This window comes from Bos indicus, chromosome 7 (assembly GCF_029378745.1).
Source record: "Bos indicus isolate NIAB-ARS_2022 breed Sahiwal x Tharparkar chromosome 7, NIAB-ARS_B.indTharparkar_mat_pri_1.0, whole genome shotgun sequence".
NCBI classification, from domain to species: domain Eukaryota; kingdom Metazoa; phylum Chordata; class Mammalia; order Artiodactyla; family Bovidae; genus Bos; species Bos indicus.
In genome coordinates this window covers 40,590,886-40,662,974 of record NC_091766.1, presented here as the reverse complement: position 1 = coordinate 40,662,974, position 72,089 = coordinate 40,590,886, and the positions used below count along the sequence as shown (strand labels likewise).

Here is a 72,089-nt window from a genome sequence, read left to right as displayed (position 1 = left end):
CTGAAAATTATTGCCTGGAGCTTAAAGTGCAAGAGCTGGAAAGAGCGGGGGGATAGAGAAGCTGCAACCAGCAGTTGATTGATCTTAGACTGTTTAGGTACTAGAAATCCATACAGCGTTTTTATAAACTATGACAACCATGTGGGTAATTTTATGTATGGAAATGTCAAGCAATTATTCTGAAGACTTCAGCAGAGGCTAGGTGATAGGAATGGGATCTAAAACAGCAAGAAGGAAAAGGTAAGTGTCTGCTGACCTCTACTTTTACCTTCCACTGTCTCTGATCCAATTCATGTCTTTGAAAATAAAAACAAACTTATCTCATGGTACTACTGAACAGGCCATTCTGATAAGAGAATTCCAAATGGGTTTTCTCTTTATCTACAAATGTTTGTTACATGATATACAGAGAACCGCACCTCTCATAGTTGAGTTTGGAAGCTGCTTTTCACTTAGAACAGAAAATGTATGACCTGGTCTCAATACTTTGCTGCAGAAAGTTCTGCCTGCTCTTACCATTTTTGAAACAGAGAAAATGTCTTGGCTGTTTATGTTGCATTGATTCTGCGAGGATGCCAGGACAGGACTGCAATCTGTGTAGTTGCCTAGGAATTCACTAGATAAAACATGAGATTTTGCCCTTGCTCTAAGAGTGATCACTGACTACCTGGTTAACTTTGGGAAATGGTTTTATGTCCCTAGAATTAAGTGTCTTTATATATAAAGTTAGGATATTACCATCAGTTTTTTTCCATGCATCTAAGGTATATTAACATGAGGAATTAAAATGTTTTATAAATATCACTGAAAGTCAGTAATTCAGTCATGAGTACATAATGAATGAGACACAGAGGACTCATACACCAAATGCTGTTCTGAGTTATGTGCATTCTGTGAACCTGTTTAATTCTCTCTACAAGACTAGTGGTTTTTACTATTCTTATCAACAAAGATGAGAAAATTGATGCTGAGAGTGGAGAAGTAACATGTTCAAGGAGACTTTAGTGGCAAAGCTGGAATCTGAGCCCAGATTGTACTCCCAAACTCCTCACACTGTGCTGGCCTCCTGGGTTCTTGCTAAGATGCAAGAAATGGACATACGTGTAATGGCTGTGCAACTACCACTACCTTCTAAGTCATCTCTTTAGTGTCTCATTCATTAACTCTTTCTGTTAAGAGATTTATTTTGGTGAAAACTGCCCTGTTTTGAGTTTTAGCTTCAAGCCTTCCAGGCTGTGCTAATACCTTGGAGAGCTCTCAGATATTTACATTCAAACACTCCAAGACCACGGATGGGAAGCAGTGTCACAATGGCGGTATACCAAAACCTATTTCATATGTACATATCTGCATGTTCTGCTCTGAGGTGAAGAGAGGAAGGAAAATTTAATAAGAACATATAGACAGAGCCAGTGGCAGGTGGCATTCTGACAAATAATAGAGACAGAGAGTAACACTGGGAAAGAAGATGAGGAGTAAAAGAAATACAATTGTGGGGAAACTGGCAGATATTATATATCTTTGCAGCTTTTGGAGCTAGGGATATTCACGTAGTCAGATGAGCAAAACCGAGCATGAATGAAGCCAATGTTGAGAGTTTAATCTTATGGTGATATTTTCTGGTTCAGAAGTACACACCACACATGAATGTAGGGAAAGAGGTAGCAGTACAGATGTTTCTACTGTTCAGTTGAGTGAACCCTAAACCAGTAGATCTAAGCATAGCTTACTGCAGTCAATGTGTATTGGGGTTATCTGATTAGATATTGTGAAATGTTTAAATGTTGCTTACAAGAGTAAAGGGTATTGGGAAAATGTTACAAAACTTACCCATAAAGTTGCTGATACAAAGGCTTTATGTATAACTGCTTCTGAGATGCCTAGTGTGGAGTTCATAGCTGACCATTCCATCACAGGAGACTTGTACCATTCCTGCATTATTCATTTGGTTTGATCTTAGTAGGTCATTTTCCCCTTTTTACTAATTTCCCCTTTTCCCTAAAGTGAAATGAAAGAATGGAGAAAAATTGAACTGTGAAAGGGCTGGGTTACACAAATTTAATTCTTATTATAACCCCAATTTAAGTATTGTCCAGGAGAGGAAGACTTTGCTGCTATATAATTTTAATGCTGAATATCAACTATTAAAGAAATATAACTTAAGCCCTCAAAGCAGGGAAAGAACACTGTATTTTCATGAATACACCAAACCAATGAACTTTTGGAAGCCGCACAATAGTCTCTCTCTTACAAACTCATTGACATCTCTTCTTTAGAAATGTATTACCCAGAGTTGGTAATGGACAGGGAGGCCTGGCATGCTGCAGTTCATGGGGTCGCAAAGAGTCGGACACGACTGAGTGATTAAACTGAATTGAACTACCCAGTTACCTTTTCCCCGCTTAGTGGTGATGTTAGTCCAAAATTATCTGCTGCCAACTCATTAAAGTTCCTTGAACTCATGATTTCATCTCTACATGTTTCTGTTGCCACTTCTGTAAAAAGGAATGAAAATTAAAATATCTCTATGCTTTAAAGAAAGATTAAAATACTTTTTAAGTTTAAATTTTAAAAGATTTTTAAGTCAATAGACTATAACCAAATTTATGCCTCTTAAAAGAAGCTACTATAAATGCTTTAGAAATCTCTCTGAAGTAGTAAACTTATGATTATAATTTGGTAGCAATTAAATGAACTCCCTTACTTTATCCAACTCTTAAAGCATGGGCATTCTTCTTTGGTCAGCATGATAGTTCAAACAGAATTCTATGAAACATATTTAGCAGTTATCCTTCCAGATGTTGTAACATTTAAATTTTGAGGAAATATTAGCTACTTAAAAAGCATGTTATCTTAATAATAATGCATATTTAGAGTAGCACAACCTTTGGAGTATGTAAAGATGTTCTGCCTCACATGGTGTTCAGAGAATAAACACAATTTATTATGAAGTTGTCAGTTTTCCTGAAGTGTGGATGCTTTGCATACTACAGAGAGAGATCATGCATTTGTCCTCTGGGATACTGTGCCCCACCAGGAAATACTTATTAACAAAAGATGGCCAAGGAGAACAATTCATTGTAATCCCTAAAGTCATTTTTGGTCATTTGAAACATTTTTAATAGCCTAGGAAATTTCAATAGTATCTCTGGAGATAATGACTACCATTTATTCTTTAAAGGTTTGATAGAATCAATTACTGAGTATGTGAGCCCGAAGGCTTCTGCTTTGGAAAGTTTTATATAGGCAATGGCAACCCACTCCAACCCACTCCCAGATCTTGCCTGGCAAATCCCATGGACGGAGGAGCCTGGTGGGCTGTAGTCCATGGGGTCGCTAGGAGTCAGACATGACTGAGCGACTTCACTTTCACTTTTCACTTTCATGCACTGGAGAAGGAAATGGCAACCCACTCCAGTGTTCTTGCCTGGAGAATCCCAGGGATGGGGGAACCTGGTAGGCTACTGTCTATGGGGTCGCACAGAGTCGGACACGACTGAAGCGACTCAGCAGCAGCAGCAACTATGGAGAATACTATGAATATTCCTTAAAAAACTAAAAATAAAACTACCATATGACCCAGCATTCCAATCCTGGGCATATATCTAGAAAAAAACATAATTCCAAAAGATACATGCACCCCAATGTTCAGCACTATTTACAATAGTCAGCATATAGAAGCAATCTGAATGTCCACATGGTACATATATCCTATGGAATATTACTCAGCCATTAAAAATGAAATAATGACATTTACGACAACACAATGGATCTGGAGATTAGCATACTAAATGAAATAAATCAAACAGAGAAAAACAAATATCATGTGATGTCATTTACATGCAGAAGCTAAAAAAAAAATGTGATAAAAGCAAACTTATTTACAAAACAGAAACAGACTCACAGACTTCAAAAAGAAACTTATGGTTACCAAAGGAGAAAGGTGGAAAGGCAGGATAAATTAGGAATAACATGTATACCCTAAAATATATAAAATAGATAATCAGCAAGATTAAGGTATAGCACAGGGAACTCTACTCAATATTTTATAATAACCTATTATTCAGGAAAAAAATTATTATTATTAAGGATTATTCAGGACAATAGTCTGAAAAATGGATATATGTATATGTGGAACTGAATCACTTTGCTGTACACCTGAAACTAATACAATCTTGTAAATAAACTATACCCCAATATAAAATAAAAAGTAAATTTTAAAAGTAAATCAATAAATTGCAGATAAGTATTAATATGTACATATTGCCATTCTTCTCATTGTTTCAAGATTGTTTTTGTAGTTCTTTTGTGTTTCTTCTTTTTTCCTTCCCTTCTGTGTGATCGATGACTAACTTACGTTATGTTTGGATTTTTTCTTTGTTGTGTTTTTATCTATTACAAATTTTAGGTTTGTGATTATCACGAGGCTTATATATAGCAATATAGAAAATATGGGTGTATATATACACATATATATGTAACTTTTGTTTCTGATATCTTATTTTAATGCATTTTAAATGACCTTGAATTTTTACTTTCTCCCATTATGTTTACTGTTTTTGACATCCATATTTATATCTTTCTTTTATGTGTCCCTTAGCTAATTTTATTATAGAAGATCTTATTACATTTGTCTTTTAATCTTTCTACTAGTTCTATAAAACATTTATACTACCTTTATTGCATACTTGCTTTTTTCCATTAGACTGTTATCTTTTATAGCTTTTCAATTTCTAAATTGTGGCCTTTTCTTTTCCACTTAGTGATGTCTATTTAACATTTATTGTAGAGCTGGTCTCATGGAGCTAAACCTTTTCAATTTTGCTTGCCTGTGAAATTTTTTATCTCTTTATCACATCTGAATAAAAGCCTTTCCATATGGATTATTCTTGGCTATAGGTTTTTTGCTTTCATCATTTTCAATATAAAGTATTACTCTCTTTTTGCCTACAGAGCTTCTGCTGAAAAGTCAGCTGATAGTATAATGAGAGCTCACTTGTTCATAACCTGTTGGTTTCCACTTGCTTATATTGTTCTATCTTTATCTTTAATTTTTGCCACTTTTTTTTCAGTTCATTTTTATTTGCATATCTGAGCTAGGTTTTAATCCATTAAGTATATGGTGTATATGTAATTTTGGAACAATTTTTTTTTTTAATTTTAATGTTTTTTTATTTTTTATTTTTTTTTACTTTACAATATTGTATACTTACATTACACTTTGTCTTGACCTGGTCCCCTTGAGACTTTCTGTTTTGTATTCTCTGTGCTTCCTATACCTGAATGTCTGTTTCCTTTCCCAGGTTGGGGAAAGTTTTACCTAATACGTCTTCAATATGTTCTCATCCCCTTTCTCTCTTTTTTCTCTTTTTGGGACTCCTTCAATATTTCGCGGACTTCCCTGGTGGCTCAGACAGTAAAGCGTCTGTCTACAGTGCGGGAGACCTGGGTTCGAGCCCTGGGTTGGGAAGATCCCCTGGAGAAGGAAATGGCAATCCACTCTGGTACTATTGCATGGAAAATCCCGTGGACAGAGGAGCCTGGTAGGCTACAGTCTATGGGGTCGCGAAGAGTCGGACACGACTGAGCGACTTCACTTCACTTCACTTCAATATTTCGCAATGGTAAAGAAGCTGCCTGCCAATGCAGGAGATGCAAGAGATATAGGTTTGATCTCTGTGTCAGGAAGATCCTCTAAAGTTGAAAATAGAAAGCTGCTCTAGTATTCTTGCCTGGAAAACTCCATGGACAGAGGAGCCTGATGGACTACAGTCCATCGGGCTGCAAAGAGTCAGATACAACTGAATGACTAAGAACATGCACGCCATGTGTCAAACATATCTAATTTTTAAATAAAATAATTTCTTGTTCTGAGATCCTGTATCTTCTTTGCTATCATTATTCTGACATTTTTTCCTGAGAGGTTGCCTATCACCACTTCACTTAATTGTTTTTCTGGGGCTTTATCTTGTTCTTTCATCTGGTACATATTCCTCTACTGATTCACTTTGTTGAATCTGTGATTATGGTTTTCTTTCTGCAGGTTGCAAGGTTGTAGTTCTTGCTTCTGTTATCTGCCCGCTAATGTATGAGACTATCTAAGAGGATTTTTCAGGCTTTCTGAGAGGAGGGACTAGTGGTGGGTAGAGCTGGGTATTGTCCCTCTGGTGGTCAGTCTTGCACTCAGTAAAACTTTAATCTGCTGATTCATGGGGCTGTGTTCCCAACCTCTTTGTTGTTTGGCCTGAGGTGACCAAGCACTGGAGCCTACAAACTGTTTGATGGTGCTAGTGGCTATTTCTGGAAGGGCTGACTCCAATGAGTACTTCCCAGAACTGATCCTTCCAGTGTCTTCATCGCTGGATTGAGCCACAGCCACCCCGAACTCTGCAGAAGACCTTTCAATATTACCAAGTAGATCTTGCCTAGTCTCTTATGGGTTTACTATTTTTCTGTCTCTGGGTCCTAGTGTGCACAAGACTTTGTGTGTGCCCTCCAAGAATGGAGCTTCTGTTTTCTCCAGTGTTGTGGAAGTCCTGCAATCAGACCCCAGTGGTCTTCAAAGCCAGATTCTCTGGGGACTCTTCCTCCCATTCCCTGACCTCCAGCTGGGAAGTTTGACATGGGGCCCAGAATTCTCCTGTGGAATAACTTCTATGGTATAATTATTTTTCAGTTTGTGGGTCTCTTACCTGCTGGGTATGGGATTTGATTTTATTATGACCACACCCCTTTTATTGATTCATTCTGGCTTCCTCTTTGTCTTTGGATGTGGGGTATCTTTTTTTGATAGGTTTTTTCATGATTGTTCAGCAGTTGTGAATTCCTTTCACATGAATTTCATTTCATCACTGCACAGATTCTCTAGTTGTGATACACAAACTTAGTTGCTGTGCAGTGTGTGGGATCTAAGTTCCTCGACCAGGGATGAAACCCATGTTCCCTGCATTGCAAGGTGGATTCTTAACCACTGGACCACCAGGGAAGTCTCGGGGATTTATTTTTTAATGCTCAAATACCTAAGATACATTGATGAACAGATAATGATTACTAGGCAGAGTTTTCCACAGACACAGACCGATACAAAAAATGCATCTATATCTATAGCTATCTACCTGTCTATCATCTATCTATCTATCCATAGAGAGACAGAGACAGAATTTTCTCACACAAAAGTAATGATTGATAAGCCTGAAATTTCTAAGTGGGCCTGACAGCTGAAAATTCAGGTAAGAATTGAAGCTGCATCTTGAGTCTAAATTCTGTAGGACAGGAGTCTGGAAATTTAGGCCAGACTTCTATGCTGCAATCTTAGAAAGAATTCTTTCTTTCTTGGGTTATATCAGTCTTTCTTAATTAAGGCATTTAGTTGATTGGATGAGGCCCACACAACATTATAAAAGGTTAAGTGAACTGAGTGAAAGTCACTCAGTCATGTCCGACTCTATGTGACCCCATGGACTGTCCGTGGAATTCTCCAGCCCAGCATACTGAAGTGGGTAGCCTTTCCCTTCTCCAGGGTACCTTCCCAACCCAGGGATCGAACCCAGGTCTCCCGCATTACAGGCAGATTCTTTACCAGCTGAGCCATAAGGGAAGCCCATAAAGGGTTATGTACTTTACTAAAAATTTACCCACTTAAATGATAATCACATCTAAAAAAAAAAAATCACAACAACATCTAGATGGTTGTTTAACCAGCCTAGACAAGTTGCAGTCCACCCTTTGCTTATGTGGCATCCATACACATCTTCTTAAACGGTACTAAATCTGCAAATAAAAAAATAACAGGGTGGAATGGGTAAAAGTGCTTAAAACGTACAAAATTCCAGTTAAAAGACAAATAGGTATGGGGATGTAATAATAGCATGGTGACTATAGTTAACAATACTGTACTGTATATTTAGAAGTTGCTAAGAGAATAAATCTTAACAGTTCTTATGAGAAAACAATGTGTACTTATGAGTGATGATGGATGTTAACTATATATACATCTAATACAATGTTATATCTCAATTTAAATAAATAAGAAAGTGTCAAAGACTGACTGGACTAGAAAAACAATAGTTAACTATAAGCTAAGCTATTTAAAAGAGGCATCTAACATACAAGGACATGGAAAAGTTGAGAGGAAAAAGGATGGAAAAAGATAATTGAATCATGCAAATAATAACCAAAACAAAACTGATACGGCTTTATTAACATTAGAAAAAATAAAGCTTAGTAAAGAGGATATATAAGAGGATAACAAGGAGAGGTGCCGATTCTAAGCTTTGTGTGAAGTTAATAACATCTTTCAAAATATATAACTAAATATGGTATAGAAATAAAGGAAACTGACAAATTTACCACCACAGAAGGATATTTTCAATACATTTTTTTCTCGATAATTATCACATTTAAAGGGAAAAAAATGAAGATAGACTATTTAAACCACATGATTAACTGGTTATATCTAATTGGTATATACACAATGGAACCAAAGTTACATTATTTTTTAGCTTACTATGATATAGTTTCAAAACTTTTCCACTTACTGTATCATGAAACAAATTTTGACAAATTTCAGAGAACTAGTATTATACAGACATCCTTCTCCAACAACAATAATTAGAAAGTATTAACAAAAAGAAAAAAGAAAAAAACTGATAGTAGAAATTGAGAATGTGCTTTTAAATAACTTATGGTCCAAAATAAATTGTAATAAAAACAGAAAATATTAAAAACTGAACAGTTGTCAAAATGTGTTTTCAGATATGTAGAATAAAGCTTAAACAGTACTTTAAAATTTATGATCTTAAATGTTTACTTTATAGAAGAAAGGATGAAATATAATTTGTGAATGACACAAATTCAGAAATTTGTTTTTAAAAAAAGAAAAGAGAACATAATTCTACCTTTTCTTATCTTTTTCTAAAATTTTATTTATTTACTTTTGACTGTGCTGGGTCTTTGTTGCTGCATGGGCTTTTCTTTAGCTGTGCTGAGCAGAGCTACTCTCTAGATGTGGTATGCAGGTTTCTCATTGCAGACTTCTCTTGTTGAGGAGCACAGGCTCTAGGGCATGGGCTTTAGGAGTTGTAGCATGTGAGCTCAGGAGTTGTGGCTCCTGGGCTCTAGAGCACAGGATCAATAGTTGTGGCGCACAGGCTTAGTTGCTCCACACAAATTAAGCAACTCCACAGCATGTGGGATCTTCCTAGACTGGGGGTTGAGCCCATGTCTCCTGCATTGGCAGGTGGATTCTTTACCACTGAGGCACCAGGGAAGCCCCTCTGCTTATCTTTTGTATACCCAAATGTATACTAATCTTCTCCCCAAAAAAGAATGCAAAATCCTTAGATGAGATTCACTCTCCTGTTTGATATTCTATAACTTAAATACTATGATATAAAGTTAAAATGTATATGTATATATGTGTGTGTATGTATGTATGTATAAGGAAAGTCAATACATTTTATGTTTCATGATAAGAAAATGAGAGAAAAAATTTAAAGACATTGGCTTAATATAAAAGTACATGTACATGTAATATGTAAAATGTATATATATTATACATTTACAGGTTTATATATATATATATGGGGGGGACTATATATATGATATAATTCATAAACACAAACACATGCATAGCAACATAAAAGAAATACTCATAACAATTACAATCCTCATTTCTGTAATTGGTCACATGGTTGTAGCTGGATAATTATCATCTTTCATTACACATTGCATATTTCCTGTGCCGTCAGCAAGTACCTCAGATAGTTGTGGGTTTTTTACCTTGTGGGGTGATCCAAGCCATTCCTGAAGTGTCAGGGACAGTAGTAGTCCTACCTGAATTAGGTTGTTGTAATTTTCCATTGACCTCAGTCATACGACATGGTAGCATTAAGAGAACCTTAAGGGATACCCTCGATTCCAGACATATTCTTCCTTATCACTGTTGTAGACGACCAGTCCAATTTATTTCCCTTTGGTTGTTCATATCAATTACCCCAACTAGGATAGTAATTTCCTTTTGTCTCTTGATCAGGTGGTATGAGCCCAAAATGGCTAGGTGACAGTCTTAACTTCTGGTTCCTTATTGTTTCTCTTGGTCTATATACTTCTTTTGGAAGTAAGATCTCTAGGCAAGCAGAGCATAAGTTTCTGAGGACTAAAAGCAAAAATTTGGCTAATGTGTCACTAGAAGTAATAGTGGGTGGTGCCCTCCCGTGTTCACCCTTTGATTGCTGGACCTGTGAAACAGCACCACATAGTGGCCACTGATTGAGAGCCTACACAGCCAAGGACAACCTGGCCTCAACTAAGCAACGTATTGCCAAAGAACTGGTGCTATAATTGAGTCTTCAAAATATCATTCCCCTGTATCAAGCCCTCTGCTTAAGGAGAACATGGTAAGATCAATGATTTTCGTAATCATGGGCTCATTTCCATGCTTCTTTCTCTGTGTAGTAAGTTCATTGATCAGAAGCAATGCTCTTATAGAAGAGTAACAGAACAGTGGGTAAGGCATTCCACTGCTGGTACTACTACTGGTGCATTTGGCAGAAGCATTGCATTCAAGGATTGAAAACCTCACCCAGAAAAAGTGCCTATTTCATTAAAAACAAAAATAATGCCCTTCCTTAATGGGAGTGATACAAAACACCTTGATGTTGGGAAAGACTGAAGGCAAAAAGAGAATGGTGTGAAAGAGGATGAGATGGTCAGATAACATCATTGAATCAACTGAACATGAATAGCCACTCAAATAGTGAGAGTTTATAAATAGCAGAAGATAGTGAATAGAAAAGGAGCCTGGCATGCTGTAGTCCATGGGGTCATAAAGAGTCCACCAGGACTTAGCTACTGAATAACAACAGCCAGGTACCTGTCTGATCACCACAGGAATAGTGTTACATCAGGGATTCAGAGTTGGACTCTCCTGCTGACACTTGGCCCGTCAGCAGTGACCATAACAAGGTAGTCCTTGGTGAGTGTAAGTTCATGTTGCTGAGCCCAAACATAAAGCTTATCCCTGCCACTATGATCAGTTTGTTTATAAGCCCACTGAGCAATGATAGGTCTGGGGAAACAGGCTGACAGGTATTTACAGGCTGACAAGTTATCCCATCCATTTGATTATTAATATCTTTCTCTGCTAAGGTCACACTTTGGTGAGCATTCTCATAGGACACAAATATCTTCATATTTTTAACATGTTAAGAGAGATCTAACCACGTATCTTTTTCCCAGACCTCTTTACCAATTTTCCAATCATGTTCCTTCCAAATATCTGACCATTCACTAAGCCTCTGGCCCTAGCAAATGAATCTGTACACAGTTGCACATCTGGCCATTTTTTCTGCCAAGAAAAGTGAATTACCAGGTGCACTTCTTAAAGTTCTGCCCAGGGAGGAGAATTTCCCTTCAGCACTGTTCTTCAGGGATGTTCCAGAAAGGAACAGTAGAGCAAGAGCTTTTCATTTTAGGTGTAATACCTGTGTAAGTACAAAACCGTCTATAAGCCAGATGAGTCTTTCTTCCTGTCAGCTGATTGTGGAAAACTCGTCATGGAGCAATAGGTACAGGTTGGGAGAAAGAAAGTGCAGGAATGGGAACCAGGGGCATTTGGGCCACTTCTTCATGTAACTTATTTGTGCCTTCAGGGCCTGCTTGGCCCCAAGTTATATACACCACTTCCAGTGATACCACTGGAATGGTATGATGGAATGTTATTGTGTGTGCCCAGTTCTATGGCTTGGTCAAATGACACAGTTGATGATGCGCAAGGCAACTTGGTGACCATGATTAAACCTTTAGTCTCAGAGCTATTTCTCAAAAGGATAGTAATGATCTTTGGAGGATGGATCCAAAATTTTAAGGGCTTTCCCAGTGATTTACCTTCCAAAGCTCCAGACAATTTCCTTATGTGCCACTGACACTTCAAGCACCACTGGACCTGCTGAATCATAAGGTCCAAGTGGCAGGGCACTTGGAGAGCAGCCTGGACCTGATGCAGAACTGTCACTTGTCTTGGGCCCCACTAAAAACTAGCAACTTTTCAGGTCACTCCATAAACAGACAAGAGCTGCAAATCCAAATAAAGAGTATGTTATTAGCAAAATCCACAAATACTGTGTCTTCAAAATTCCACAGGCATTGGATCTCTTTTTTGTCTACAGTAGTAGCCAGATGCAACAATTTATTATTTACCTCAGAAATAATATCTCAACATCCCCCATACCACTAGATGCCTGGATATTTCACTAACATAGAAAATCACTGAATTTTAGTAAAACTTATATCCTACTCTTGAGACATAAAGGTCTTACTGATAAGTCTTCAAATCCCAAAGATTAAGCCATCAGAAACTAGGAGAGAGGCATAAAACAGGTTTTCTGGGAAAAGAGAAAACCCCTGGCTTACAATTTGATCTTGAACTTTGCAGCCTCCAGAATTGTGAAAAAATAAAATTTTGTTATTGAAGCTACCTAGACAGTGACACATTGGCAACCCTAGCAAACCAACATGTCTGAGTACTCAAGTAAATGTAAAGCAGCTTTATTTATAATGTCAAAACTGTAAATGCCTCACATACCCATCAGCAAATAATTAGATTAAAAATTATGAGATTCATTCAGTAGTATACTTATAAAAATGTCAACTACTAATACAAGGTGAAACATTCATTATGCTGAATGAAAGACAGCTTATACATTAAAAACAATACTGAATCTCCACAAGAAATGGGGTATGATTTACAACCAGGTCACATCTATGCTTTTAGATTTCTATATTTCTTTTACTATACAGTAATATTCATTAACCTATTGACTGCCCCTTCTCCTATAATTCCAGATTATTAAGTATATTAAAATGAGTCATTATCTTGAATATAGTATTTATTACATGTGAAAAACAACTACAAAAGCATACAGAGAAAAAATAATTTTGTCATTTCATAAAGTTGACTGGTTTCTACAAGGTAAAACAATTTTGTCATTTCCCAAAGTTGACTAATTTCTACAAGAAAAAACAAGTTTGTCATTTCTGAAAGTTGACTGATTTCTACAATAAAAAATTAGTTTTGTCACCTCCTAAAGTTGACTGATTTATACAATATTTCTACATATTTCTGACAAGGTCACTTTTCCAGAATTATAAGATTTCTGTTAAGTTCTCCTTCCACACATTCAAATCACTTCAAAGGAACACAAGAATTTACCAAGAATAGAGAGTCAAAATTTGTGTAAAACCAATAAGTTACACAACTAGAACCCAGCAAATGCTCAATAAATGGTAATTATCTGTATCTTCTGTTATATGAGATCATTCCTAATAAATAAGGTAAGTTATATTTTGACATGACCTATTACATTCTGTTAATTTGTCCATTTTCTCTATCTACCCACTCTCTTCCAGGTAGAGAGTGCTATAGAGGAGGCAGTAAAGGAGCTCCAGTGTAGAGAAGTGTCTCGGTTTACATTTTGTTAGAGATTAATGTGCATAGAAGAATAACAGACATTATTTTAGATTAAGTCTAGTATTAAACTAATAACTAGAAACCAGATTCCTTCCTACAGCATATGTCATTTTAATGAAAAAATATGAAAAACAAAACAGAAAGTTATCTGACATCTATCTATTGATTTATCCTTGCCAGTAATCTAAAAGGTCAGTATATTGTAGCTATATAAAAAGTAATTATTGATGTTTTGTCCATTATGTCCTTTATGTCCTCAATGGGAAGTTGGCAAGTTGTTTAGACTCTCCTTGAGAATGAAAGTAAAAATAAATGGGTTGTTTACCAATTTGCCTGAATTTTGAAACCAGACACTATTCTTCCTTCTTCATTAAAAATAACTAGTATTTAAATTAACTAGTATATTGTGAATAAAACTGTAAATACAAGTATGCTTTCAGTTTTTAGTTAACTTTGAACAAATTTATCTGATTTACTATCAGAAAGAAAGACACTGGGCCACTAAACCTCATTCCTTTTTTAAAATTGCACTCTCAGCTTTTCCTCTTAGAAAGGCCAATATCAAAACCTGTTAATTCTTAAACTGCTACCACAAATTTACATGCAAGAATCTCCAGTATGCGGAAAAGGCAAAATTGAAGTAAATATTCAGTTAGCAAAGGTTCTGGTCCCTAGTCTTATTATGTTAAGAATTTATTGAGTAGATTACACCTCAAAAATGAAATAGATAATTAGGACTGTGAATGCTGGCCTTTGAAATTTGGAATGTAGAATTGGAGTTGGATATTCTAAGTCACATATGTATAGATGTTTATTGTTCTAGGGAGGATCCCCCCTACAATTTCCACATCGTCAAACTTTAGAAACAAAAAGAGGTCAAATACTCTATATCATTATATCAATTTATGTGGCTTTACCCAAACCACATTGACGAGATGTTTCAGTTTCTTAATGTGGTACAGTGAAAGAATATCATTTATAAAGTCTGGCCAGGAATAAAAGTTTCATGTACTGCTGAAAGAGAAAGACTCCCCTGGAGGTCACCATTTGCTCATCTTTATTACTGGAAGATGATGAGGCAGGAGTATTCTAGTGAGGAAGCACAATTTCGTAATCATTCTCAGCTGCACAGGAAGAAGATGTAATACTGCAAGGTCTCCTGAGAAGGGCATATTCTGTTTCTGGCCTTTCTCTTAATGGTCTCACTCTCTTTGCGATGTTCTCATAACCATCATCGTTGGAGTTCAGGGAGGGTCTCCGATAGGGCCTATGATTAATGACAGTGTAACATACTTCTTCACAACCACTGACATTCTCACATCCCTGCAAGTACAAAGAAAAAAGAAATCAAGGATCTAGAATCAATCATCAGACTTGAACTCCTTTTTTCTTGTCTAATGATGATCTTGCACCTCAGGTATTCAAGGCCCTTTCTCCAAGCCCTGATGTCTTAAAGACTTCATTTTAGCAACATATCCTTTGCTTCAAACTGCCACCAATTCTGTTTTCATTTCACTACAAATAATAAAAGAGAATAACAAGACACTGTTATCTCCCTGAACATCTAGAGAAAAGTAGTTGTATACTTTATGTCACACATACTGAGGTATAATATATGCAACAATCAGAATCACAGATCTATAAGTAATTAATCAAATTGCATAACAATTCTTCATAGGAAAAATTTAATTAATGTAATTGAGAATCTAAATACATTTTCAATTGTATGGACCATGAAAGAAAAATTAAAATACTACTAATTAAATCAATAAAATGTTTGTGATATAATATTAAAAGGTGTTTTTTCATCTGTTGATTGATATTTACCATGTTTATAAATATAAAAGCTAAGTCCTGGACATAAAGATTAAAAAGGGAATGTGGAAAGCTAAAAAATAATATATGTTTTATGGTGGTCAGATTGTAGTTGTGAATTTGATTTACTTTTGTTATAGTAGCTTTGAAAATTAAAATATTAGACTTTGATAGACTTGAGAAAACAATACAAACTTACTAATCACCTAAATTTGTTCAAATATTTTTATTTTTTTATTTCTTTCTATTTTTGCATTATAATTTCCAGGAATAATATTTAAACTATGAAAGTCTTTGATAAATCCATTCAGAAATTGCATGTTAAGGAAGATCTACAAGTAGGTTTATATGAAGTTGTCTGTATTTTGCATTTATCACACAAATGTAACAATGATTGTATTACCTGTTTAGAAGTGGATGGAACACCTTTACCTGGAGGGTAAAAATAAAAAGAAAGCAATCTAAGAGTTTTGGGACATCACAAATTGAGGGTAAGGAGATAATGAAAGGGTAGAAAAAAATGATGAAACTTCAAAGAGGTCCACTGTCTAAACATGTCATGATTCCATGTTATTATTGAGGTTCTTAAGGAAGGACACATCTTTTGGGGCAACAACAATACTATCTTTCTGTGTAAATGATACATACCAAAGTTGGTGACTAAATGTAAATTTTGAAGCTGGATAATAAAATTTTGTCCATAAATATGCTATGACAATACAGAATGGCAAGTATAAATAAAAAATAATTATTGCTATAAAATTAAGATATAAATGTTATAAAGTTATCATAGGAAAATCATACAACTCTTAAGATGAATAGTCATTATAGAGATAGGTACTGACATAACAAAAGTAACTATATCAAATTAAATACAGATTCAATTTGATTACAGCTATAAATATTGATTTATACATTTGTTAATCTAAGATTCACTGCTAATATTTTTAATTAATATGTTAGAACTATAGGTTACTATATTTAGACTACTAAATATAGTAAAGTCTCAATTTGTAAAAGGGACATTGAATGATTCTTAAAGCTACAACCTAATAGGCTTGAAAGTGATTGTGAGCAAAATCATAGAATATGTTAAATAGATTCTATATAACAACAGTATGCTAGTAACTTTTAACACCTCATTGTTCTTCACAGAAAAGTCACATTCAATGCACTGATTTCAAATATGAAATATTATATTTATCCATATAATATATCTTTATAAATATCACAGTATGTAACAAATCAATTAACCAAATATGTTTTTAAATTAGTATTGTTTTATAATCAGAAGCTGAGGGAATTATGTAGCTTGAGCACAATTCAGTGGTAGCATTAGTGACAATTTGGAGAACCAAGCACAAGTATGAAAGACATGAAAAACATCATACACCAGTGGGTGAAGTGGTTACAGCTTTTGGTGCTGAAAATGTTAACATATTTAAGAACAAGCATATTTATTCTAAGGTTAAAGATGTGAAACATGCCCATCATTGTGCTAAAGTTCAGCTAAATGCATATCCAGAGTAGACTTCTTACTTGAAGTTAGAACATTGAAAAATATATATATGAGGCTTAGAACCAGAATGGAAATATCTGAGAAAATTTCTGATGACTGCAATTAACCTGAATTCCAAACTCCAAGAAAGATCATTGTGTCACATGAGGTGTTCCCGCTGGTCTTAGAGAGTGGGACTCCTCTTTCCTTTTGAAAACCCTGAAATTTATCTTGCAAAGGAAGACCAGCCAGTATCTCTTACCAAGAATACATTCTTATTCATACTGAAGATAAAAATCAGATCCAAGCATACCCTTGACATAAAGCAGATTATAAAAGAAAGAGAGATAAGACGAGGAGACCACATTCTCCCCCACAAATTCATCAAAAGAACATTTGAACACTGAGCAAATTCCACAAAACAACTTCTGAATACTGGCAGAGGACACCAGACACCCAGAAAGGCAGCTCATTGTCTTCGAAAGGAGGTAGGACAAAATATAAAAGATAAAAAGAGAGACAAAAGAGTTAGGAGGGAGTCGTAAAAGAGGAGAAGTTCCAAACACCAGGAAACCCTCTCACCAGCGGGTCTGTGGGGAATCTTGGAATCTCAGAGGGCAACATAACCAGGTGGAAAAATAAATAAATAAAACGCACAGATTACGCGCCTAATGGCAACTCCCAGCGGAAAAGTAGCCCAGATGCTTGCGTTCACCACCAGCATGTGGGGGCTGAACAGGGAGGCACATGCTGCATTGTTTAGGGTAAAGACCAGACTTGAATGCCCTGAGGGCAATATGAGGGAGCTAATGAGAGATACCAACTCAAACTGAGGGATACCCAGAGAGAGAGAGAGAGAGAGAGAGAGAGAGAGAGAGAGAGAGAAAACTTTCCCGCCTTAGGCACTGCCGGCCTGCTCACAGAACAAAGGACTGACTGAATACCAGAGGAGAGCTAGCCAGCAGTGGACCAGCCCATCCCCCGCTGGAGGCAGAGAAGCAGGCGGGCAACAGCCAGAGCCAGAAAGGGGCAATCTTGGCCCCAGAGATGGCATCCTCTATCAAGCTGCAAGCATGCTCCCAGTTGCTAACCAAGTTTTCCTGGGATCCTGGATGGTTGACATCCATCAGGATTGCAGCCAGAGATCAGCTCCCCAGAAGAGACACAGGGCACACCTGAGATGGCACTCCCACTACACACCCAGGAAACTGAGTGGCTGGGACGGGGGAGGCGATAAGACGCACCACACCTGGGGAGTGTGTGCTCGCCAAGCACCTGGTCATTTGAGCTGTTCAGACCTGGGAAGGGCACAAATCACAGGCCCAACCGAGTCTGCACCTTTGTGGAGTACCCGAGAAACTGAACCTGAGCAGCTTAGACCTGGGAAGTGCACTCAACCCAGGGCCTGCTTTAGACAGTTCCCCTGCAGAGCAACCTGGAGCCTGAGCAGTGTAGACTGTGAAAGCACACACGCTGTGCGCGGGGGCAAACCCAGTGTGGCCAAAACACTGCAAGCACTCCCCACACACACCAGTGATATTCATTTGCAGTGTTACTCTCTCCCCACACCACGACTGAACAAACGAGCCTAAATAAGTGACCACCTTCTTCCCGTTGTGTCAGGGTGGAAATTAGACACTGAAGAGACTTGCAAACAGAAGAAGCCAAAATAAACAGAGGGAACCAAAATAAACAGAGGGAACAACTTTGGAAGTGACAGGTGCAACAGATTAAAACCCTGTAGTTAGCACCGATTACATTGGAAGGGGCCTATAGATCTTGAGAAGTATAAGCTGGAACAAGGAACTATTTGAAACTGAGCTGACCCCACACTGCCCTCAACAGCTCCAGAGAAATTCCAACTTACAATTTTACTATTTAAAAATTTTTTTTATTTTCTTTTTAAGTCCTCTTACTCCTTTAATTTTCATTTTTATAATCTACTATTGCAAAAACAAAAAACCCTATTTTTAAAGCAAACTTCATATATTTTTTAATAATTTTTGTGATTTTGTTTTGCTTCTTTAATATTGTATTTTTGAGAGTCTAACGTCTACTCTAGATTTTTAATCTTTGCTTTTTGGTATTTGTTATCAATTTTGTACCTTTAAGAATCCAATCTTTAGTACCCATTTTTACTTAGGAGTGTGATTACTGGCTTGATTGCCCTCTCCCCTTTTTGACTCTCCTTTTTCTCCCCTAGGTCACCTCTGTCTCCTCCCTCCCCCTTCACTTCTCTACCCAACTCTATGAATCTCTTTGGGTATTCTAGGCTGTGGAGAACACTTAGGGATCTGATTACTGGTTAGATCTGTCTCTCTCCTTTTGACCCCCCTCTTCTTCTCAGGGTCACCTCTATCTCTTTCCTCTCTCTTTTCTTCTCTTTGTAACTCCATGAACCTCTCTGGGTGTTTCAGGCTGTGGAGAGCACATAGGGATTTCATTACTGGCTAGATTGCTCTCTCCCCTTTTGATTCCCCCTCTTCTCCTCGTGGTCACCTTTATCTCCTTCCTCCCTCTTCTCTTCTCCATGTAACTCAGCTAACGTTTCTGGGTGTCCCTCATTGTGGAGAATCTTTTCTCCATTAACCTAGATGTTTTATCATTTGTGCCATATGGATGGAGAAGTCCTAGGGCTACTGTAAGAATAAGAGTGAAAACCAGAGGCAGGAGGCTTAAATCCAAAACCTGAGAACAACAGAGAACCCCTGACTCAAGGGAACATTAATAAATAAAGAGGTCATCCAAAAGCCTCCATATCCACACTGAAACCAAGCTCCACCCAAGAGCCAACAAGTTCCAGAGCAAGACATACCACACAAATTCTCCAGGAACACAGGAATATAGCCCTGAGCTTTAATATACAGGCTGCCCAAAGTCACACCAAACCCACTGACATCTCAAAACTCATTACTGAACACTTCATTGCACTCCAGAGAGTATAAATCCAGCTCCACCCACCAGAACACTGACACAAGCTTCCCTAACCAGGAAACCATAACAAGCCACTCATCCAACCCAACCCACAGGGAGGAACCTCTATATTAAGAGGAACCACAAACTGCCAAAATACAGAAAGGCCACCCCAAACACAGCAATCTAAACAAGATGAAAAGGCAGAAAAATACTCAGCAGATAAAGGAACATGATAAATGCCCACCAAACCAAACAAAAGAGGAGGAGATAGGGAGTCTACCTGAAAAAGAATTCAGAATAATGATACTAAAAATGATCCAAAATCTTAAAAATAAAATGGAGTTACAGATAAATAGCCTGGAGACAAGGATTGAGAAGATGCAAAAAATGTTTAACAAGGACCTAGAAGAAATGAAAAAGAGTCCATCAATAATGAATAATGCAATAAATGAAATCAAAAACACTCTGGAGGGAACCAACAGTAGAATAACAGAGGCAGAAGTTAGGGTAAGTGAGGTTGAAGATAGAATGGTGGAAATAAATGAAGCAGAGAGGAAAAAAGAAAAAAGAATTAAAAGAAATGAGACAACCTCAGAGACCTCTGGGACAATGTCAAACGCCCCAACATTCTAAAAATAGGAGTCCCAGAAGAAGACAAAAAGAAAGGCCATGAGAAAATACTTAAGGGGATAATAGTTGAAAATTCCCCTAAAATGGGGAAGGAAATAGTCACCCCAAACCAAGAAACCCAGAGAGTCCCAAACAGGATAAACCCAAGGTGAAACACCCCAAGACACATATTAATCAAATTTAAAAAGATCAAACACAAAGAACAAATATTAAAAGCAGCAAGGGAAAAACAACAAATAACACACAAGGGGATTCCCATAAGGATACCAGCTGATCTTTCAACAGAAACTCTTCAAGCCAGAAGGAAATGATAGGACATACTTAAAGTGATGAAAAAGAAAAACGTACAACCCAGATTACTATACCCAGCAAGGATCTCATTCAGATCTGAAGGAGAAAGCAAAAGCTTTACAGACAAGCAAAAGCCGAGAGAATTCAGCACCACCAAATCAGCTCTGTTAGGTCCATATCATTTCTGTCCTTTATCGAGCCCATATTTGCATGAAATGTTCCCTTGGTATCTCTAATTTTCTTGAAGACATCTCTAGTCTTTCCCATTCTGTTGTTTTCCTCTATTTCTTTGCATTGGTCACTGAAGAAGGCTTTCGTATCTCTTCTTTCTATTCTTTGGAACTCTGCATTCAGATGCTTATATCTTTCCTTTTCTCTTTGCTTTTCGCTTCTCTTCTTTTCACAGGTATTTGTAAGGCCTCCTCAGACAGCCATTTTGCTTTCTTGCATTTCTTTTTCCATGGGTATCATCTCGATCCCTGTCTCCTGTACAATGTCACAAACCTCCGTCAATAGTTCATCAGGCACTCTATCTATCAGATCTAGTCCCTTAAATCTATTTCTCACTTCCACTGTATAATCATAAGGGATTTGATTTAGGTCATACCTCAATGGTCTAGTGTTTTTCCCTACTTTCTTCAATTCAAGTCTGAATTTGGCAATAAGCAGTTCATGATCTGAGCCACAGTCAGCTCCCAGTCTTGTTTTTGTTGACTGTATAGAGCTTCCCCTTTGGCTGCAAAGAATATAATCAATCTGATTTCGGTGTTGACCATCTGGTGATGTCCATGTGTAGAGTCTTCTCTTGTGTTGTTGGAAGAGGGTGTTTGCTATGACCAAACTATGACCAAATGCTATGCCAAGTGCATTTTCTTGGCAAAACTCTATTAGTCTTTGCCCTGCTTCATTCCATATTCCAAGTCCAAATTTGCCTGTTACCAGGTGTTTCTTGACTTCCTACTTTTGCATTCCAGTCCCCTATAAAGAAAAGGACATCTTTTTTGGGTGTTAGTACTAAAAGGTCTTGTAGGTCTTCTTAGAACCGTTCAACTTCAGCTTCTTCAGCATTACTGGTTGGGGCATAGACTTGGAGGACAGAAATAGTATGAACCTAACAGAAGCAGTAGGTTTTAAGAAGACATGGCAGGGATACACGGAAGAACTGTACAAAAAATATCTTCACAACCCAGATAATCACGATGCTGTGATCACTCACCTAGAGCCAGACATCCTGGAATGTGAAGTCAAGTGGGCCTTAGAAAGCATCACTACGAACAAAGCTAGTGGAGGTGATGGAATTCCAGTTGAGCTATTTCAAATCTGAAAGATGATGCTGTGAAAGTGATGCACTCAATATGCTAGCAAATTTGGAAAACTCAGCAGTGGCCACAGGACTGGAAAAGGTCAGTTTTCATTCCAATCCCAAAGAAAGGCAATGCCAAAGAATGCTCAAACTACCACACAATTGCACTCATCTCACATGCTAGTAAAGTAATGCTCAAAATTCTCCAAGCCAGGCTTCAGCAATACATGAACCATAAACTTCCAGATGTTCAAGCTGGTTTTAGAAAAAGCAGAAGAACCAGAGATCAAATTGCCAATATCCACTGGATCATGGAAAAAGCAAGAGAGTTCAGAAAAACATCTATTTCTGCTTTATTGACTATGCCAAAGCCTTTGACTGTGTGGATCACAATAAACTGTGGAAAATTCTGAAAGAGATGGGAATACCAGACCACCTGATCTGCCTCTTGAGAAACCTATATGCAGGTCAGGAAGCAACAGTTAGAACTGGACATGGAACTACAGACTGGTTCTAAATAGGAAAAGGAGTATGTCAAGGCTGTATATTGTCTTCCTGCTTATTTAACTTCTATGCAGAATACATGATGAGAAATAATGGACAGGAAGAAGCACAAGTTGGAATCAAGATCGCTGGGAGAAATATCAGAAACCTCAGATATGCAGATGACACCACCCTTATGACAGAAAATGAAGAGGAACTAAAGAGCCTCTTGATGAAATTGAAAGAGTAGAGTGAAAAAGTTGGCTTAAAGCTCAACATTCAGAAAATAAAGATCATGGCATCTGGTCCCATCACTTCATGGGAAATAGATGGGGAAACAGTGGAAACAGTGTCAGACTTTATTTTTGGGGGCTCCAAAATCACTGCAGATGGTGACTGCAGCCATGAAATTAAAAGACGCTTACTCCTTGGAAGGAAAGTTATGTCCAACCTAGATACCATATTGAAAAGCAAAGACATTACTTTGCCAACAAAGGTCCGTCTAGTCAAGGCTATGGTTTTTCCAGTGGTCATGTATAGATGTGAGAGTTGGACTGTGAAGAAAGCAGAGCACCAAAGAGTTGATGCTTTTGAACTGTGGTGTTCAAGAAGACTCTTGAGAGTCCCTTGGACTGCAGGGAGATCCAACCAGTCCATTTTGAAGGAGATCAGCCCTGGGATTTCTTTGGAAGGAATGATACTAAAGCTGAAACTCCAGTACTTTGGCCACCTCATGTGAAGAGTTGACTCATTGGAAAAGACTCTGATGCTGGGAGGGATTGGGGGTAGGAGGAGAAGGGGACAATAGAGGATGAGAAGGCTGGATGGCATCACTGACTCAATGGACCTGAGTCTGAGTGAACTCCGGGAATTGGTGGTGGACAGGGAGGCCTGGCGTGCTGCATGGGGTCTCAAAGAGTCAGACACGACTGAGCGACTAAACCTGAACTGAACTGAAACCAGCTGTTCAACAAATGCTAAAGGATCTTCTCTAGACAGGAAACACAGAAAAGGTGTATAAACTCGGACCCAAAACAACAAAGTAAATGGCAATGGGAACATATTTATCAATAATTTAAAAAATGTAAATGGGTTAACTGCCCCAACCAAAAGACAAAGACTGGCTGAATGGATACAAAAACAAGACCCCTATATATTCTGTCTACAAGAGACCCACCTCAAAACAAAGGACACACAGACTGAAAGTGAAAGACTGGAAAAAGATATTTCATGCAAATGGAGACCAAAAGAAAGCAGGAGTAGCAATACTCATATCAGATAAAATAGACTTTGAAATAAAGGCCATAAAAAGAGACAAAGAAGGACACTGCATAATGATCAAAGGATCATTCCAAGAAGAAAATACAACAATTATAAATATATATTCACCCAACATAGGAGCACCACAATATGTAAGGCAAATGCTAACATGTGTGAAAGGGGAAATTAACAATAATACAATAATAGTGGGAGACTTTAATACCACACTCACACCTATGGATAGATCAACTAAACAGAAAATTAGCAAGGTAACACAAACTTTAAATGATACAATGGACCAATTAGACCTAATTGATATCTATAAGACATTTCACCCCAAAACAATGAATTTCACCTTTTTCTCAAGTGCACATGGAACCTTCTCCAGGATAGATCACATCCTGGGCCATAAATCTAGCCTTGGTAAATTCAAAAAAATTGAAATCATTCCAAGCATCTTTTCTGACCACAATGCAGTAAAATTAGATGTCAACTACAAGAAAAAAACTATTAAAAATTCCATCGTATGGAGGCTAAACAACACGCTTCTGAATAACCAACAAATCACAGAATAAATAAAAAAAGAAATCAAAATATGCATAGAAATAAATAAAAATGAAAACATGACAACCCAAAACCTATGGGACACTGTAAAACAGTGCTAAGGGGAAGGTTCATAGCAATACAGGCTTACCTCAAGAAACAAGAAAAAAGTCAAATAAATAACCTAACTCTACACCTAAATCAACTAGAAAAGGAAGAAATGAACAACCCCAGGGTTAGTAAAAGGAAAGAAATCTTTAAAATTAGGGCAGAAATAAATGCAAAAGAAACAAAAGAGACCATAGCAAAAATCAACAAAGCTAAAAGCTGGTTCTTTGAGAAGATAAATAAAATAGACAAACCATTAGCGAGACTCATCAAGAAACAAAGGGACAAGAACCAAATCAACAAAATTAGAAATGAAAATGGAGAGATCACAACAGACAACACAGAAATACAAAGGATCATAAGAGACTACTATCAGCAAGTATATGCCAATAAAATGGACAACTCAGAAGAAATGGACAAATTCCTAGAAAAGTATAACTTTCCAAAACTGAACCAGGAAGAAATAGAAAATCTTAACAGACCCATCACAAGCATGGAAATCAAAACTGTAGTTAGAAATCTTCCAGCAAACAAAAGCCCAGGACCAGATGGCTTCACAGCTGAATTCTACAAAAATTTAGAGAAGAGCTAACACCTATCCTGCTCAAACTCTTCCAGAAAATTGCAGAGGAAGATAAACGTCCAAACTCATTCTATGAGGCCACCATCACCCTAATACCAAAACCAGACAAAGATGCCACAAAAAAAAGAAAACCACAGGCCAATATCACTGATGAACATAGATGCAAAACTCCTTAACAAAATCCTAGCAAACAGAATCCAACAACATATTAAAAAGATCATCCATCATGACCAAGTGGGCTTTATCCCAGGGATGCAAGGATTCTTTAATACCTGCAAATCAATCAATGTAATACACCACATTAGCAAATTGAAAGGTAAAAACCATATGATTATCTCAATAGATGCAGAGAAAGCCTTTGACAAAACTCAATACCCATTTATGATAAAAACCCTCCAGAAAGCAGGCATAGAAGGAACATAGCTCAACATAATAAAAGCTATATATGATAAACCCACAGCAAACAGCATCCTCAATGGTGAAAAATTGAAAATGTTTCCCCTAAAGTCAGGAAGAAGACAAGGGTGCCCACTCTCACCACTACTATTCAACATAGTTTTGGAAGTTTTAGCCACAGCAATCAGAGAAGAAAAAGAAATAAAAGGAATCCAGATTGGAAAAGAAGAAGTAAAACTCTCACTGTTTGCAGATGACATGATCCTCTACATAGAAAACCCTAAAGATTACTAGAAAATTACTAGAGCTAATCAATGAATATAGGAAAGCTGCAGTATATAAAATCAACACACAGAAATCCCTTGCATTCCTATACACTAACAATGAGAAAACAAAAAGAGAAATTAAGGAAACAATTCCATTCACCATTGCAACAACAAAAAAATAAAATACTTAGGAATAAATCTACGTAAAGAAACAAAAGACCGGATTCATTTTGATATTTGGCAAAACTAATACAATTATGTAAAGTTTAAAAAGAAAAGAAAAGAAAAAAAAAACTATAAACACTGATGAAAGAAATCAAAGATGACACAAATAGATGGAGAAATATACCATGTTCATGGATTGGAAGAATCAATATAGTGAAAATGAGTATACTATCAAAAGTAATCTATAGATTAAACACAATCGCTATCAAGCTACCAACGGTATTTTACAGAGAACTAGAACAAATAATTTCACAATTTGTATGGAAATACAAAAAACCTCTAATAGCCAAAGCAATCTTGAGAAAGAAGAATGGAACTGGGGGAATCAACCTGCCTGACTTCAGGCTACACTACAAAGCTACAGTCATCAAGACAGTATGGTACTGGCACAAAGACAGAAACATAGATCAATGGGACAAAATAGAAAGTCCAGAGATAAATCCACACACCTATGGAGACCTTATCTTTGACAAAGGAGGCAAGAATATATAATGGAGAAAGACTATCTCTTTAACAAGTGGTGTTGGGAAAACTGGTCAACCACTTGTAAAGGAATGAAACTAGAATACTTTCTAACACCATACACAAAAATAAACTCAAAATGGATTAAAGATCTAAACATAATACCAGAAATTATAAAACTTCTAGTGGAAAATTTGGGCAAAACACTCTGACATAAATCACAGTAGGATCCTCTATACCCACCTCCCAGAGTAATGGAAAAAAGGCAAAAATAAACAAGTGGGACCTAATTAAACTTAAAAGCTTTTGCACAATGAAGGAAACTATAAGCAAGGTGATAAAACAGCCTTCAGAATGAGAGAAAATCATAGCAAACAAAGCAACTGACAAAGAATTAATCTCAAAAATGTATAGGCAATTCCTGTAGCTCAATTCCAGAAAAATTAACAACCCAATCAAAAAATGGACTGAAGAACTAAACAGATATTTCTCCAAAGAAGACATAAAGATGGCTAACAAACATATGAAAAGATGTTCAACATCACTCATTATCAGAGAAATGCAAATCAAAACCACAATGAGGTACCATCTCACGCCAGTCAGAATGGCTGCTATCAAAAAGTCTACAAATAAATGCTGGACAGCATGTGGAGAAATTAAGGAAACCCTCTTACACTGTTGGTGGGAATGCAAACTGGTAGAGCCACTATGGAGAACAGTGTGGAGATTCCTTAAAAAACTGGAAATAGAACTGCCTTATGACCCACTAATCCCACTGTGGGACATACACACCAAGGAAACCAGAAGTGAAAGAGACACGTGTACCCCAATGTTCATTGCAGCACTGTTTATAATAGCCAGGACATGAAGCAACCTAGATGTCCATCGGCAGATGAATGGATAAAAAAGATGTGGTACATATACACAATGGAATATTACTCAGCCATTAAAAAGAATGCATTTGAATCAGTTCTAATGAGGTGGATGAAACTGGAGCCTATTATACAGAGTGAAGTAAGTCAGAAAGAAAAACACCAATACAGTATATTAATGCATATATATGGAATTTAGAAAGATGGTAATGATGACCCTATATGTGAGACAGCAAAAGAGACACAAATGTATAGAACAGTCTTATGGACTCTGTGGGAGAAGGCGAGGGTGGGATGATTTGAGAGAATAGCATTGAAACATGTATATTATCATATATGAAACAGATCGCCAGTCCAGGTTCTATACATGAGACAGGGTGCTCAGGGCTGGTGCACTGGGATGATCCTGAGGGATGGGATGGGGAGGGAGTTAAGAGAGGGGTTCAGGATGGAGAACACAAATAAACCCATGGCTGAATCATGTCAATGTATGGGAAAAACCACTACAATATTGCAAAGTAATTAGCCTCCAATTAAAATAAATAAATTTTTTAAAAAGAAAGAGGATATTTTCCTTTTTATTTATGCTCTTAATATGTATTCACAACCTGCCCAAATAAAACAAACAAAAGTGTGAATTCAGCAACACTCTGTTGTTATTGAATTGATTCTGTGAGTCCTAGATTATGAAAGAAAGCACACATATGGTATGGAACAGAATGAATGTCTAGATACTGATGCACTTACCAGAAAGTCTGGACTCAATACTGCAATTCACAGAGTTGAGAGGCACATCTAATTATTAACTAGAGTGGCTGCCTAGGAATTAATCTCAGTAAAGGCCTGTATAAAAAGGCATTACTGCTTCAGGTTGTAATTGTCTCCTATTACTGCTGCCATGGAATTAAAAGACACTTACACCCTGGAAGAAAAGCTATAACAAACATAGAGTACTAAAAAATAGAGACATCACTTTGCTGACAAAAGTCTGTATAGTCAAAGATATGGTTTTTCCAGTAGTGCTACGGTTGTGAGAGCCGGACCATACTGAAGGCTGAGTGCCAAAGAATTGATGCTTTTGAACTGCGGTGCTTATGAAGATTTAGAGAGTCCCTTGGACAGCAAGGAGATCAAACCAGTCAATCCCAAAGAAAATAGACCCTGAATACTCATTGGAAGGACTGATACTGAAGCTTCAATACTTTGGCTACCTGATGCTGTTAGGGAAATTAAACTTCCCTTGTAGCTCAGTCAGTAGTCTGCCTCCAGTGCAGGAGAACTGGATTCCATTCCTGGGTCAGGAAGATCCCCTGGAGAAGGAAATGGCAACCCACTCCAGTTTTCTTGCCTGGAGAATCCCATGGACAAAGGAGCCTGGCAGGTTACAGTTTATGGCGTTGCAACAGTCAGACACGACTGAGAGATTAAGCAAGAGCACGCGCACACACACACACACACACACTCACACACTCATATACACACACAGTCTTACTTAGGCTTCACAGACAAAGCAGAGCAGACGTCTGACTTTGCTTCTAACCTGCCTGGAAACTGCCCTGACTGGGAGTGACTGGGAGTGACTGCATGCTGTGAGTGCAAGACTTTCAGTACCTTACATAAAATGGGGGAAGAGTCTTGAAATTGTTGAGCCCCTGAAGGGGACCTGGCCAACCAAGCCCCAGGCTTAACAACATTCCAAGTTTTACAAGACAAAACAAACAGAATTAGCATGAAACTAGGCTGGCAATAGATATTAAGAAGAAGTGGCAAGATACACAGAAGAACTGTACAAAAAAGATCTTCATGACCCAGATAATCACGATGCTGTGATCACTCACCTAGAGCCAGACATCCTAGAATGTGAAGTCAAGTGGGCCTTAGAAAGCATCACTATGAACAAAGCTAGTGGAGGTGATGGAACTCCAGTTGAGCTATTTCAAATCCTGAAAGATGATGCTGTGAAAGTGCTGCACTCAATATGCCAGCAAATTTGGAAAACTCAGCAGTGGCCACAGGACTGGAAAAGGTCAGTTTTCATTCCAATCCCAAAGAAAGGCAATGCCAAAGAATGCTCAAACGACCGCACAATTGCACTCATCTCACACGCTAGTAAAGTAATGCTCAAAATTCTCCAAGCCAGGCTTCAGCAATACATGAACCATGAACTTCCAGATGTTCAAGCTGGTTTTAGAAAAGGCAGAGGAACCAGAGATCAAATTGCCAACATCTGCTGGATCATGGAAAAACCAAGAGAGTTCCAGAAAAATATCTATTTCTGCTTTATTGACTATGCCAAAGCCTTTGACTGTGTAGATCACAATAAACTGTGGAAAATTCTTCAAGAGATGGGAATACCAGACCACCTGACCTGCCTCTTGAGAAACCTGTATGCAGGTCAGGAAGCAACAGTTAGAACTGGACATGGAACAACAGACTGGTTCCAAATAGGAAAAGGAGTACGTCAAGGCTGTATATTGTCACCCTGCTTATTTAACTTATATGCAGAGTATATCATGAGAAATGCTGGGCTGGAAGAAGCACAAACTGGAATCAAGATTGCTGGGAGAAATATCAATAACCTCAGATATGCAGATGACACCACCCTTATGGCAAAAAGTGAAGAGGAACTAAAAAGCCTCTTGATGAAAGTGAAAGAGGAGAGTGAAAAAGTTGGCTTAAAGCTCAACATTCAGAAAACGAAGATCATGGCATCCAGTCCCATCACTTCATGGCAAATAGATGGGGAAACAGTGTCAGACTTTATTTTTTGGGGCTCCAAAATCACTGCAGATGGTGACTGCAGCCATGAAATTAAAAGACACTTACTCCTTGGAAGGAAAGTTATGCCCAACCTAGATACCATATTCAAAAGCAGAGACATTACTTTGCCAACAAAGGTCCGTCTAGTCAAGGCTATGGTTTTTCCCATGGTCATGTATGGGTGTGAGAGTTGGACTGTGAAGAAAGCGGAGCACCGAAGAATTGATGCTTTTGAACTGTGGTGTTGGAGAAGACTCTTGAGAGTCCCTTGGACTGCAAGCAGATCCAACTAGTCCATTCTGAAAGAGATCAGTCCTGCGTGTTCTTTGGAAGGACTGATGCTAAAGCTGAAAGTCCAATACTTTGGCTACCTCATGCAAAGAGTTGATTCATTGGAAAAGACCCTCATGCTGGGAGGGACTGGGGGCAGGAGGAGAAGGGGATGACAGAGGATGAGATGGCTGGATGGCATCACCAACTCGATGGACATGAGTTTGAGTAAACTCCAGGAGTTTGTAATGGACAGGGAGGCCTGGCATTTTGTGATTCATGGGGTCTCAGAGTCAGACATGACTGAGCGACTGTCTGAACTGAGGCTTGCAATTTGGTCACAGATTGATGATGATATCAGTTTGCATCTGTCCTGGGATTATAAATGGGAGACCCAAATTGCAGTCTTTGAAGTCTCACCCATGGAGTGGACATGCTGCCTGAGACCCTTTCCCAATTGGAACTCTAGATGTCCTGTGACATGGGACTTCCCAGAGCTGATTGAGTCTGAATGTTGGTCAAAATCCAATATGGTGATGTATCTTTTGCTCTTTCTATTTCTCCTTTCTTTTAATGTTAGTGTATTGAAAGTAAGCTAGATAATTCTCTAATATCTGTATTATTTATTTGTATATAACAAGTGGCTTATTTTGTTAACAAATCCTGTGAACCTGAGATGAAAGTGAAAACTTTCTGCAAAACAGATGCAAAGAGCTGGCTCATTGGAAAGACCCTGATGCTGGGAAAGATTGAGGGCAGGAGGAGAAGGGGGGAAAGGAGGATGAGATGGTTGGATGGCATCATCAACTTAATGGACATGAGCTTGAGCAAACTCTGGGAGTTAAGGACAGGGAAGCCTGGCCTGCTGCCATCCATGGAGTCGCAGAGTCAGACATGACTGAGTGACTGAACAAAAACTGCTGTAATAAATTATCACAAACCTGATGGCTTAAAACAATGCAAGTTTATTACTAATATCTTACAGTTTTAGATACTAGAATTCTGAGTCTCACTGGGCCAAAATCAAGATGTTGACATAGCTGCATTCCTTTCTGGAGATTCTAAAGAAGACTCAATTTCTTTGCCTTTTCCAGCTTCTGGAGGCTACACTCATTCCTTGGATCATTGTCCCCTTCCACTGCTACAAACAAGCAATAGCTGTTTGAGTTTTTCTTATGCTGCATCACTCTGACACTGTGCTGCATCACTTCTGCTTCTCTCTTCTACATTTTAAGAGCATTTGTTCATCTCCCCACCTAGAAACCTTGAATCACATATGCAAAGTCCCTTTTGACATTTAAAAATATAGTCAAACTTGGATATCTTTGGGGGCCTTTATTCTGTTAATACCTGTTTGCGTGCTCAGTAGCTCAGTCCTGTCCAACTCGTTGTGACCCCATGAGCTGTAGTCCACCAGGCTCCTCTGTCCATGGGATTTTCCAAGTATTTTCCAATACTGGAAAGGGTTGTCATTTCCTCCTCCAGGGGATCTTCCCAACTCAGGAACTGAACCCACATCTCTTGTATTGGCAGGAAAATTCTTTACTGCTAAACCACCTGGGAAGCCCCTTATTCTACCTACTACCCATATATTCCTTGTTATAAAGCCAAAAAAGGAAAATATCTAAAGATTTAGGAATATAAGAATATTTAAATGAATTTAGTGCTATAACATTCTCATCCTTGCCCCAACATCTCAGAAAATGGCAAAGATAACCTTCCTTTCCCTATGTCCATGAGATAACACATGGTAACCATCACAGTGCTTTCTAAATTGCAAATTTGTCTTGCTGTTTGTATTTTGGTAAGTCTTCTGGCTCTGTTATGATTCATACACCATTAATAGACTGCCACTTCTTTCCTGCAGTTCAACCCAATAATTATGACTGATATGTAATTATTGAAACCAGGAATGGTTGAAGTAAGAAACTTCCAAAGGAAGAATCTCAAAGGTATGAGAATCTGGGCTTAGTTACATCAGCTGATTAGGTTTAGAGGCAGAGCAGATGCCATCAGTATTTTTTTAAAAAATGAGACACAAGTAGTCCACAGTACAAATGGCAAAAGACTTATTAAAATGGTCACTTGGGTGGAAAAGCCTAGCCTAAATGACTGCTCTAACAGACCTTTAGGGAAAGAATGAGAACTATAAAGACTAACTGATTATCTGATTGTTTTTGGAGCACATAAACAGAGAATATGATACTTTAAATTTGTGGTTCAAGAGCTGATTAAAGGACCAAGGAAACCTCCCTAAAAAAATCTTATTTTACCTTAGCCCACTAATAAGAGAAGGGAATTTTTTCCTATGTCTATGTCATAGTGTGTTGAAGGGGTCCATAAATATATCCAATGAATATTACCATGACTTTAAAACAAGGGTGAAAGCAGATATGTTGACCAATTTGCAGTAGCATTGTATAGATTCTCCCCAAATGGCTCTGGTCCAAATGGAAAGTAAACTAACTAAAAAAAGCAATAAAATAATTATTGACTTTAATATCAAAAAGATGCAGAACCAATACAATATTGTAAAGTAATTAGACTCTAATTAAAATAAATAAATTTAAATTTTTAAAAAAAGATGCAGAGGTGGTAATTTTGATAACTTTTTCACTTCATTTCCCTTTTTGGCCTCAGTAAATGTGGCTGGGTCTTGGACATTTTCACAAACTTAATTAGATAACTTCAGTTGCATTTACTGTTGCAGACGAGGTCTGTTAATTCACTAAAGCAGTGCATTGGCATATATTTAGATACATTTGCTTTCATGAAGAGACACCAGTGCTACTTCATTGGTGTATTTCAGGGCTTTATCAATTTCTGTCTCTCTGTCAATATCTGCTTTGCAGGAACATTGATCATTTCATATATCTGCAGGACATAAAAATAATCTACTATATAGAGGACATAAGGCTGATAGATCCTGGTGAACACAAAGGGACAAGTACCCTAGAATACTTTAGATATATAGTTTGCCATAGGAAAATGAAGGAACCTTCACCTTGGTGAAGTTTTGGGGGTCGAGGGTGGGGGGTAGTAGCCTGAATTATTTCAGGATAGCCCCACCTCAATCCAGAGAAGGCAATGGCACCCCACTCCAGTACTCTTTCACCTGGAAAATCCCATGGATGGAGGAGCCTGGTAGGCTGCGGTCCATGGGGTTGCTAAGAGTCAGACACAACTGAGCGACTTCACTTTCACTTTTCACTTTCGTGCATTGAAGAAGGAAATGGCAACCCACTCTAGTGTTCTTGCCTGAAGAATCCCAGGGAAGGGGGAGCCTTCTATGGAGTCGCACAGAGTCAGACACAACTGAAGTGACTTAGCAGCAGCAGCAGCAGCCACCTCAATCAATTTGCATCTACTCTTCCTGTAAATAAAAGTAGCACAATATTTGGTGAATCTCAGGATTTGCGTTGGAGTTGGGCTCAAAGGAATAGCAAGAGGGCATCACTATAGATCCCGTAAACATTAAATACTTAAAATTTTAAGTTTAGGACCTCAGAATTTTAATTAAAAAGGATAAGTTTGATGAGAAATTTAACTTGCAAAACTGGCAAGATGAAACAGAAAATGTGAATAATCTATAACTACAAAAGCATTTGCGTCTAGAAGTGAAAAAATTGCTTACAATAAACATTTTCCTCAGATACTTTTCCCTAGAAAATTCTACCAAAGATTAGAAAAAATAAAATAAAATCCATCATACAGAAGCTCCTCAAAAGAGTAGAAAGTTTCCAAATCTGGGTCAAACACCAGCATTCCAGATGTATTGAAACAGGATAGCATCAGACAATAGAGCAATGGTCAACAATTGAGGATCCAAAGAGTAGAGTGTGGTGTCAAATAAATGAAGGAAGGAAGAATTTCAGGAGGGAGATGCTGAGAAACATTTTCAAGTGCTAGAAATACAGTGATGGAGATTAAGTTTGAATGTTGTCCTTTAGAGTCTGTAGTTACATCTGAACAGAGACATTCAACTTTTTTTTAATGTGATCCATACTTAAAAGTATATTTTATGTCCTGGTTCAGTATAACCATATACATATATAAAATAAAAATAATTCTCATATAACAACTATATGTGCAGTGCACTATGATGCTCTTTAAGCATGTTATTCTAATTATGGCTGTGATGCAGTCTGGTAAAACGTGTTGTTTCATAGTCCATTGAACATGCTTAATGGAACAGTAGTACCAGAAGTAAACTACTCTGAGCTTAGACTGGGAAATGCAAAGTCCCAAATAATGAGGCCATACAATTCTTTCAAGAAGTTTGACTGTAAGATGAGAGGACAGTTGAAGCAATAGTGATAAGAAAATGTGAGTTTTCTTCATAATTGTTCATTTTGAGTAATTGCATGATTACTACAGTGGTAAAGAATGTGCCTGCAAATGCAGGAGACGCAGTGTCAATCCCTGGGTTGGACGGATCCGCCGGAGAAGGAAATGGCAACCCACTGTAATATTCTTGCCTGGGAAATCCCATGGACAGAGGAGCCTAGTGGGCTATAGTCCTTGGGGTCACAAAGAGTCAATACAACCAAGCGACTAAGCGACAACACCTAGATACTATATCAAATGGAGTAAATACTTTAAAAAAAAAAAAAAAAACACTCAACACCAGATAATATGAACCTATTTTAAAACTTCAATATATAAATTAAAATTGGCATAGTTTGGTTAATTCCTTCCCCTAGAAATCTATAAAATGCTGCCAGAAATAAATCATGTTCAAATACTACTGTAATATAAAGAATAATGAGATCAGTTTTGTGAGACAAAAACAAGTAAAGGACCATCACATCCCTATAAGGACTCCAAGCAGAATTTCCTCCAACTGGACCATAGTATCAGAACATCAGCTAATTTGTATGTTTACGACATCCCTAGTATGAAAAATATTATGAAGCAATGACTTACTTTTCTTATCTTGACCTTGATTTTCTATCTCAAGTGTAGTCACTTCCTGCCTACAAAGGAAAAAGATAATAACATGAGACACTCCAATTCTCTGAAGCCAAAGTTGCACTTGAAAGAAACATTTCATTGCCCTTAACTTAAGCTCATTGCTAAATTTATAGTTCAAAGGTTAAATAAAATTAAATACTTGCTTACTCTCCTTTCAGAAAAACCATGAAATATAGTTAATGCTGTATTGTATAATTGAAATAGGCTCTCACATCTTTAAAAGATAAATATGTGAGATGATGGATGTTTTAATTACATCAGTGCGGCAATCCTTTCAAAACATATACATAAATCATCAAGTACTCTCTAATTATCTTAAAACTTTGTCTTAAAATTTTATTTTTTAATTATACTTCAATAAAGGTGAAAAAAGGAAAACTACACAAATCTAAGAAAAGAAAGAAAAGTAGAGAACAAATTCCACAAATGCCAACAAAGTATTTTATGAATTTATCGTACTTAGGAATTACTAAATTGTTTAGACCACATATATTGTATATTATCATATATAGGAAAAGCATATGTGCAATATAGTGAAACTAGGAATGACCCAAAGGATAATATTAAAATTCAATTTATTTCTCTGCTTTATCTTTAAAGATAAATAATAAGTTCTAGAAATTATAATTACAAACTTGCAGTGACAGACATTAAAAGCATGGGCTAGTGATGAAAGAAATAGAGATTATCTCTACAGCCACACAATTCCACACCACGTAACAAAGAAGAGACAAAGAGGGGGTGAAGTTGCCAACACAACTTTTGTTTCCTTTTCCCAGACTCTTAAACTTGAAGGACAAAATGGAAGTGACAAAGGATACAACCTATAATGATATTCCCAACTCAAAGAGGGTAATGCATACAAAACAGAGATGTGCTCAGAGCAGAGGGAAGAAAATATTTGGTGAGGAGGCAATCTGAGACAACATACTAAAATCAAAGCCTGAGTCTTAGATTATCTCTCCTCTCCCAAAAAGTAAAAGTGTTAGATGCTCAATCATGTTCGACACTTTGTGACCCTGTGGACTATAGCCCACCAGGTTCCTCTGTCCATGGAATTCTCTGGGCAAGAATACTAGAGTGGGAGCTATTCTCTTCTCCAGGGGATATTCCCAACCCAGGGATCAAACCCGTGTCTCCTGCGTTCTAGGCAGATCCTTTACCGTCTGAGCCTCCAGAGAAGCACTCTTGCTAAACCAATGGACAAACACACACACTACTTTATCTCACAAATGACCTGCTTGCACAGCAAGGTCCTAAGCACAAAGTTGCACACATGGACTGAATTATATATATATATATATATATATATATATATATATATATAAAATACATGGAGCAGGAAAGTGGGTTAGCATAAATCAAGGGGGGGAAATTGAAAGAAATGGCAAAGCTCAAAGCTTTTAGGGAAAGTAAAATACTAGTAAAAGCACGGCAAAGTAAAAAAAAAAAAAAAAAACAAGCAGTACCATAAAAAAAAATACTTGAGACTAAAAAGTAAATGGTAGAAAATAAAGAGGTAGAGTGGTTAGAAATATAATGATAATTATGACAAAAAAGAAATCTTAATATCACATAATTGCTATTTCAAGACATGAGAACCAAACAATTAAAACAAAAATATCCAAAGACATTTTTAAAAAATAACTCCTGAAATAAAGACTTGAATCTTAAAATTGATTTTATGGGTGAAAAAAACACAAATCATAGGGAACATTGATGTGTAACAGCTTCTGAACTTCAAGAATAATGAATCCTGGAATATCCATGAGAAAACTTTACAGATATAGAATGCAATCAGAACATTAGTTCAGAAACATCACAAGATATTTTCTACCTCTTCTCCAGCTACAAAATGTAAAGAGGAGTTGCAAAGAGTCACAGTGAAGGCATAGCCACTCCATTATTTCTACATTTTCCTTTGTGCAGAGAAAGCATAGCTGAAACTTAGGAAATGACTGATTCCTCAAAAATTATTTCCTGTCACCAACAAACATCAAGGTCTTCCTCTCCATCCCCCATACCTTCACACTTTGTAAGACTAGAAAGGGTCATCTCAGAGACAGAAAAACAGACCTTGAGATGAAATGATTAGGAAAGGGGTTGAGTGCAAAGATATGAAAAGCTCATGACTGACAAACAAGTCATGGCGTTTCTGTTAATCTAAGCAGTGGCAAGATAAGAGTGTCCAGATATAGACTGCTTTTTCACTGCCTTTTTTTTTTCCATGAGTGTCTTGTCAGGGTTGGGCAACTGATAGGCACTAACAAGTTCAAGCAAAGGTTAGAGCCTTCACATGCACTTGGTCTATAGAGGAAGATGGAATGTAAAAAGCCAAACTAACAATATAAAGTTACAAGTTAAAAGAAAGGCATTAGAAAAATATGAATTGATGCTTTCAAATAGTGGTGCTGGAGAAGACTCTTGAGAGTCCCTTGGACTGCAAGGATATCAAACCAGTCAAGCCCAAAGGAAGTAAATCTTGCATTTTCATTGGAAGGACTGACACTGAAGCTGAAGCTCCAATACTTTGGTCACTTGATGCAAAGAGCCAACTCATTGGAAAAGACCCTGATGCTGGGAAAGATGGAGGGCAGGAGGAGATGGGGGCGACAGAGGTTGGATGGCATCATCGACTCAATGGACTTGAGTTTGAGCAAACTCCAGGGATAGTGAAGGACAGGGAAGCCTGGCATGCTACCCTGGGGTCACAAGGAGTCGGACACAACTGAGCAACTGAACAATAACAAAATATAAAGAGAGGGGCAGTGTAGAAAATCAACGTGGTATGGAAACAGCATTCTTACATAGTCTAGTCAAGGAGCTCATAGAAATCATAAGAGCCAGCATCTCCAGAAGAGATATTTTCTATCACAAACAAGGAAAATGAAACCCATGTGCACTAGCAAAGCAGCATGCGCCAGGGCCCTGAGGTGAAGAAGATTAGTGGCATGAAGGATATGACTTCCTGGGAGAAAACGGGTGAGCATGCAGGGTGAGGAATGATATTGGAGACATACACAGGAGTCAATCTATATTGAATTTTAGTCCGTGGTGAAGTTTGGATTTTATTCTGGGTGTAATAGAAAAACATTGATGGGTTTTAAGGGAAAGGCATGATTAGATTTATATTTCCCCAAATTATTCTAAGTATGTGGAATAAGTTGGAAGTGTGGTCATTCCAAATAACCAACCAGAAACAAATATCCTTTATATCAGCTCTTCATTCATGCATTTGCATTATATAACTATTAAGAAACAAAATATGTGTACTAATGAGCCAGTTTTCATGTTTAGAGTCTCCATCTAACATTCTACCAAGTCTTAGAGGCAATTGCCAAAGAATTTTATCCTTGTGGTTGTAAGAGGTCTAAGATAGGAATTAGCTGTCACGGTACAGCTTAGAGATTCCAGTAGAGATTCTGGAAGTAAATCAGTGGAGAAAATACTCTGAAATGCTATGTTCTTACCGTTTTCTTTTCACGTCTGGGCTTACCTTCCCAGGCTCCTTTTGATTGTCTTTCAAGCAACTAAAAAACACACAAGAAAAAAAGAGATTGTTATCTCTTTCCAAATCTTTCTGTCTCCTTTTTTAGCTTTCCTTAACATTTTTCAAAAAATGGGGTATAGTTGCCTTACAACTTGTGTTAATTTTTGTTGCACAGTGAATTGAATCAGCTGTATATATATATATATATATATATATATCCTCCTTCTTGGATCTTCCCCCAGCCTGTATCCCATCTATCTAGGTCATCATAGAGCATTGAGCTGAGCACCCTCTACTATACAGCAGGTTCTCACTATCTCTTTTACACATGATGGTATTTATATGTTAGTCTCATCCCACCCCACCCCGTATTCACAGGTCCATTCTCTACATCTGCATCTGTATTCCTGCCCTACAAAAAGGTTCATCTATACCATTTTTCTAGATTCCACACATACATGTTAATGCATGGTATGTGTTTTTCTCTGACCAATTCACTGTGTCTGATAGACCCTATGTCCATTCACATCTGTATAAATGACCCAACTTTGTTCCTTTTTATGACTGAAAAATGTTTCATTGTATATATGTATGACATATTCTTTATCCACTCATCTGGATTTAGGTTGCTTCCATATCCTGGGTATAGTAAATAGTACTATAATGAACACTGAGGGGCATGTGTTTGAACTATGGTTTTTCAGAGTATATGCCCAAGAGTGGGATTGCTGAGTTATATAATAGTTCTATTTTTAGTTTTTTAAGGAAACTCTGTACGGTTTTCCATATGTTTTCCATATATCCGTTTACCTTCCCATCAAGAGCGCAAGAAGGTTCCCTTTTCTCCACACTCTCTCCAGCATTTGTTGTGTGTAGATTTTTTGAAATGGCCATTCTGATTGGTGTGAGGTGATACCTCATTGTATTTTTAAAATACATTTCTCTAATAATTAGTGATATTGAGCAATTTTTCATATGGCTCTTGGTCATCTGTATGTCTTTCTTGGAGAAATGTCTATTTAGGTCTTCCACCAATTGGGGTTTGTTGTTGTTGTTGTTGTTGTTATTGAGCTGTTTGTATATTTTGGAGATTAATCCCTTGTCAGTTGCTTCTTTTGCAAGCATTTTCTTTTCCCCTGTTCTCAGGATTGTCTTTTCACCTATTTATGGTTTTCTTTGCTGTGCAAAAGCTTTTAAGTTTAATTAGGTCTCACTTGTTTATTTTTGTTTTTATTTTCATTACTCTAGGAGATGGTCAGAAATGATCTTGTTGTGATTTATGTCAAAGAGTGTTCTCCCTATGTTTTCCTCTAAGAATTGCATAGCGTCTGGTCTTATGTTTCAGTTTTTAGTCTATTTTGAGTTTATTTTTGTGTGTGGTATAAGGTTCTAATTTCATTCTTTTACATGTAGCGGTCAAGGTTTCCAGGCACCACTTGTTGACGAGACTGTCTTTTGTCCACTGTATATTCTTGCTTCCTTTGTCATAGATTTGGTACCCATAGGTGATGGGTTTACCTCTGGACTTTCTATCCTGTTCCATTGATCTGTATTTCTGTTTTGTGCAAGTATTTTACTGTTTTAATTACTGCAGCTTTGTAGTGTAGTAGCTTAAGCAAACCCCAGGAGACAGTGAAGGACAGGGAAGTCTGGCGTGCTGCAGTCCATGGGGTTGCAAAGAGTGGGAATGACTGAGCGACTGAACCACAGCTGAAGTCAGGGAGCTTTATTCCTCTAGCTCCATTTTTCTTTCTCAAGATTACTTTGGACATTTGGGGTCTTTCACCTTTCCATATACACTGCAAAATTTTTTGTCCTAATTCTCTAAAAAATGTTGGTAATTTGATAGGGATTACATTGAATCTGTAGGTTGCTTTATGTAGCACAATCATTTTTCACAATATTGATTCTTTCAGCCCAAGAATGTGATATATTTTTCCATTTGTTAGGGTCATCTTCGATTTCTTTCATCATCATGTTGTCTTATTGATTTATAAATACAGGTCTTTTGCCTCCTTGTGCTCAGTTAATTAGTCCTATTCAACTCTTTGCAACCCCATGGACTGTAGCCCACCAGGCTCCGCTGTCCATGAAATTTTCCAGTTAAGAATACTGAAGTGGCTTGCCATTTCTTACTCCAGCTTTCACCTCCTTAGGTGAGTTTATTCCTAAGTATTTCACTCTTTTTTGTTGCAATGATAAATGACATTGCTTCCTTAATTTCTCTTTCTGATCTTTCATTGTTAATGTATAGAAATTCAAGAGATGTCTGTGCATTAATTTTGTATCTTGTAGCTACCAAATTCATCAGTTAGCTCTAGTAGTTTTCTGGTGGCATCTTTAGGATTTTTTTTATGTTGGGTATCATGTCATCTGCAAACAGTAACAGTTTTACTTCTTCTTTTCCAACATGGATTCCTTTTATTTGTTTTTCTTTTCATATTGCCATGGCTAGCTCTTCCAAAATTATATTGAATAACAGTGGTAAGAGTAGACATCCTTATCTTGTTCCTGATCTTAGAGGAAATGCTTTCAGGTTTTTCACTAGTGAGAATGATGTTTGCTGTGGGTTTGCATTATATAGCCTTTGTTATGTTGAGATAGGTTCCCTCTATGCCCATTTTCTGGGTATTTTTTTTTAATCACAAATGGGTGTCAAATTTTGTCAAAAGCTTTTATTGCACCTATGAGATGTTCATATAGTTTTTATTCTTTAATGTATTAACATGGTGTATTACATTCATTGATTTGTATATACTGAAAAACCCTTGCATCCCTGAAATAAATCCCACTTGATCATGGTATATAATCTTTTTAATGTGTTGTTGGATTCTGTTTACTAGTATTTTCTTGAGCATTTGCATCTGTGTTTCTCAGTGATATAGGTCTGTAATTTTCTTTTTCATGATACCTGGTTTTTATCACAGTGATGGTGGACTAAAGAGTGAGTACACTTCTCTTACTATTAAAAAGAAGCCTGATTTTCCTTTTTGTTAAACTTCTTTTCCTTTGAAATTGACAGTCATAGATACAGAATGTAATTTGGAAATTGACCAGAAGCCAGACTTATGATGGAACAAAATTCTATAATCTGATCCTTGATTCTCTCAGTTTAATTTTTTATTATCAGGAAAGTTCCAGGGCTTGGACTGATCATGATCTGGCATGCAAATTTCCTGAGTTCTCCAGAAAAGATAGGATGTGCCAAGAAGGTTGAAAGCACCTTACAATGGAAAGGTGCAGCCTCTCCAGTGAGTCCAGGTAGCATAAGCATGTTATATGTGTCTATGTGGAGTACTAGGACTACTGATCCTGGCCTTCTGAGCCAGAGTAAGATTCTCTAAAGCCTTCTGTTTTGCCATTCATGTACATGTAGAGCAACGTAATCCTCACCTACATTCAGAGAAGTGTATGTTGTGCATATTATTCTTATGTTTATTCTCATTAAAATCATTATTATGAGAATCAAGCAAACACTGAATGATGAAGCTACAATGAGAGAAACCAGCGACTTGCATGATTATATAATGGTTACAGAATAATTCATCATAGACCAAAGCCTGTGATTCAGTTAATCAAATTTTTCACTATGTGCATTGTACAAACATATCATTTCTTGGAATGGTCTTTTCCCACTAGTATCAAATCCTCAAAAATAGTGTATTCTCTTGTTTCTATATAAGGGTTCATGTAAAATACCTCAGACTATGACCCTTATACTTGTTGCTGACGTTATTGAGAGAAGTCATTTCTTCAGTATTAGTGTTTAAAGTTCAAGAAACATTGTTAGATATTGACATACAGGACTACTAAGCAAAGAGTAGAACTTGTTAAATACAAAGTAAATCAGATTTGCAGAGGAAAGGAACCTTTTCTTTTGATTCTGATGTAGAGATTTCTGGATAATATTCAAAAACTGTCAAGTTGGGAAATTAAATTTAAATTTATTTATTTTAATTAGTGGCTTTTGGGAGAATGTCATTGAAATTTGGAAGTTATAATTACTTAATAGTATAGATTGTGAATCAGGAAAAAATTTTGGTGTCCCCTATCTTTTGTTCTTTTTCTGTTTCTCTAGAATTCAGTTTCTCATGATTTTATTTTTCCAATCTGATCAATGAAGATTCTCCTTGAGGTTTTCAATGATTCTCTAATTTACCCTTCTAAGGGCTGTTTGTATTTAAAATTTAAAAAACAGGGTCATAAAGTTCCTAATTTAGAAGGCACTTAGTTGGGATTCCATGTCATTAGAATTACTGTACATAAATAGGCATTTATGAATTGTCATACATAAAGTAAAAGATTTTGTTTTAATCAAACAGAATTCAGATACCATCAGGCATTGATGACATACAAAGATTTGTTGAATGAATTAATAAATTGTCAATTTTCTATCATTTAAAAACCATGTATTAAGTTTAAAATGTATGCTGGCCAAAGTCCTGAGACAAGGGCTGATTTTTCCGTATATTCTGTGCTTTTTTCTTTCTTTTTAAAAATGTCCCAAATGTATGACTTTAACTTCTTAATACATCGTAGCTTCACAAAAGAAATCTAAATAAACACCAAAACTCAATAATTTGTACAATATTTCTCCATCCAATTTGAGATTTTTTATTTTCCATAAGTTCTTCTTTCCACCTCAAGAAGACTCTTCAAAATTTCATTTAGCATAGGTTTGTTACTGATGAAAACTTTTAGATTTGCTTGTCTGAGATAATTTTATCTCACCTTCTATTCTAATTGAGTAGAATATCCTAGGTGCTGGACAGTATTTTTGATGAGTGTATGTACATGCTCAGATGTGTCCAACTCTTTGCAACCTCAAGAACTGTAGTCTGTCAGAATTCCAGAAAATCATATATTTCTGCTATATTGACTATGGCAAAGCCTTTGACTATGTGGATCACAACAAACTGGAAAATTCTGAAAGAGATGGGAATACCAGACCACCTGACAGGCCTCCTGAGAACCCTGTATGCAGGTCAGGAAGCAGCAGTTAGAATTAGACATGGAACAAGAGACTGGTTCCAAATTGGGAAAGGAGTACATCAAGGCTGTATTTTGTCACCCTGCTTATTTAATGTATATCCAGAGTACATCATGCAAAATGCCAGGCTGGATGAAACACAAGCTGGAATCAAGATTGCCAGGAGAAATATCAATAACCTCAGATATGCAGATGATACCACCCTTATGGCAGAAAGTGAAGAAGAACTAAAGAGCTTCTTGATGAAAGTGAAAGAGGACAGTGAAAAAGTTGGCTTAAAGCTTGGCATTCAGAAAACTAAGATCCCTGATGGAATATAAGTGAGCATAAAAAAGGACATTTATGAGAAATCCACAGCTAGCATCATACTCAATGGTGAAAAGATGAAAGCCATTTCTCTAAATTTAGGAACAAGGCAAGAATGCTCATTCTTGCCACTTCTATTTAACATAGTGTTGGAAATTCTAACCAAAGCAATTAGGTAAGAAAAAGAAATAAAATACATCTATATTAGATGAGAAGAAGTAAAACTGTTCCTATTTGCAATACTTTATATAGAAAACCCTAATGTCACCAAAAAGTCTATTAAAATAAACAAATTCCTCACAATTGCAAGATATAAGATTAATATTCAGAAATCTTTTGTGTTTCTGTACACTAATACCTATTCTCAAAAGAGAAAGTTTTTAAAAAACTATCTTGTTTAAAATTGCATCAAAAAGAATTAAAATATCTGGGAATAAATTTAACCAAGATGGTGAAAGATGTATACTAAGAAAATTATACATTGATGAAAGAAATTGAAGATGATACAAAGAAATTGAAATCTATACTGTGATTTTGTATTAGAATAATTAATATTGTTAAAATGAGCATTCTAATCAAAGCAATCTACAGATTTAATGCAATCTCTATCAAAATACCCATGACTTTTTTCACACAACTAAAACAAATAATCCTAAAATTTATATGGAACCACAAAAGACCCAGAATTTCTAAAGCTTTCTTGAGAAAAAAGAACAAAGCAGGAAGTATCACTCTCCCAGACTTCAGAGTATACTACTTACATACAGTAATCAAAACAGGTTGGTCCTGGCACAAAAAAACAGACACATAGGTCAAACAGAAAAGAGAATCTAGAAATAAATTCATATATCTATAGCCAGCTAATCCTTGGCAAGAATATACCAGTGGATAAAACAGTCTCTTCAACAAATTTTCCTTATAAAAAAGGACAGTTACATATAAAACAATGATATTAGAAAAATTTCTCACATTGTACACAAAAATAAACTCAAAATGATTTAAAGACCTAATTGTAAGATTTGTAACCATAAATTTCTAAAAAAATATATAGGCAAACACTCTTTGACATGTTACAGCAACATTTTTTGCCAAAATAAATAAAAGCAAAAATAAACAAATTTGATCTGATTAAACTTAAACATTTTGCACAACAAAGGAAATCATTTATAAAATGGAAATACAACCTAAAGAATGGGATAAAATATTTGCAAAAGATGAGCTCAACTAAAGGCTCATATATCCAAAATATATAAATACTTCATATAATTCACTATCATAAAAACAAACAACCCAACCAAAAAAATGGGCCTGAACAGACATTTCTTCAAAGACATACAGATGGCTAACAGACAAATGAAAAGATGCTCAACATCATACATTATTAAATAAATATAAATCAAAACAGCATTGAGGTATCATCTTACACCTGTCAAATGACCATTATCAAAAAAACTGCAAATAACAAAAGCTGGAAAGGATGGGGAGAAGAGTGGACCCTTGTACACGGTTGGTAGAAATGCAAATTGGTACAATCACTATGAAAAACAGTATAGAGATTCCTCAAAAAACTAAAAATAGAACTACATGTGATCCAGAAGTTCCACTCCTTGGTATTACATCTGGAGAAAACAAGAACATGTGTGCAAAAGACACAAGAACTTGTATGCAAAAGACACAAGATGCTGTATGCTGTATACATACAATATCACTATTTACAATAGCCAAGATATGGAAACAACCTAAGTATTCATCAACAAATAAATGGATATAGAAGACATGAGATGTGTGTGCATAATACACAATATTAATATTGTTCAGTCTTTAAAAAAGACTGAATTTGCTGCTACATAGATGGATCTACAGAAACAATGGAAACAGCGACAGACTTTATTTTCTTGGGCTCTAAAATCACGGTGGTTGGTGACTGCAGCCATGAAATTAAAAGATGCTTGCTCCTTGGAAGAAAAGCAATGAGAAACCTAGACAGCATATTAAAAAGCAGAGACATTACTTTGCCTACAAAGGTCTGTGTAATCAAAGCTATGGTTTTTCCAGTAGTCATGTACAGATGTGAAAGCTGGACGATAAAAAAGACTGGTCGCCAAAGAATTGATGCCTTTGAACTGTGCTGGAGGAGACTCTTGAGAGTCCCCTGGACAGCACGGAGATCAAATCAAGGAAAACAACCCTGACTATTCATTGGAAGGACTGATGCTGATGATGAAACTGAAGCTCCAATACTTTGGCCACCTGATGGGAAGAGCCGACTTATTGGAAAAGACCCTAATGCTGAGAAAGATTGAAGGCAGGAGAAGGGGATGACAGAGGATTAAATGGTTAGATGGCACCATCAACTCAATGGACATGAGTTTGAGCACACTCCAGGAGATGATGAAGGACAGGGAAGCCTGGTGTGCTGCAGGGGGTCCATGGGGTCGCAAAGCTGCAAGCGGTCCATGGGGTTGCAGAGAGTCAGACATGACTGAGCAACTGAACAACAACAACAAAGTAAGTCAGACAAAGAAATAATGTTTATATCACTTATATATGGAATCTAAAATATAATGCAAATGAATATATGCAAAAGATACTCACAGATATAGAAAACAAACTAGTGCTTCCCAAAAGGGAGAGAAAAAGAAGGAAGGGCATATTAGAGATATGGGATTAAGAGAGAAAAACTACTATTATAAATAGATAACCAACAAGAAGATACTGTATAGCACTGGAATTATAGCCATTTTCCTGTAACAACTTTAGATAGAGTATAATCTGTAAAAATACTGAATCAGTATGCTGTACACTTGAAATTAATAAAGTATTAGAAGTCAAATATACTTAAATAAAAATAATAAAGTTTAAAAAATCAGAAAAAGCACATGACAATCAACTAGGTGTTATCCCAGACTGGGTAGGTTATCAATACAAATAACCAAGACATGGAAGCAACCTAAATGTACCTCGACAAATGAATGGATAAAGAAGATGCAGTACATATATTCAATGAAATATTACTCAGCCACTAAAAATAATGTCATTTGCAGCAACATAGATGGACATACAGATTGTTATCCTGAGTGAAGACAAATATTGTATGATATTGTTTATATAGAGAATCTAAATAAAATGATACAAATGTTCTTAGAAAACAAAAACAGATTCCCAGACCTACAGAGCAAACTTATGGTTAGCAGAAGGAAAGGGTCTAGGGGAGGGACTGATTAAGAGTTTGGGACTGACATGTACACATTGCTGTATTTTAAATAGATAACCAACAAGGACCTACTGTATAGCAAAGGGAACTCTACCCAATGTTATGTAAAAACCTACATGGGAAAGAGGAGAGTCAAAAAGTTGGCTTAAAACTCAACACTCAGAAAACGAAGATCATGGCATCTGGTCCCATCACTTCATGGCAAATAGATGGGGAAACAATGGAAACACTGGCTGACTTTAATTTTCTGGGCTCTAAAATCACTGTAGATGGTGATTTCAGCCATGAAATTAAAAGACCTTTACTCCTTGGAAGGAAAGTTATGACCAACCTAGACAGCATATAAAAAGCAGAGACATCACTTTGTCAACAAAGGTCTGTCTAGTCAAGGCTATGGTTTTTCCAATGGTCATGTATGGATGTGAGAGTTGGTCTATAAAGAAAGCTGAGCACCGAAGAAGTGATGCTTTTGAAATGTGGTGTTGGAGAAGACTCTTGAGAGTCCCTTGGACTGCAAGGAGATCCAACCAGTCCATCCTAAAGGAAATCAGTCCTGGGTGTTCAATGGAAGGATTAATGCTAAAGCTGAAAGTCCAATACTTTGGCCACCTGATGCGAAGAGCTGACTCATTGGAAAAGACTCTGATGCTGGGAAAGATTGAGGGCAGGAGGAGAAGGGGATGACAGAGGGTGAGACGATTGGATGGCATCACAGACTCAATGGACATGGGTTTGGGTGGACTCCAGGAGTTGGTGATGGACAGGGAGGTCTGGCATGCTGCAGTTCATGGGGTTGCAAAGAGTCAGACACGACTGAGCAACTGACCTGAACTGAGCTGACATGGGAAAATCCTTTGAAAAAGAATAGTTACATGAATATGTATAATTGAATCACCTTGCTGTACACCTACAACTAATACGATATTGCTAATCAACTTCAAATTAAAATTAAAAGTTTAAAAAAAGAACTGTATTATCAACTATTTGAACTTCAATGCCATTATTGACTTGTACTATATTTTTCACTTAGCTTGTATTAATTTGCTAACAGAAAAATTATAAGTTTAAGCAAATAGATTTTTGTTTGTCCATTATTTGTCCATTTTTCTGAAAATAATTAGAGACAGATACATTTACAGATATTGGGTTGAGACATTCAGGGGTGTTATCTGGCAGACACGCTTGTTACTTTTGCCATGCCTACATTTTTGGTGTCACTATCATGCTTGTCTTGTTATTATCACAACCTCAGACATCATGTCCATGTTCAAAGTAACTATAAAAGGGAAAGTAGATGCCATTTATGCTGAACATATTTATTAGAAAAGAAAAAGATTTCATAGGAAGCTCTAGGTCATCTCATTGAACATCTAATGATATGCCTACCTACAAGGGATAATAAAGCTGATTATATTGCTAAAATAAATAAAATCAAAATTGTATTAGTAAGGAGTCTTGAGGAATGGACATGGGTCATGCAACTGACAGTGTTTCCAATTCACATAATAGAGAAAAAAAAAGACAAGGAGAAAAACCTTTCCTAATCATTTCCTATTACTGTTAACAATCTCTCTTATTCACAAGCCTAAAGTTTACTTAGACACTGCTAAGACAGGACGGTAAAGTCAGTAACTTAATACAGTTCTGAATTGATAATGGATTTTATGTTCATTATTTGATTGCTTTCTCACTACCATCTCTGTTTATCAAACACTGATTGCTATCAGAACTCTAAGCCATTAATTTAAAAAAAAAATGAAAGAAAACTATTAACATATTTACCATCTTAGAAATCTAACCAAAAAATTTAAAGGTTATCTCAACAATTTCAAAAATTCATTTGATACTATTTAGCCACATTAATAATAAAAATTCTCATAAAATGTATTATAAGTTGGAACTTCTTTATTTTGATAAAAGCAATATATCAAAAGCATACAGCAAAGTTAATGAAAACAAAACAAGAAAAAGGCAGGAGTTGTAAAAAATGAAAAGAAGTAGAAGTCTTTTTTGTAGTTTACATATTAACTATATGTAAAACCCAGTAGCATTAACTTAACAAACTATTAAATGACAAAGTTAGCGAGGCTGGTAGACACAAAACTATCTTACAAAATTCAATAGCATTTTAACAACACTAGGCTAGAGTAGAATGTACTTTATCTGATATTATAAATAGTACCTAGAAATCAACCTCAACAAAGAATGCAAGAAAAACAAAAATTACAACTCTTTTAGAATACACTAAAATTTTGAATAAAGTTACACACAACTGTTTTGACTGTAATAGTGGTTGCATTAACATAGCTTTTTGTCCTGAAATTAATCTATATAGCCAATGTTATCCCAATCAAAATTCAAGCTGACACTTTTGATTAACTCAACTTAGTTTTTAATAAATATGAGAGGTAAAAGTCCTCAAAAAGTTATATCAACTTTGAAGTGAAGAACAAAGTGGGCATGTTCTGAGCATAGTTAATGGGCATTGTTAATATCTATTCCATCTTCTTTCTGAAAAAAGGAAAGTGATGACTGCCTTCTTCAGAATCATTTGCCACCAATATTGAAGCTGCAAATTATATGCTGCTCAAAGTGTGAAGAGGCCTTTTTGTGGCTCTTCCTCCAAAAGTCAGGTTCACAGACAAGAAGTTTTTGTGCATCAGCTTTCTGGTGTCCATTCTCAAGCCTCATAGACAGTACCGGTGGGGAAACTTTTAATGTAGAATCACCCTAGAAACCTCTTAGACAGGGTAGCTTGGTCAATTTTGTAGGGTAAAAGTATGTTTATAAAGAGGCCCAGACTGAAAGCCACAACTAGAGCCATTCCAAGGATTTTGTAGGTACCAAATTCTTTACATTAAAACCTATCCTACTAAAATCATTCTGCTACGGTTTGTATTTATTACATCAAACCTCTGTGATGTTATAGAGAATAACATCATACCAGATATCAAGTCATACTACAAAGTCATCATAATAAAATCTATATGCTGCTAGTAAAGGAATACAAGACATAAACCAATCATATGTAGACACTTCATATATAATATAGAAGTAATTATAGTTCAATGGGAAAAGAATAGATCTTCTAGTAATTGAAGTTGCAAAATCTGGGTCATTTTTTTGAGAGAAAATAAGCAAAATCCTTAACTTAATCCATATACTAATAGAGATCAAAGATCTAATGAAGAAAATCAGTACAAGAAAATTCAGAGTAATAGCTTTGCTACACAAAAATGGGAGAAAACTTCTTCCTAAGGAATTACCCAAGAGAAAAGAAAACATATATCCACAAAAGCATTTAAATATGAATATTTATTGTAGCTTTATTCATTATAGCCCAAAATAGAAAGTAACTCAAATACTATGAATAGAAGAATGTATAATCATACTCTTGTGTATTTGCACCTAAACAGACTCTGGAATATTCAGTAACAAAAAAGAATGAACTTTTGTCACATGCAGCAGCACGGATGAGTCTCTTCATTAATGTTGACTGAAAAGCAAACACAAAAAAAGTACATATTTTATGAGCTCATTTGTAAAAAAAAACAAAAATGGGAATAGAAGAGTACTTTGAGGTGATTGAGAAGAGGCATGAGGATAATTTCTGTGATGATGAAAAATTATATGTCATGATTGGGGTGTTCTATAGGTATACACATGTTCTATGACTATACACATGTTCTATAGATATATACCACGTTCCATAGGTATACACATTTGTAAAACTCAACAAGTGTTACACTTAAAATTTGCTCATTTTGCCATATGCAAATTTTGCCTTAATACAGAAATCAATTAAAGGAAAATTATCTTAAAAGAACCAAACCACAAACCATGAGGCAAAAACTTGACAAATTTTATGACATCAACATTTAGGACTTCAGGCATTAATAAATAAAAATGAAGCAAGTAGATAGATGCCTGGTAAGATTAGATACTTGTTATGGCTAACAAACTTGAATCAGTTTCCTGAACCTCTTCCTAGTCCTATCTGTGCACTTCCCTATAAAATCCAATTTTAGTAAAAATCCTGCCAAGATGCTCTAACCAGAACCCCACCAAGCTCCTCATCCTCCACCATCCACCAAGAGATTTCTGATCATCATGGCCTGTCTTCAACAAGAGTTCTGTTAGGTCGGTTGAGCCAGAACCACTTTTAACCCTATTTCCTCTTAGTAAATTGTCATCCACTGACCCATACCCTGTTCCTTGACTGTAAATTCTTTCAGCCCCATCTCTCTCCCCAGCTATAAAATCAAGTCTTCCTTGCCATCTTCAACAAGTGTCATTACTTTTTTCGTTAACCTGGCTAACACTCAAGAGGTGAGTCTATAATATTCAAAAGGTGTTTGTTAATCCACAAGAATTCAAGAAACCAAAGAGGGGGAAAAAGATGAGCAAAAAAGTTTCTGTTTGTTTGGGTATTTTGTTTTGCTTTAATTTATTTCTGATTGGAGGGCAATAGCTTTACAATAATGTGTTGATTTCTGCTGTACAACAACGTGAATAAGCCATGAGTATACATATATCCTCTCCCTGTTGAGCCTCCCTCCCACCCAACTCCTCAATTCCCAGCCCTCTAGGTCATCACAGAGCACCCTGTGTGAAAAACCTAGCTAGTGGGAAGCAGCTATGTAGCACAGGGAACTCAGCTTGCTGCTCTGGGAGCAGAGGCTTTGGATAGTAAACATTTAAAAGAAGCTTCAGAGCCTAAGAAGCACCTGAATAGATACACAAAATCACCAATAAACAACCAGAGAAATGAAAATTAAAATAACAATTGGTTACAAATTTACATTTAAAATATACAGCAAAATTAGAAAACATGCATTTTTCAAGTATAGGAACAGATGTGAAGATCCAAAAACTCCAGAAAGGGAGAGTAGAAGGTGTAGCCTTCTGGTAAAGAAATGGTGTATATTCCAGGTCACTCCTTCCAAAGGGATATAAGAGGTATGTTTTAGATATCCACAGCAGGACTTCGGTAAGCGGGTTGGCAATGAATGGATGGTGTGAAGCAAGTGCAGATACAAAGTTACAAGGCAGATACACTCACTCTAATAAATATAGATCTCAAAGATATTGATGAGTATAGAAGAAAACAGACTAAGTTGATATTGTTATTGTTTGCATCTGTTAACATTTCAAAGACTCAGATCCAAACACTCTAAGGCTACAGATGACATAAATTAATTAGGGAGGAAAGAGAAAACATGATGAGAATGGTCTTACATAGGTGGCTCAGTGGTAAAGACTCTGCCTGTCAATGTAGGAGATGTGGATTTGAGTCTCAAGTTGGGAAGATCCCCTGGAAAAGGAAGGACAACTCACCCCAATATTCTTGCCTGGGAAATCTCAAGAACAGAGGAGACTGGCAAGCTACAGTCCACAAAGTCAAAAAACAGTCAGACACCACTTAGTGACTAAACAACAACAACAAGATACCACCCCTTAATACTACTACTACTACTACTAATTCACTTCAGTCGTGTCCGACTCTGTGACCTCATAGACAGCAGCCCACCAGGCTCTGCCGTCCCTGGGATTCACCAGGCAAGAACACTGGAGTGGGTTGCCATTTCCTTCTCCAATGCATGAAAGTGAAAATGAAAGGGAAGTCACTCAGTTGTGTCCAACCCTCAGCAACCTCATGGACTGCAGCCTTCCAGGCTCCTCCATCCATGGGATTTTCCAGGCAAGAGTACTGGAGTAGGGTGCCATTGCCTTCTCCTTAGTCTTCCTGTTAGTGGTGATTCCTTTGTTCCTTTCTCTGCTTTTAAAGCACCTGCCACTTTATTAGAACCTAGATGAAGATAACAATGCAAAATACTTTTCAATGGTCACAAAGAGTAGTTTGTTTTGAAAATCTTTAACACATTCTTTCTACTTTTTGGAAAGCAGAAAAGCATCACCAAGAGTCATCAAATTCTACACTTAATTACTAACTAATGAGGATAAAGAGAAAAAAAAAACATGATCATCTACACATGAAAAATTCATCTGCTTCAAAGTCAGGTACTTCAGTCTCTGATGCCTGGCTAAGCACTTGACCCGGAACACAATTTTAAAAGTAAGAGCAGAATGATGAGATGGTAAATGAATTTCCTCTTAAGGTACATTTTCCTTTTCTTTAGTCAATTTACTACTTCCCCTTTCTGAATACAGAAGCCTACTAAAGTCTTATTCTCTGGGGAATATCCAAGCTTTTAATTTAGTTACTTTAGCTCTAGCAGGAATGTAAAATTCTTCATAAACAATTGTGGAGATCTGGTTATAAAATTCTGTCCAAAATGTAAGTTCTAAATCCATGTTGCCTGAGGAAATATGGACTGGGTCTAATTCCACTAGAGGCAATATGGATTCTCCGTTATTGAATTTTCCTTTAAACTATCATCTTTGAAAGACTGCATCATACAGAGATCATAAAATATTTAAGATGATAAAGAACAATAAAACTATTAATCTTATAATTTTAAAGTTTTCTTGCACTGTTCAGAAATTTTATTATTTTTAGTCAATATGGGCCTGTTTGCATGCTGTGTACATATATAGATACAAACTTGAAGTAGATAGATGATGTAGAGGAGAAAAAGTCTTCCTCTAATTTCTTTAGGTCTCCAGCTGGGCCTAAAAATTAAACTGACATGAGGCAGACTAACAGGAGAAAAACATACAAATTTTATTTAATTTTTACATGCATATGAGAGCCTTCACTTAAGAAAGAAAACCAGAAGAAGTGACCAGGGCAGGAAGCTTGTATATCTTGTAGACAAAGGCACAATAAGCTTGTAAAACATTGACAAGGCAGAGGGATTGAGCTAGAGCTAATAAATGACAAAGGTGTAACAAGTTTTGTTAACATAGCTTTTTGACCTTAAATTCCTTGTCTCTGGTGATAGGAATTTCTCTCTTCCCTTTCACATAAGAGATTCATCTCCTGCTTTCAGGGAAGAAAGGCAAGTTTTGGGAAGTCAGAACAACCATCCTGCTTCTGCTGTCCTTGAATTCCTTCAGCTTGAGATAGTCAATATACCAAGGCACCATATTTTAGGGTAGTACATCCTGAACCCTATCATTGGACAGATGAAGAGAAGATTCACACTTTCTCAATATAATGTATGTGTCAGCTATAGATTTCCAGAAGAAGGAAACAGTTCTTTTTATCCATTTAATGCTGAACAATAGACAAGCTACAGGCAGAGGGCTTCATGTCATCCCCTCATACTCCTCTGAGAACCACCAGCAGGCTTCCCACCTTCCCATGTTCCAGAAGGTCCAAAGTACCCTCTTCTTGGAAAGAAGAGAAGTCTTATAGAAAACCTCTCTCAAGTAATCAAACGAAGATCGTGGGCTTTGGAGTCTTGCTAGCTACATGTTTGATGACTTAAACCACCCCACTATGAGGTACCATTTCACACCAGTCAGAATGGCTGCGATCCAAAAGTCTACAAGCAATAAATGCTGGAGAGGGTGTGGAGAAAAGGGAACTCTCTTACACTGTTGGTGGGAATGCAAACTAGTACAGCCACTATGGAGAACAGTGTGGAGATTCCTTTAAAACTGGAAATAGAACTGCCTTATGATCCAGCAATCCCACTGCTGGGCATACACACTGAGGAAACCAGAAGGGAAAGAGACACGTGTACCCCAATGTTCATCGCAGCACTGTTTATAATAGCCAGGACATGGAAGCAACCTAGATGTCCATCAGCAGATGAATGGATAAGAAAGCGGTGGTACATATACACAATGGAGTATTACTCAGCCATTAAAAAGAATACATTTGAATCAGTTCTAATGAGGTGGATGAAACTGGAGCCTATTATACAGAGTGAAGTAAGCCAGAAAGAAAAACACCAATACAGTATACTAACGCATATATATGGAATTTAGAAAGATGCTAACAATAACCCTGTGTACAAGACAGCAAAAGAGACACTGATGTTTAGAACAGTATTATGGACTCTGTTGCAGAGGGAGAGGGTGGGAAGATTTGGGAGAATGACATTGAAACATGTATAATATCATGTATGAAACGAGTTGCCAGTCCAGGTTTGATGCACGATACTGGATGCTTGGGGCTAGTGCACTGGGACGACCCAGAGGGATGGTATGGGGAGGGAGGAGGGAGGAGGGTTCAGGATGAGGAACACATGTATACCTGTGGCGGATTCATTTTGATATTTGGCAAAACTAATACAATTTGTAAAGTTTAAAAATAAAATAAAATTAAAAAAAAAAAAAAAACCACCCCTTCTAACTGAGAGACTGAAACCCTTGCAGTCTTAATTTCAAAACATATAAAAATGGGGATAACAATATCTCCTTTGTGGTATCATTGTAATGATTTAGCTCAACTATACAATATTTCAGCACTTGTTCAGTTGCTTGTTAAATGTTATCTCCCTTTCCCCTCAATGCCATTGGATTAGAGTGTCTGAGAGTGAAAGCTGGAAAATCTTTGGCACAAGTCTCATGGCTCTTTCATTCCATGAATGACCACACAGAGGCATGGGGTAATGGCTGAGTCTGGAGAATAAAAAAGTGTTATCAGAGACAAAGGAAAGGGGAAGAGCTGAGTCTGATTCTTATCATTTCTGTTTCCTCTGTCTGGCAGATTTGATGGGGATTTATTTGACAGTTACGGGAGGAAGTTGGGAAGTACCACCTCGCCTAAGATTCGTCACTGTTCTCTGTTTCTGTGTCTCCTTCATCTCCAAATATGTGCAGCATATCCCAAGAGTCTCTAATAATGGAGAGGTCCCCAGGAGAGGCCAGGAAGAGACTTATATGTCATTCAGGGGAATAATTTTTTCCTTCTCTCATGTCACATTTGTGATCTAAATGACTGACAAACACCAAAGTGAAGTGCATTTATTTTCACCAAACCTCTTTTTTTTCCATTTTGGTTGTCCTGCTGAATTTTAGCTCTTCATTTCCTTTTAATTCATCTATTTTTTAGAACTTCTTAACTTTGTCCATTTTTCTCCATTTCACCTTACACACTGAGGACAGACAATTCTCTTAACATATAAGCCACATTACATCTTTATCCACTCATGTTCATTGCATTATCACTTCCTGGATGCCTTTGAAGACTTTTTAATCATCAAATGCCAAATCTCATTTTCAAATTCTTCTCCTATAGGGATTATCCTTGAGCAATATGCTCTAACTTTTGACAACTGTACTTCCTGAAACACCATGTACTTCAAACTCTTATATGTTTTCACACATTGTCCCTTTAGTTTGCAATCTTTTCCACTTTGTTCAGCCTGCCTAACATTTGCAGAACAATCCAAGCTGCAATTATTCAAACATGCCCTACGTCCCTGCCAGTTCAAATTAGAATTCCATTCATCCCTTCCTGTTGTTTCTATAGCACACTATTTGGGCTTCTATGAAGAATACGTTAACATCTGCCCTGTCTGGAAAAAAAAAAAGGTTGTTGTGGTATAGTGGAAATGACACATGACTTGATATCAGAAATTACTGATATATCCTGGTAAACATTTCACAACATATACATGTGTTAAATCATCATTTGTACACTGTAGTTTCATCATTTTATAGCAGAAGTGACCTTGAAAATCTTTTATCATCTCTCAGCTATATAATTTCTAATTTTTTAAAGTATAGAACAGCCATTAGGTACAGTATTTGTTCAAGGGGTTTATCAACTTTTTAATCGGCACCCACTGTAGTCCCTCTTCTATGTTATTATTTTCTTAAGGCCAAGAGTGCTATCTCATATAGGCTTCCCATAAAGTCTGACTGACCTTAAAAGAGGGAAACACTTTTCGTCATGGCATACATGAATTCAACTCTTTGAGCACAACTGTTTCACTTCACCTTCATCACCACAGAAGACATACCAATGGCCAACAGCTGCCTGGAAATGTTCAACATCACTAGTTGTCAGTGAAGTGCAGATCAAAATCACAGTGAGTTATATCATCTCACACCTATTAAAATGGCATGGCTGTTATAAAAAATATATTGTGTGTGTGTGTATGTTGTTTTATAGCTGAGTCATATCTGAGTCTTTGTGACCCCATGAACTGTAGCCCTCCAGGCTTCTCAGTCTGTGGGGATTCTTCAGGCAAGAATACTGGAGTAGGCTGTCATGCCCTCCTCCAGGGGATCTTTCCAATCCAAGGATCAAACCAGGTCTCTCACAATGCAGGCAAATTCTTAACCCTCTGAACCACCACGGAAGCCCAAGAATATTGGAATGGGTAGCCTGTCCCTTCTCCAGTGGATTGTCCCAACCCAGGAATTGAACTGGGGTCTCCTGCATTGCAGGTGGATTTGTTACCAGCTGAGCTACCAGGGAAGCCAATATATATATACATATACATATACATATACATATATATATATATATATATATATATATGGTGTGGAGAAATATATATATATATATATATGGTGTGGAGAAATTAGAAACTTTGTGCATTGTTGGTATGTAGGCAAATTATGCACGCACTATGGAAAACAGTATGATGACTTCTCAAAAAATTAAAAACAAACTAGTTATTTCTGAGTATACATATATTCTTTTACTTCTGAATATATGTCCAAAGAAATCAAAATCAGGGTCTCAAAGAGATATCTGCCTTCCCATGTTTACTGCAGCATTATTCACAATAAATAAGATATGGAAACAACACAAACCCATTCACAGATGAATAAAGAAAATGTGGCATGTAGCATATACATACTATCTAAAATTATTTAGCCATAGAAAGAAAGTATTCTACCTTTTACAACAACATGGATGAATCTTGAGTATATTATGCTTAAGTAAAATAATCCAGTCACAGAAGAACGAATACTGCACGACTTCAATTATATGTGAAACTGAAAATAATTGTAGCATGGAAGCATATAAACTACCATATGTCAAATAGATAGCAAATGAAAATTTGCTTTATGACTCAAGGCTCTATCTGGGGCTCTGTAACAACCTAGAGGGGTGGGAAAGGACGGGAGGTAGGAGAGTGGTTCAAGAAGGAGGGGGCATATGTACACCTATGGCTACTTCATTTATGGCAGATATCAAACCAATATTGTGAAGCAATTATTCTTCAATGAAAACTAAGTAAGTTTTAATTTTTTTAAAAAAAGAAAATAGTTGAACTCATAGAAGCAGAAAGTAGAGTGGTTGTTGCAAAGGGCTGGGGAGAAAGGGAAAGGGAGAATTGCTGCTCAATAATATCATGTTTCTGTTATACCATATAAATTAGTTCCAGAATATGCAGCACAACATAGTTCCTATAGTTAATAATAAGTTATTGTGCATGTTAAAATATATTAAGATCTCATGTTAAGTGTTCTTAACTCAGACACAAAACACATACACACAGACAAAACAAAGAAACTGGAGGTGATGGTTCAGTCAGTTCAGTCTCTCAGTTGTGTCCAACTTTTTGTGACCCATGGACTGCAGAATGCCAGGCCTCCCTGTCCATCACTAATTGCTGCAGCTTGCTCAAACTCATGTCCATTGAGTCAGTGATGCCATCCAACCATCTCATCCTCTGTTATCCCCTTCTCCTCCTGCCTTCAGTCTTTTTTTTTTTCTTTTTTTATTTATTTTTTTTTTACTTTACAATATTGTATTGGTTTTGCCATACATCAACATGCATCTGCCATGGGTGTACACGTGTTCCCCATCCTGAACCCCCCTCCCACCTCCCTCCCCATACCATCCCTCTGGGTCATCCCAGTGCACCAGCCCCAAGCTTCCTGTATCCTGCATTGAACCTGGACTGGCGATTCATTTCTTATATGATATTATACATGTTTTAATGCCATTCTCCCAAATCATCCCCCACTCCCTCTCCCACAGAGTCCAAAAGACTGTTCTATACATCTGTGTCTCTTTTGCTGTCTCGCATACATCAGGGTCTTTTCAAATGAGTCAGTTCTCTGCATCAGTTGGGCAAAGTATTGGAGTTTCAGCTTCAGCATCAGTCCTTCCAGTCAATCAATATTCAGGACTGATTTCCTTTAGGATTGACTTGTTGGATCTCCTTGCAGTCCAAGGGACTGTCAAGAGTCTTCTCCAACACCGCAGTTCAAAAACATCGATTCTCCAACTCTAACATCCATACATGACTACTGGAAAAACCTTAGCTTTGACTAGGCGGACCTTTGTTGGCAAGGTAATGTCTCTTCTTCTTAATATGCTGTCTACGTTGTTCATAATTTTTCTTCCAAGGGGCAAGCGTCTTTTAATTTCATGGCTGCAGTCACCATCTGCAGTGATTTTGGAGCCCAAAAAACTAGTCTCTCATTGTTTCCATTGTTTCCCCATCAGTTTGTCACGAAGTGATGGGACCAGATGCCATGATCTTCGTTTTCTGAAGGTTGAGTTTTAAGCCAGCTTTTTCACTCTCCTCTATTTCACTCTTAATTATCTCCACTAATTAAGATATTAGTACCTTAACTGTGGTGATGATATCACAGAAGTGTAAATATGTATCAATTTTAAAATACATACTTTAAATATATGAATTTTGCATAACAACTATATCTCAATAACACTTAGAGAAAAAAAACCAGGACAAGCAGTTATAAAATGTGGAGTGGCCAAGAGGTAACCCTATTAACCTCATGTCCTCTGCCCTCCTCATCCCATTACACACCATACTCTGACTCTCCTTGGGGCCTTTACACATGGTCTCTCTGTCTGGAAGCTAATCCCACAGATTTTTGCCTACTCTGCTTATTCCCAAATACCCATGTCACTCTAATATTAGCTCTCCATGACATCATACCCCTCCCTTTGCTATATTTCATTCATAGTGGTTATAACTCCCTGAAGTGCACAATTTGTATCATTGTAACCCATTTCTCCTGCTAGAACAAGTTCCATGAGGTAGAATTTTTTTTTCCATCTTGTTCTCAATCATATCAGCAGTACATTGAATGGGGTTCGTTGTGAACTAAATAATTTCTATAAGTAATTCACTGAGGCAAAATGCACTGTAACTCAAGAATCTGAAAATAAAGTTGATTTCAGTACTAATGGAATTAAATAATAGGTATCATTCATTAATCAGCTACTATGTTCCTGCTAAAAAGAGTTGGACACAACTGAGAGACTAAACTGAACTGATGTTCCTGCTAACATATATGAAAAGTGAAAGTTGCTCAGTCATGTCCGACTCTTTGAGACCCCATGAACTGTACAGTCCATGGAATTCTCCAGGAAAGAATAATGGAGCGGGTAGCCTTTCACTTCTCCATGGGATCTTCCCAGCCCAGGGATTGAACCCAGGTCTCTTGCGTTGCAGGTGAATTCTTTACCAGCTGATCCACAAGGGAAGTCCAAGAATACTGGAGTGGGTAGCCTATCCCTTTTCCAGGGGATCTTCCCCACCCAGGAATCAAAACTGGAGTTTCCTGCATTGCAGGCAGATTCTTTACCAACTGAGCTATCAGGGAAGCCCACTAACACATATACATTGTTTCATTTTATTGTCACAACTAAATCTAGTTGTGACTAAAACTAAATCTGGCAATATTATTACCCTCACAGTGCACATACAGTTATGCAATCATAGAAACCAAGGAGCTTATCCAGGATCACAAGAAAAACAGGACAATTATCAAATATAAGCTTAATCTAGCTTCATGATTTTTCAGGTGAATTATTTATTAGAAATTATTCTTTCCTCCTTTATCCAGTTGTATGAACTGCAAACAATGCTGCTAACCTGCCTTCTGAAGTTCACCAAGGCAAAGAATACTCTAGACAGAAATTACCCGTATTTTACTTACTGGAAATAAAATAATCTCCCATCACCAATTTATAAATGTATTCAAAAATCCAACACTTTTATATATAATATTGCATTTTTCCAATGAAACCATACATAAGGATAAAAATAACCACTTGGTATGGAAAAATAATGAGATAATCTTATGAACTTCTGAATGGTGTATAGAGCAGAGAGCAAGCCTGAGATAATTATTAGTCCCTACTATAAATGAAAGTTGAATACTTCACTCAGTCCTGTGAGTTCCTTGAGTACTATAGAATCTGGTTGCCTTGAAGTTTGTGGGCATTCAGGAGGACCTAGAATATTCTCTTACTGTGGAGGCATCATTCACAGATGACAACCATGAGAAATCCTAAGACAACATTTGTCTACTTCCTCTTCACATCTTCCTGGACTTTGGCACCCCACTCCAGTACTCTTGCCTGGAAAATCCTATGGACGGAGGAGCCTGGTGGGCTGCAGTCCAAGGGGTCACTGAGAGTTGGACATGACCAAGTGACTTCCTACTTTCACTTTACACTTTCATGCATTGGAGAAGGAAATGGCAACCCACTCCAGTGATCTTGCCTGGAGAATCCCAGGGAAGGGGGAGCCTGGTGGGCTGCCGTCTATGGGGTCTCACAGAGTCGGATACGACTGAAGCGACTTAGCAGCAGCAGTAGCAGCAGAAATCTAGCTGATAGGCTTCTCCAGAAGATGGGACTAGGATCCTAAGCAGAGAGCAATGGCTAGAGAGTAGAATATGTGTGTGTGTGTGTTAATCGCTCAGTTGTGTCTGACTCTTTGCGATCCCATGAAGAGAATAAAAAGGGGGTTTTGCAATGACAAGTGTAAGAAAACCAAGACACTTTCATCTCTCTGAGTCTAACTGGCTTCGTTTACAACATGGTCGAACTGAATCAGCATCTTCATGATGCTTTCATGTTTGTAAAGTAAGCAAAATTAATGGCTGTTTTGAAAGAAACCACCAACCTTATCAGAACATGGTAACAGATAAAATTGGATATTTCAAAAATCAATACAGAAAGGAAGACAGCTAAAAATGGAAAGCTCCTTTTAAGTCTCAGTAATCTGAAGAGGAAAATTGTACCCTCTGCCCTCCTCCAATGAGTGCACATGCTTCTTCACACTAGCCAGAAAACATTTATTGAGAGCCTTCTTTCTGCAGATTATTAGCAAGAATTTCAGGGATTTTCAGAGTTTAAGAGTACTATCCTCATGGTCAGAGAATACATTATCTAAAAGTCTTACACCCATATAACCATGACAGAGCAAGATGCGTTTAGTGTCATCAGTGTGTATGAACCATTTACAAGTCACTGAATAGTGAAAGAATAATTTCTGGCAAAGACCAGGAAGATGTAATATCTGGCCACAGCACTGTAGAATGAATATTGTGTTTTGACAAATAAGAAATGGTTGAAAATGAACCTTGGAGCAAGCATTCTGACAGCCAAGGCACACTTGAACTCAAATGGGCCAAGAGACCAAACTGACAAAATCCATACAACATATTTATGACAGAAAGGGGGAAAAAAGATATATTTAACTAAGTACACATTCTTTAGATTTCTATTTTGTTCTACATTCTAGACAGTTATAGGGGCTGTAAAGATACATTCAAAGTAAAAATTGCTTTGGAGAGACTCCATTAGTAAGTAGAAATTACTTAATTAGAGGCTGGTTGCTAAGCAAGACAGTGAGGCAATGCCCAAAGGGAGAAGAGAACAAGGAGGGAGTGATTAAAACAATATATAGGACTTTAAATTCTAAAACAAATGTTCCACAGTTTAGATGTTAGCTAGTGGGAAATGGATATATTCATTGGAACACAGGAGCAATATGTTGAGTGTTGGAAGGCCAGATCAATCTACCTGTATTACAGATCACATCCAAATGGCCACCAACTACTCTCTGGAAAAGACCCTGATGCCGGGGAAAATTGAAGGCAAGAGGAAAAGAGGGCAACAGAGGATGAGATGGTTGGATGGTTCATCAACTCAATGGATGTGAGTCTGAGCAAACTCCAGGAGACAGTGAAGGACAGGGAAGTCTGACATGCTGCAGTGAATGGGGTCACAAAGAGTCAGACACAACTTAGAGACTGAACAACAACAATCATTAACTATCAGGGAAATACAAATCAATCAAAACCACAATGAGATATCACCTCATTAGTATGGCTATTATCAAGAAAAACAAGAGAAAAAAGAAAAAATAATCTTTATCCATTGATCTATTGCTCAATACTTAGGTTATTTTTATGTCTTGGCTGTTGTAAATAATGCTACAACAAACATAGGAGGATCCTATTTTTATTTCTTTTGCATATGTACCAATAAGCAAGAATGCTAGATCATATGATTGTTGCATTTTTTAATTATTTAAATTGTTTTCCACAGTGACTGAACCACCAGCAGTATACAAGTCTTTCTTTTTCTCTACACCCTTGCCAACTCTTGATATATCTTGTTTGGAAACAATCTAAGACCACAGATGAATGGATAAAAAAGTTGTGTCTTTTAAAGCAATTATATTTCAATAAAGAATAAAATAAAAGTCATTCCAACAACAACAAAAAAATGTCTATATATCTTAGGCAAAGAAAAAATTATTTACCTATAAGAGGGAAGTGTTTGATGAGGATAGGGATAAAAAATCACCCACAGTGTGGAGAAAAGGGAACCCTCTTACACTGTTGGTGGGAATGCAAACTAGTACAGCCACTATGGAGAACAGTGTGGAGATTCTTTAAAAAACTGGAAATAGAACTGCCTTATGATCCAGAATCCCACTGCTGGGCATACACACTGAGGAAACCAGAAGGGAAAGAGACACGTGTACCCCAATGTTCATCACAGCACTGTTTATAATAGCCAGGACATGGAAGCAACCTAGATGTCCATCAGCAGATGAATGGATAAGAAAGCTATGGTGCATATACACAATGGAGTATTACTCAGCCATTAAAAAGAATACATTTGAATCAGTTCTAATGAGGTGGATGAAACTGGAACCTATTATACAGAGTGAAGTAAGCCAGAAGGAAAAACACCAATACAGTATACTAACGCATATATATGGAATTTAGAAAGATGCTAACAATAACCCTGTATACGAGACAGCAAAAGAGACACTGATGTATAGAACAGTCTTATGGACTCTGTGGGAGAGGAAGAGGGTGGGAAGATCTGGGAGAATGACATTGAAACATGTATAATATCATGTATGAAACGCGTCACCAGTCCAGGTTCGATGCACGATACTGGATGCTTGGGGCAGGTGTACTGGGACGACCCAGAGGGATGGTATGGGAAGGGAGAAGGGAGGAGGGTTCAGGATGAGGAACACATGTATACCTGTGGCAGATTCATTTCAATATTTGGCAAAACCAATACAATATTGTAAAGTTTAAAAATAAAATAAAATTTTAAAAAAACTCATAAAAAATAATAAATAAAATGAAAACAAACAAAAAAATCACCCACAAAAGGCACTACTTAAATTAAAAACACTTGAGTGAATTATTTTGCTTCCACAATTTGTAAAAACCTGAGTGTTTATTTTCACACTGATCCCATGAAGTCAATGAATGGCAAGATAAGCCCTCTACCCAGATGAAGAAAGAGTTGTAGGAAGATTCAAGTGATCACAGACCCAGGTTGCTGGATAAAAGACAGGATGCACAGTTAAATTTGAATTTCAGATAAACAACTTTTTCAGTTTAAGAATGACCCATGCACAGAGCATGATCTGTGCAATAGTGCTCCAGATATTGCACGAGGGATACTTATACTGAAAAAAAAATGCATGTATTTATGTGAAATTCGGATCTAACTGGCATCTTGTATTTTTATTTTCTAAATCTGGAAACCTACCACAATTCCAAAGTAAGCCAAGAGAAAGTGGATTGGAAGGTTCCTGTATGTTCTTAGGAGATGCTGTCCTTAAGTTCAACCTTCTTAAAGCACAACTGATCCACCATTCCAAATGCACACACCCCACCTCCCTCTCCCTGTCTCTTCTCCCAGGAAGGGCTGTGCCCAGAGTCAGGACTCACCTGATTTCTCTCATGAGATTATTTCCCATCCTCTCACTGTGACTCTGTTTCTCAGATCCTGAGTTTAATTCCACTTGGGGTGTCTTGACCAAAGTAACAGTGGCCACAAAACGGGACAGGATGTTACATCTGACCACTGATTCATACTTTCACCAATGACAAGTTGCCAGAGGATGGGCATAGGCATGGTAGAGAAGGCAGGGGAGGGGAAAAGGAAGAGATATGAGTGTGAGAATGTGTGTGTGTGTGTGTGTGTGTGTGGTGTGGTGTGGAAAAATCAGGCTGAAACATGAAAGAATAAATCTAACACTCTGGGTTCATTTTACTTTCAAGAAAATTTCAGGATTTCAGAGTCAGATAGGGCAGGGACTATCCCTATTTCTCATAAATTTTAGATTTCAATATTCTTAATATTTTGTCCTCTTCCAAACACACAAAAAGAAACCCTCCTATAAGGAAAAGAAATAAAGTTAAAAACAGAACAAACGTCTGTTTGTTCTTCCGTTGATAAAAATAAAATTAAATGTAAATGCCTTTCCTTAGTGATCTGATACTTCAGAAGACAAGACTGCAGAGAAAGAGTAAGAAAAATAGAAAAGACTGGACATTATTCAAGATAAGTAAAAAGAAATTTTTCCTCCTGTTGTTTTTTCAAGACTAACATTACAAGGGGGAAGGTGAAAGGGCCGAACATACAATCTCCACCATCTGGCCCCCCACTTCCTCCCCTACATCACCCATCAGAGCCACAAAGCACAAGCTGGCCACAGTGATAATTTCAAGGCAGCAATGAGCTGACTGCTGACTCTGAGCCATTGTTGCTGGGAGAGTGAAACAGTTTTTTTGTTATAGTTCTCACGCAATAGAGTAGAGAACAAGTAGCCACTTTTCTTCAGTTCTCATCCAACATGAAATTGATCTGCTGAATTCAGAAACTATACACTCATATGTTCCAATTCTTTTTTTCTGAAAGTACCAGGACTGAGGATGTTTTAACTTAGCCATCGGCAGAGCTCAGGAAGTATCAGGCCCTGTATGTGCGTGCAAAGTCGCTTCAGTTGTGTCTGATTCTTTGTGACCCTGTGGACTATAGCCCATCAGGCTTCTCTGTCCATGGGATTCTCCAGGCAAGGATACTGGAGTGGGTTGCCATTTCCTCCTCCAGGGGATCTTCCCAATCCTGGGATCGAGCCCATGTCTCCTGTGGCTCCTGCATTGTAGGCAGATCCTGCATTGAGTCACTGGGAAAGCCCAAATTCTGGTTCAGAAATTTCTAAATTCTAGTTTATGTTTCAGTCACAATTGTGATAAAAATATATCTGCAACAAGATTGTCACACATCCCATTCTGCATTTATGGTTTACCCAACTCATATTTGAGAACACGTGTACTAAAGCCCTGCTTCCCAAACTTTCACATCTATAATAATCATCTGATGATCTTGTAAATGCAGATTCTGATTGTCAAGCTGGGGTCAACAATCTGCCTTTCTAACAAACTCTTGGGTAGATGCCACTCGTGCTGATCCTTTAAGGAATACAGTGCTAGACCAGGGATTCTCAAAGCATGGTTCCAGACCAAGAGCATCCATGTCACCTGAGAACTTGTTAGAGATACATATTTTGGGGCCCCAGCTCACACCTGCTGAGTCAGAGACTCTTGGGATGTGTTCCTCCTACTGCCTGCTGAGATTTGAGAACCAGTGCCATAAACCATTTATTACTCACAAATAAACTCATCAGTCCCTAAATGCTTGAGTAGGTCCCCACTGGGAACCAGACACTCAGTGATGAAGATGTAGTAACACCCAAGGTCTCCAATTTCTTCAGCCTCTTTAAGGTCCCCTCTGCTCACACTAGCATGAGTCTATCAGGAAAAAGATAAGGATTTAAAGGGTAAAGAATCCACCTGCAATGTAGGAGACACAGAAGATGCAGGTTCAATTGAATTCTAGCTATTGTAATCCCCGTCCCTGGGATTCTCCAGGCAAGAATACTGGAGTGGGCTGCCATTTCCTTCTCCATATATGCATTAGAATACAATATTTATCTTTCTCTTTCTGACTCATTTCACTCTGTATAATAGGTTCAAGGTTCATCTACCTTATCAGAACTGACTCAAATGCATTCCTTTTATGGCTGAGTAATATTCTATTGTGTATATGAACCACAACTTCGGTATCCATTCATTTGTCGATGGACATCTAGGTTGCTTCCATATTCTAGCTATTGTAAATAGTGCTGCAATGAAACACTGGTTTCGTCAGGGTATATACCTAGGAGTGGGATTGCTGAATCATATGGTGGTTTTATTCCTAGTTTTTTTAAGGACTCTCCATACCATCTTCCATAGTGGCTATATCAATTTACATTCCCACCAACAGTGCAAAAGTGTTCCCTTTTATCCACACCCCCTCCAGCATTTACTGTTTGTAGACTTTTTGGTGATGGCCATTCTGACTGGTTTGAGGTGATATCTCATTGTGGTTTTGATTTGCATTTCTCTAATAATGAGTGATGTTGAGCATCTTTTCATTTGTTTGTTAGCCATCTGTATGTCTTCTTTGGAGAAAAGTCTCTTTAGGTCTTTTCCCCACTTTTCGATTGGGTTGCTTGTTTTTCTAGCATTGAGTTGTATGAGCTACTTGTGTATTTTGGAAATTAATCCTTTGTCAGTTGTTTCATTTGCTATTACTTTCTCCCATTCTAAAGGTTGTCTTTTCACCTTGTTTATAGTTTCCTTTGCTGTGCAAAAGCTTTTAAGTTTAATCAGGTCCCACTTGTTTACTTTTATTTTTATTTCCTTTACTCTAGGAGGTGGATCATAGAAGACCTTGCTCTGATTTATGTCATTGAGTGTTCTGCCTATATTTTCCTCTAAGAGTTTTATAGTTTCTGGTCTTACATTTAGGTCTTTAATCCATTTTGAGTTTATCTTTGTGTATGGTGTTAGGAAGTGTTCTAATTTCATTCTTTTACATGTAGCTGTCCAGTTTTCCCAGCACCATTTATTGAAGAAGCTATCATTGCCCCATTGTATATTCTTGCCTCCTTTGTCAAAAATAAGGTACCTATAGGTGCATGGATTTATTTCTGAGTTTTCTATCTTATTCCATTGGTCTATACTTGTGTTTTTGTGCCCATACCATACTGTCTTGATGACTAGCTTTGTAGTATAATTTGAAGTCAGGAAGGTTGATTCCTCCACCTGGATTCTTCTTTCTGAAGACTGCTTTGGCTGCTCGTGTATTTGTATTTACATATGTATTTTGAAATTTTTGTTCTAGCTCTGTGAAAAATTTCATTAGTAATTTGATAGGGATTGCATTGACTCTATAGATTGCCTTTGGTGGTATAGTCATTTTCACAATATTGATTCTTCCTACCGAGGAACATGGACTATCTCTCCATCTATTTATGTCATATTTGATTTCTTTCTTCAGTATCTTATAATTTTCTGTGTAAAGTTCTTTTGTAGATGACTGTTATTATATTTTCATAATATCACCACTAATGATACAAAGTACCCCATTATATAATCATGTAATGATTGTTTTTTGGTCTTCTCTCTCTCTCTCTCGGTTACTTCAGTATTTCTATTATAACAATGCTACAATTAGCTAAAAAATTAGCATGTTTTACATAAATAAATCTTTACATTATTGATAATGTTTGTTTAAAATTTCTAATTTTAACTGGAAATTTCCCTCCACAAAAATAGTGATATTTGTAACATTAAATTACATCAGCCATCCGTGTGGGAGATTTGTTATCAGTTACTTCCGTAAAGCTTGGAGCTAGACCACGCATGTGAGGTGAAAGAAGATTCTTATCTGTTAACAGCTAGTCTCTGCTTATTTGTAGATAATACTGGAACCAAAATGGATTCTTACCCAAGCCCTGGGCAAGGAAACTGACTCTCAAATCTAACTCAATTACTTTATGTGGAAGGACAGACCAATAAGATAAAAATTTACTACTGGAAAAGTTAACAGGTCAACAAACCAGATACTTGGTTTAAAATGTTTTTAATGTCATTACTTGACTAGATTTAAATTTTGTTATATTTATTATATGGAACAAAGTTATCTCAAGTTTGAGAAAAGGTAAAATAATGATTATATAGGAAATCACAGTATGCCACTTTGGTGTAATGAAGACATTTTATAATCAATAAATGCAGGAAAAAGCTTTCTTTGAGCTCCCCTTATCTACTTAAACACAAAGAAAGAATTTCTTCAAAGAAAGAATTCAATTGTAGTAAATCCCTTCCCTGGGAGTTTTATCACAGGGAAGATTGAATCATCACAGGAAAGGAGATAGGAAGTCACCATCACATTCAAACAGATATCATCATCATCTACCATACCCCCCATTATTCTCCTAAGAACCTAAAATTCATTTGCTGTCTGGTAAGTCTATACCCCAACCAGTAATGCTGAAGAAGCTGAAGTTGAATGGTTCTATGAAGATCTCCAAAGACGGAGAAGCTCTATAGAGTCAGCAAAACCAAGACTGGGAGCTGACTGTGGCTCAGATCATGAACTCCTTATTGCCAAATTCAGAATCAAACTGAAGAAAGTAGGGAAAACCACTAGACCATTCATGTATGACCTAAATCAAATCCCTTATGATTATACAGTGGAAGTGAGAAATAGATTTAAGGGACTAGATCTGATAGACAGAGTGCCTGATGAACTATGGATGGAAGTTTGTGATATTGTACAGGAGACAGAGATCAAGACCATCCCCATGGAAAGGAAATGCAAAAAAAGCAAAATGGCAGTCTGGGGAGGCCTTACAAATAGCTGTGAAAAGAAGAGAAGTAAAAAGCAAAGGAGAAAAGGAAAGATATAGGCATCTGAATGCAGAGTTCCAAAGAATAGCAAGGAGAGATAAGAAAGCCTTCCTCAGTGATCAATGCAAAGAAATAGAGGGAAACAACAGAATGGGAAAGACTAGAGATCTCTTCAAGAAAATTAGAGATACCAAGGGGACATTTCATGCAAAGATGGGCTCGATAAAGAACAGAAATGGTATGGACCTAACAGAAGCAGAAGATAATAAGAAGAGGTGGCAAGAATACACAGAAGAACTGTACAAAATAGATCTTCACGACCAATATAATCATGATGGTGTGATCACTCACCTAGAGCCAGACATCCTGTAATGTGAAGTCAAGTAGGCCTTAGAAAGCATCACTACAAACAAAGCTAGTGGAGGTGATGGAATTCCAGTTGAGCTAATCCAAATCCTGAAAGATGATGCTGTGAAAGTGCTGCACTCAATATGCCAGCAAATTTGGAAAACTCAGCAGTGGCCACAGGACTGGAAAAGGTCAGTTTTCATTCCAATCCCAAAGAAAGGCAATGCCAAAGAATGCTCAAACTACTGCACAATTGCACTCATCTCACACACTAGTAAAGTAATGCTCAAATTCTCCAAGCCAGGCTTCAGCAATATGTGAACCATGAACTTCCAGATGTTCAAGCTGATTTTAGTAAAGGCAGGGAAACAAGAGATCAAATTGCCAACATGCGCTGGATTATGGAAAAAGGAAGAGAGCTCCAGTAAAACATCTATTTCTGCTTTATTGACTATGCCAAAGCCTTGGACTGTGTGGATCACAATAAACTGTGGGAAATTCTGAAAGAGATGGAAATACCAGACCACCTGAACTGCCTCTTAAGAAACCTGTATGCAGGTCAGGAAGCAACAGTTAGAACTGGACATGGAACAACAGACTGGTTCCAAATAGGAAAAGGAATACGTCAAGGCTGTATATTGTCACCCTGTTTATTTAACTTCTATGCAGAGTACATCATGAGAAACACTGGGCTGGAAGAAGCACAAGCTGGAATCAAGATTGCTAGGAGAAATATCAATAACCTCAGATATGCAGATGACACCACCCTAATGGCAGAAAGTGAAGAACTAAAGAGCCTCTTGATGAAAGTGAAAGAGGAGAGTGAAAAAAGTTGGCTTAAAACTCAACATTCATAAAAAGAAGATCATGGCATCCGGTCCCATCACTTCATGGCAAATAGATGGGGAAACAGTGTCAGACTTTATTTTGGGGGGCTCCAAAATCACTGCAGATGGTGATTGCAGCCATGAAATTAAAAGACGCTTACTCCTTGGAAGGAAAGTTATGACCAACCTAGACAGCATATTAAAAATCAGAGACATTACTTTGCCAACAAAGGTCCTAGTCAAGGCTATGGTTTTGCCACTGGTCATGTATGGATGTGAAAGTTGGACTGTGAAGAAAGCTGAGCGCTGAAGAATGATGCTTTTGAACTGTGGTGTTGGAGAAGACTCTTGAGAGTCCCTTGGACTGCAAGGAGATCCAACCAGTCCATTCTGAAGGAGATCGGTCCTGGGTGTTCATTGGAAGGACTGATGCTAAAGCTGAAACGCCAATACTTTGGCGAAGAGCTGACTCATTGGAGAAGACTCTGATGCTGGGAGGGATTGGGGGCAGGAGGAGAAGGGGATGACAGAGGATGAGATGGCTGGATGGCATCACCGACTTGATGGACATGAGTTTCAGTGAACTCCAGGAGTTGCTGATGGACAGGGAGGCCTGGCATGCTGCAATTCATGGGGTTGCAAAAAGTAGGACACGACTGAGTGATTGAACTGAACTGACTGAAGTAGTGTTTGTTCTCTCCCTTTATGTATGCTCTCATATCTCACTTTTCCTTTGAATATTCACTTTCCAAAAAATGCCCCCCATGGATATAAAATTAAAATTTAATAAATTTGCATATCTTTCCTTCTCTCAATCTATTGTCAGTTTATAGGGCCTCAGTCACTAAGCTTAAGTAGAAAGAGACAGATGGAAAGATTTCCTCCCTTATGATGGTGATGATGATGATAATTTCAAGAAAGCTATAATTATCTTAACTGATCCTCATCTGAAACTTGTAGGAAGTTTACCTTTGTTGCTACAACATATTTTCAATAATAGAAGGAAAATTTCCCTTTATGACATCATTTGCCTAAATATCTATATTACAGTTCAGTTCAGTCACTCAGTCGTGTCCAACCCTTTGCAACCCCAAGAACTGTAGCGCGCCAGGCCTCCCTGTCCATCACCAACTCC

At 37.3% G+C, this 72,089-nt stretch overlaps 1 protein-coding gene across 1 annotated transcript; it reads right to left on the bottom strand.

Annotated features, from left to right (window-relative positions):
• Positions 1 to 12,530: 12,530 nt before the first annotated feature.
• Positions 12,531 to 65,139, bottom strand: GCSAML (germinal center associated signaling and motility like). The gene is made up of 5 exons (XM_019964799.2): positions 64,983 to 65,139; positions 38,594 to 38,653; positions 35,076 to 35,125; positions 15,687 to 15,715; positions 12,531 to 14,791 (listed from the first exon to the last, which is right to left on the bottom strand). Exons 1-5 carry the CDS (start codon positions 65,009 to 65,011, stop codon positions 14,558 to 14,560), a joined length of 402 nt encoding a protein of 133 aa, XP_019820358.2. The 5' UTR covers positions 65,012 to 65,139; the 3' UTR covers positions 12,531 to 14,557.
• Positions 65,140 to 72,089: the final 6,950 nt, after the last annotated feature.

Excerpts from the sequence above, each read along its gene's own strand:
- GCSAML (XM_019964799.2), bottom strand. The coding sequence starts at position 65,011 with ATGGGAAATAATCTCATGAGAGAAATCAG. Across the intron at positions 38,654-64,982 it reads AATCTCATGAGAGAAATCAG|TTGCTTGAAAGACAATCAAA; the intron begins GTGAGTCCTGAC and ends TGTGTTTTTTAG. Across the intron at positions 35,126-38,593 it reads CCAGACGTGAAAAGAAAACG|GCAGGAAGTGACTACACTTG; the intron begins GTAAGAACATAG and ends TTTCCTTTGTAG.